The 72,089-nt window shown below is 35.5% G+C and overlaps 1 protein-coding gene across 4 annotated transcripts; it reads left to right on the forward strand.

Moving 5' to 3' along the window:
• Positions 1–837: 837 nt before the first annotated feature.
• On the forward strand, positions 838–47,277 carry kcnc4 (potassium voltage-gated channel, Shaw-related subfamily, member 4). Of its 4 annotated transcripts, none has more exons than XM_030138201.1 (5): positions 838–2,124; positions 35,239–36,175; positions 38,342–38,512; positions 40,194–40,239; positions 46,425–47,277. In XM_030138201.1, the coding sequence occupies exons 1-5, from the start codon at positions 1,516–1,518 to the stop codon at positions 46,432–46,434; spliced, it is 1,773 nt and encodes a 590-aa protein (XP_029994061.1). In that variant the 5' UTR covers positions 838–1,515; the 3' UTR covers positions 46,435–47,277. The 4 variants fall into 4 exon arrangements, with proteins under 4 accessions (XP_029994061.1, XP_029994062.1, XP_029994059.1 ...); XM_030138202.1 differs by having other exon boundaries at positions 40,200–40,239; XM_030138199.1 differs by lacking the exon at positions 46,425–47,277 and adding an exon at positions 41,830–42,330 and having other exon boundaries at positions 40,200–40,239.
• The last annotated feature ends 24,812 nt before the right edge of the window (positions 47,278–72,089 follow it).

The following is a 72,089-nucleotide window of genomic DNA, read 5'->3' on the forward strand; positions in this document are numbered from 1 at the left end:
CTCATGGCCTGGGGTACTTCCTACCGTCCTTAATGTCTTGTGCCACAAGTCTGATTGTGGCTGGGAAGAAGCTGTTGTGGGGAGTCTATAAGCTTAATACTGCATATGTACTGTTCAAATTCAGCCAGGAGTCTGTGTAAACTGGGGGTCATTTTCAACACCCTACATATAGGAGCTGCCTTAGGTTCAGGAAGTAGTGGGGCTGTGCACAGAGCCCATTCTTGCAGGACGTATTTAACCTTTGAGTGTCATTTACTAGAGAGTCCACTTGGTGGCACTCTTAGGCCGTTCAGATTCATAATGCATGTTGTAAATAAACTGGAGCTTCACAACAACCTGTTGGATTAGACTTCACAGTTTTTTAATAATTCTCAGATTAAAAACAAAAACAAAAAACATCCATCTGCAGCCTCTCTGAGTTGACCACTACTAAAAGTCTCATCCACCTAAAACACTCAAAATTATTTTTATATACTATATAATGCTTGAGAATCAAGGTGTACCTTACATGTATTTGTGCAAAAAAGGGAGATAAAATATTAACACTGATCTGAGCAATCTATGACATATTAGGATGTCCAAATCAATCACTGAATATAACCAGGATGTGTGTATCTACAGCAGGTTGGGTTACAGGCTTCAGAGAATAAACCATGGATTACTGAGGGAGCAGACTTATCTCTCATATTACACACATGCACATGAATACACACATCTTGTCTGCGCTTCCGTTCGCTCTAATTAGAGGGAGTGGTTCAATAATGCGCCAAGCCCCGCCGGCAGCAGAAGGGTTAAAAGCGCCGAGCCTGTTGTTGAGCGCACCATCCAACCGGGCTGTCGCTAAGGGAAGACTGGATACTTGTGGAGAAGCAACAGATCCCAGCTGGAAAACAAGCTCACATCTGGAACACAACCCGAACAGGCGATTTCATTGTCGCTTATATGTGTTTTTTTTCTTTCTTCTTCTTCTACAGGAGGAGGCTGATGGCATATATTAGTGCGTAATTTAATACAAGACCCGGATTTATTCTCGTCCATCTTAGTGTTGCTTTGAGAAAAGAAAAGTTGTTGCATTAGTTGTAGATTTTGACGGATGACACTCAGGAAAAAGACTGGAGTGGCATTACTTCATGGCTCAGTGAGTTGACCCGACTGCGCACAATTAACCCGTTTTTTTTTTTTTTTTAATTTCTACTCTCAACATTGCATTAATCTAAGCGCAACACCTGGATGCAATTGCGATGAATCGATGAAACCATCCTAAACACCTCCATGAGTCTGTCCGTCTGGGTTTTTCTGCACAGCATCGCAGCCTCAGACTGACTTTTGTAACAGGTGGTTTTGGAGCTTCTCACTTTGGCGCCGTCTGCACCGGTTTGGGCTAAAATGAACCACAAAGGCCACTATTATAAGGACTGGCCTCTGAAATGAGGGTGCACCTGTGTGTGTTTTGATTTGCTTCAGTTTTCTTTGTTTTTAAGTAGACTATAAGGAGGGGCTGCTGCATCTGCATAAATGATCAGCTCGGTGTGTGTTTCGTCTTACCGAGGGCGCAAGTCTGGGAACAAACCCCCGTCCAAATCATGTCTGAAGGAGGAGATGAACAGAGGGGAAGACTCGGACAAAATTGTCATCAACGTGGGAGGCACACGGCATGAAACCTACAAAAGCACCCTCCGGACTCTGCCGGGGACCCGCCTGGCGTGGCTGGCCGACCCGGACGCGCAGGTCAGCGTCAACTCGGACTCGGCGCCCCCGAGTACCGCGGAGTTCTTCTTCGACAGACACCCGGGCATCTTCGCCTACGTGCTCAACTACTACCGGACCGGGAAGCTGCACTGCCCCGCCGACGTGTGCGGACCGCTGTTCGAGGAGGAGCTGGCGTTCTGGGGGATAGACGAGACGGACGTGGAGCCGTGCTGCTGGATGACCTACCGGCAGCACCGAGACGCGGAGGAGGCCCTGGAGATATTCGAGCCGCCGGACCCGGAGGACGGAGACGACGACATGCCGAGGCGGTTCGGCATCGAGGACTGTCCGGACAGGTCCAGGGGCTGCTGCGAAGTTTGGCAGCCGAAGATCTGGGCCCTGTTCGACGACCCCTACTCCTCCAGGGCGGCCCGGGTGAGTCCGCCTGTCCCTGTACTGTAGGTCTGTGAGGGTGGAAGCACCTGTGTTTACAGTTAGGACTCAAAACAGGCTCGTGCCGCTTTAATCAACAGGTGTCCTCGCGAGACCTCCAGCCAATCAGGTTGTGGCAGGTGAGCGCGTGCTGTTAAATAGTGATGGGACTTTTTGGCTGTTTGAAGGGAGCCGTTCACTGAAAAGAGCCGTTCAAAATGTAACCCTGAAATATTGCTTGTCTCACCGGGGCTGTGAGTAAAGCGGGTTACAATGGTATTCTTAGTATCGATGTTTTGCTATCTTCCGTGCTAATAATCACCAAACGGCAGGACAGTTTCAGCCAGCTTTGTTGTCAGCAGTTCAGCACAATATATGTTGGTCGCGCTCCACCATGGACTTAACTCTCGTGTCACCCCAAAACAGGTCGTACCACAAACAATAGGCAGGAACCAAAATATTAAGAAGGGCAAGAAGAAACATAATAAAAGAATATGTAATATAAATTGAGTAAATAATTAATGAAATAATATGTAAATTACAACATAAACAAATGTCAAAATAATAAACAAAAATTAATGATTCAGAAATAAAATAATATTCAAATTAAATGTTACAAAAACACTGGCTCTTTTATGTTTTTTGCATTATTTTGAAAAACCAATGTTTTAATGACTAAATAGGCTACATGTGATGATTCACATTACATTTTAAAGGTGTTTAATTGCCGCGACAGTAAATATTATCTTACCGTAAAAAAGAATAGTTAGTTCAAATGTGGGGGCTAAATCCATGACATGAGAGGTGATATTAGGCAAATGCTGGAATTGGACCAAAAACATCACGGTACATTATGTGGACTAGTCTGTAGCCTAAAAATGAAGAAGAAAATAAAACATGAAATAAAACTGCACAAAACACAACAGTGATTAAATCACTGCAATTACTTAAATACCTGAACTATAGTGCAATTCTCAGAACAAGAACAGTATGTTGGTAAATTGACAGGCAATCGGATACCCCCTCCTTAAATAAATAAATAAATAAATAAAAATGAATGGCTCTTTACAAAGACTCGGTTCCCATCGTTCATTTCAAAGAGCCATTCAAAAGATTCGATTGGTTCGTGAACATCACATCACTAGTGGCAGGTGAGCGCGTGCTGTTAAATGGACCACCTGTGCACAGATAAATGACGATACAATTTGTTAGCCAGCTTCCATCTTTTTCTGGAGTAATTTATATTCTGATGTGGAATGGGAAAAAGTGTGGTTATTACCAAGGAAGTTTTTATTTCGAATAAGGTGAGAAAGGAATCTTTAAAAGTGTTACACAGGTGTTATCCAGTTAATTCAGCTTTAGTAAAGTATAAGATCAGTGTCGACCCTCTTTGCTCATTTTGTCATAATTCGGATGAAACATTAACTCATTTGGTTTGGGAATGTGCCTCTGTCAAATTTTTTGGTGTGATATCAATCTTTTTTTTTAAATAGAAAGCTGGATATTTCTTTTAACTTCAAACTTCCTTATTAGCCAAATTTCATGTACATGCCAGCAAATTTGCCAATCAGAAACCCAGCTCTGTGGTCTTTAAATCTTACTTAAAATCCTACCTAGACACACTTAACTTTTGCACTAACCCTAAAGCTGTGAAGACTAAAGACTTATGTGACGAATTTAAGTAGTAATTGATTGATTGATTAATTAATTAATTAATTAATTAATTAAAACTTAGATTATTTTTTCTCCTCTTGTTTATTCCTTTACTTTTATTTATCTAATTTACTTACCTATATATGTATTTATATTTAATTTCTTCCTGCCTCACCTCAAGCATTATATTTTCTCCATGCCATCTTCTGTTCTATGTGGAAATGGTATTATGTAAATAAAGTATGAAAAAAAAAAAAAAATCAGATAAATGACATTGGTTTATAAGTAAAAAAAAAAAAAATCTCCAGAATAAAAGTAGACAAACTTTAGAGAAAAATTAAGACAAAATGTGGATTGGTTGGAGTTTCCAAGATACAATATTGCAGGGGTGTCAAACTCATTTTAGTTCAGGGGCCACATTCAGCTAAATTTGATCTGAAGTGGGCTGAACCAGTAAAATAGTAACATAATATATAAATAATGTCAACTCCAAGCTTTCCTCTATGTTTTAGTGTAAAAAAAGTAAAATTACATTATAAAAATGTTTACATCTACAAACTCTCCTTTCAAAAGATGTGAATAACATGAACAAACTGAAAAATTAAGTCGTCGGCTTCCTGATAAAACCCGCTAAGTGACATTTTTGGTTGGGAATAAAAACCTGCTGTCTCCCCTATTATAGCTTCAAATTTCAGTCTCCTGTGAAAGTTGTTTGCATTCCATTGTAAGTACCAACATTAAAGGAACAGATATTTTTTTGTCATATTTCACAGTTTCCTGTTATATAAACAGTTTTTTGTTTCTCCTGTAAAATTTGCCAAAAGTCACATAGCAGGTTTTATCAGGAAGCCGACAAAGTGTAATTTTAACAATATTCTGCTTCAGTTTATCGTTTACACATGTACATTACAACTCACAGATCATAGTGGATCTACAAATACACGAAACATTTAGTAAGAGGCAGAATTTTGTTAAAATTGTACTTACTTCTCTTAAGACATTTCAGGTTGTTCATATGTGTTGAGGTTATTCACATTTTTTGCAAAATTATATTTTGTTTTAGTGTAAATACATGAAAATATTTACATTTACAAAAGAGAAAAATTTGGAGTTTATGACGGTATTTTACTGGTCCTGCCCACTTGGGATTGAATTAGTCTGAATGTGGAACCTGAACTAAAAGCATTGTTAATTTCTTAGTGTAATTTTTGCTTTTCACAAATTCATCCCAAGGGTTGGACTGGACCCTTTGGCGGGCCGGATTTGGCCCCCGGGCCGCATGTTTGACACCTGTGCAATATTGGGTCAAAATGTGGCATTCTGAGAATTAAGGAGAGCATGGGTTTTACTGTTTTAGACTTCAAAACACTGTCTGCATTACAATACATTCACTTTACAGGTTCTTTCTAGTGGAACATTAATAAATCGATTGTATAAATGTACATAAACTAATATAAACTGTTGCTTGTAAAGTTGGAATAGTTTTGTTTTCAAACACATTCCTCTTTTTATTCCTATTTATACACATCAGTAATCACCTTTGACCAGGTTCAAGAATAAATCACATTGTCATAATCATTTCATTAGAAGTAGTAAAATATTATACTCCAATGTCATGGGCAACAGTGTACATGTGTAATAATACTTTATCATATACATTGAAAACAACAGCTAACCAACACTTCTGTTCTATGTTTTCCAACTCATCTTATTAAACTATGGAAGATTTTTCACATTTAATCCTTGAGGATGATAGACCAGTGTTATCCTAAATACCTTAACCCTCAAAGACCTAAATAGGCTCCACTGATTTACAATGATTAGTAACTCTTGAACCACTGATCTTATTGGTGCATTTAAATAATTCAGGTAAAATGCAGTTTCTCAGTTTCATCATTGTCACATACAGGGGTTGGACAAAATAATGGAAACACCTTAAAAAATCCACAAAATATAATTTAATATGGTGTAGGTCCGCCTTTTGCGGCAATTACAGCTTCAATTCTCCGAGGTATTGATTCATACAACTTGTGAATTGTTTCCAAAGGAATTTTAAGCCATTCTTCAGTTAGAATACCCTCCAACTCTTTTAGAGACGATGGCGGTGGAAATCAACGTCTTACTTGAATCTCTAAAACTGACCATAAATGCTCAATAATGTTGAGGTCTGGGGACTGTGCCGGCCATACGAGATGCTCAACTTCATTAGAATGTTCCTCATGCCAGTCTTTAACAATTCTAGCTGTATGGATTGGGGCATTATCATCTTGAGGTGAAGGTGTTTCCATTATTTTGTCCAACCCCTGTATGACCCATTTGGCTCATAGAGGCTCCTTAGTGAACATGGAAACACCATTATCTTCTGCAACATTGATTCATCAGTAACACCCATGGAGTTTGATAATTGACAGTAGTTGTAGACGCTTTTCATGTTCAGTTAATGATATGTTTAGCTTCTTCTACAGATTTCTCAGTTTTTTATATAATAACCTTTGTACTGACACAGAGCTTTTATGAACATTTACACAATCAGTAAATAAAATATGGGGAAATACCAGATTTTCCCTGAAAAATGCTGGCTATTTTTGTACACTTTTTGTGATTTTGGATTTTTCATTTGGTGATGCCTTTGTTACAGTTTATGGCATGGATTTTGGCAAGTAAGTTTTTTTTTTTTTTTTTTTTTTTTTTTAGACATTTTTATTGAATCTGTCAGCTTCTTTTACTCTTCCTATTACACACTGACTTGATTTCACAACACTGATTTGCATTAGTACTTTTATTTGCGATTAAAAATGTGGTTTTAGTGTAAGTCAATGAGGCATTTTTGCCATGAGGCTCTTGCACCGCACAAAAACTACTATTGCAATGAAATCTGTGTTATTGCTGATCTTTGAAAGGTCTAAGACATTATTTTAAACAATGCCACATCCATCTACCGTATGTTTTCTAGTAAAATGAATGGTATCATGTATTCAGACATGCATTCAAAAGGGTTAAAATGAAAATGATTGAACTTTTGATAGATTTGAGCAGAGCTGAAGTGGTGTAAGCGATGTAAGCAAAAAAGCAGAAAAAATATTGATATATGTTGATTTTTGTAGTAGTTTTTTACATGCTCTTTTTTGCCCCTCGGGTCCCCAGTGGGTAGTAAATTAGAGGGAGCTGAAAGGGTTAAATCTAGAGGAAAATTCAATTGGTAATCATTACAAAAATAGTTTTAAGTCTTAAAGGGTTAATATAAATGCCTCAATAAAGTTTGCAGGTATGCCAACCTGTATCTTACAAACATGTAAGTTTGAAAGAAGCAGCTATTCTGTTTTGAAATGATGAAAAAAATTACAATTAAAAGGAAACCACTCTTAGAATCCAGTCACTGATCTTGTTTTTTATGTTTAGGCTATGTGTATGTTTTTGGATGAAAACATTATTATATGTAGTTAATTGTAAATGCTGTTCGATCATTTTTAAAGCCTATGTTAATGGTTACAGTTATCAGAAAAGTAGCCTACAAATGTAAAACAGAAAAATGTAATTAAAGCACAACTAATGGAAGTACTCAGATCCTTTTACAAAAGTAAAAGTATTGATCTCTGTTTACATCTACTCCATCAGAAGTTAAAGATGCAAAACTTCCAGTAAAAGCATGTAAGCAAATGTTCTTAAATGAATGAAAAGCCACAAGTACAGGAGTATCTAAGGTGGGTACAGACTCCTGTAGGTGCTATTTGGTCAATGTTCCCAGAACAGTAGTGCTTTAGAAATACTTCACTACAAATAAAATATACTTAAGCAAGTAAACTGAAAGTTAAAAGAAGTCATGGTGCAGTAAAATGGTCCCATCTGTGTTTTATCATTACATATGTGTTTGAATTCATATTACTGCTGCATTAATGTATTTTTACCTACTTTAAATACTGTTAGTTGTTTAATCTACAGCAATGCATCATATTTTATGAGATCAGAGACGGATGTGAGACGAATTGATCAATTTTTCATCAGCTCAGTCCTTGTTCAGCTTTATGATAAATGCATTTCCCCAAAAGTGTAGTTTTAAACAGTGTATTAATCGTAAGAATCATCTCAAACACTGAATATCAGCACTTTTGTAGATGTGTAGATTTCACTGGACAGGATTTGGATGAAAAACTGTAATCCGGAAAGTACCCAAAGCTGTCAAACAAATGTTTCGGAGTAAAAAGTACAATGTTTGTCTCTGAGGTGTAACTTATAATAAATAAAAAGTAAATCTTCAAGTAGAAGACAAATAAGCCACATCTGAGTAAAGTACGAGTACCATTAACTTACAATTGAATATATTTCAACCCCTTTATGATCTGAGTAATTGCTTAATTTCCCACGATTTAATTTTTTCCCTTGTTGCAAACCAAAAAAGTGTCTCTAAGTTAGTTTTATTTTTTTTTATTTTTTTATTTTTTGTTGAGTTGAGTAATACAACGTCACATTTCATATACAGTATCGCATTACTATCTATAGTCAGTGACTGTTGTGAGTCTGGGAAGCTTTTGTCACCTTGAATTTAAAGTTTGTGTGTTTTTGTGTGAGCAGAGAGGAAGGAAAAAGAAACCCTTACAAACACAAGTTGAACAAACAACCAACACACTGTTATCTCAGACAGTCTGTTTAAAGCTCTCCTCCTTCTCCAGACTGTTTTTTTCAATCAAGTGAATGCATTTTTCAGCCCTCAGTCAAATACAAGTTATGAAATTGTGCCAGGAGGCTGAAAATGGAGAAAATGCTGTTTTATGACAGAAATATAGCGCTGAAGTGTTCTCATACAAGGACTGTACTTGAAGGTCCCTAAAACATGAGTGTTGAAAGCCTGCAGGATTGCCCATCCATGAATATTTAATCACAGTATACAGTGTAATGTATGGACAACTAAATACTGAATCATCAAATCTGCAAAATGACTTACTTGCATATTATTTAATCCACAGTGTTTGAAATAATCTCAACTGTTGGTGCAGTATTTATCTCAGTTTTTAATTTTATTGCAATGAAAACGATACACTTATGTTGGAGTTATAGATAAAATAAATGTTGCTGTGTTGCAAATTAAAATCAATTTGCTCTCATTACTTTCATTGAGGATATCAGCTGCCTCTAAGCATTAGGAAGTTCATCTAATGGCTTAGAAACAAAAGCAGCAGAGTGCATAGTGAAGCAGATGTGAAAGTATCGAGTGTCACTATAGCAGGAGATTCGGGCAAATGGCCAGGAGCTTTCATTAGCTGAAAAGAAAAATACATTTAGCGCAGAAAGAGATGATGGTAGTGGTCACTCTAGTTTCTGCTTGCGTGCAAATGGAGATGAACCTTCTATTCAGAGACTCTCAGTGTTGTAAAAAGTGTAAGCTTCTTATTGCACGCCAGCCGCTTCACAAAGACTGTTTATTTTAGCTTGTCGTCCAGGTGGCATTTGCAGGCTGTCAGTGCCGAGCAGCCGACATCACTGAGTCACAGCTGCCATGTGAAGATGACCTGTGCCTGCCGGTTAAAATCACGTCTGTCTCTCACCGCCGCATAGTTGTAAACGAGTCAAGTGAATTTTTGTGGGAGTAAGAGCGGATCCACATTGACCCGGTCATAATGTTCTTGGTCCATTTCCTGTCCGGCTCATTCATGTACATATGTTTGCTCTGTGTGCTTCTGAAAGCATGCAGAGTGCATTTTAAGGGACTCACGTTACCTTTATGGCCTTTCTGTTTCAAAGAGCCTCTGCGTTCAGCCAGGTAATGTGATTCTTGAAAGCTGGAGGGAAGTTAATCTGTTCATCATTTGAGCCATATCCTCTTCACATCTGAGACAAAGTCAGGACTCGACACCCAGTCGTCAATGATAGAAAGGTTACTACTAAAATATATGGGTTACACATGTTTAATAAACATTAGTTACCCTGTTACACATGTACTAATGAAGCTATTTTAATTGATTACTTGACAGTTGGTGTGCTTGACAGACAAGAGGTGGAGCAAATTCAATCCAAGAGCCCAGACAACCAATCACAAACAAATGCTTGAGTGCATACATGCAGCCAAATGAATAGTGCCTGTCTAGACACAGAGACAGCTCCAACCCTTCATGGTGTAGGTGTTACACTTTGCAAAGTCAGTAAATCTGCCAAAAGAAGACATTCTTACACAATGAAAAGGCACACAGCAACAGAACAAACAGGCTTTTTACTGAATGCATGCTGGGATATATCCAGTGGTACAAGGTTATGATGAGCTCTAGTGAATCCTAACTAGCTACTCTAATCTGTCATAATGAGACTTGATATTGGAAAACATCAACACCATCATCATTACTTATCGGTGCATGACAAAAATACAGAAGGAAATAAATGATCACTAGAACGAACATGTAAGCGAATGTAGGAGATTTATGTATGTGAGTGTATTTATAGATCTGGATGTAAAATGTCATTGTAATCAGCAATATTATGAATAGCATGGTTTATATTTATAGAGTTCCTGCTAGGCTGCTTGGTTATTTTTTTATTTTATTTTATTTGTTTTACATACATAAAACCAAAATCGATAGGGTCTGTTCTCTCAACGCTTTATAGAAATGTTCATCCCAAGTCTCAGATGAGAGAAAAAACTTTTCAATATGCTGCCACCTTTCACAGTAATCATTTACAGAAGGACCTGAAACTGTCAGAGCTCATTACTTTGGGGGAATTTAACTCCATTTTAAAGGAGGCTGGTCAGTGTGACTGAACTGTGTTTGTTTTTGTGTTTGAATAGTAATTTCATTCTACAGAATGCATCAGAATGCAATAATTTATCATCTCATAAGCACATAGTTTGGTAATAATAGAACACAGAAAACATCAAATGTTTAAACTGAGAAAATGTATGATTTTTTTTTTTTTTTTTTTAAATTAAGGTAATATTGAATTTTTTGGCCGCAACACATGTTCAAAAAGTTGAGAAAGGAAGGAACGAAAAGGCTAGAAAAGAAAGAGCTGGAGGAACACTGAAAGTAAATGGGTGAATTTGGTAACAGGTCAGTGATGTAATAAAATGAAACAGAGGCGTCAAACTCATTTTAGGTCAGGGGCCACATAGACCTCAATTTGATCTCAAGTGGGTCAGACCAGTAAAATAGTAGCATAATAATAACAGTAATAATAATAAGAATAATCAGAATAATTAGAATTCTAAATAATGACAACTCCCAAGTTTTCCTCTTTGTTTTAGTGCAAAACAGTAAAATGAAATTAATTAAAAATGTTAACATTTACAAACTATCCTTTTACAAATAAAGTGAATAACCTGAAAAACCTGAAATTTGTTGAGAAAAATAAGCACAACAGCAACAATATTATGCTTCAGCTTAGCATTTACACATGTGCATCACAGGTTACAGTCTGCAGCGATCTACAAAGGCGCAAAACATTTAGTAACAGGCAGAATTCTGAAAAATTCTGAAGTTTGGAATTTGGAACAAAATCGAATTTGACACCCTTGACTGTTAATATTGTCAGTGTAATTTAAAAAAAATTTGCAAATGTGTCCCGCGGGCCAGATTAGAACCCAGGCAGGTTTTGGTCCGTGGGCCTTATATTTGACACCCCTGAAAAAAAAGATCATCTTAGAGAGACAGAAAGGTGTTTCTTTCCTTCTCAGAAGGACATAGAAAGGTTCACCAACCTGCAAAAAACTATTACTACATATTCTATAATGATTTCAGATTGAATGTTCTTCAATGTAGAATTGTGAATACTTTGAATATCTCACCATCTACTGTATATAATAGAAACAAAACAGAATGTGGAGAAGTGTCTCCTCAGGCACCACTGCATTAAACCTAGACATCACCTCAGACCAACACCAACAGAACTGGGTTGTATGTCACCATGTATCACATTTATCCATTTGTGCATGAAAGCATTTCACTTGATGTCATTTTTACGTCTGCCAGGAGGTTTTGTGATCACTTTGCTTTGTATGCGTTGCTTAATGTTTGTTTGTTTGTTTGTTTGTTAGCAAGATAATTCAAAAAGTTAAGGACGGATTTTCACGAAATTTTCAGGAAATGCTGATACTGGCACAAGGAAGAAATGATTACATTTTGGTGGTGATCGGGGGGGCACGGGGGCCCACTGATCTGCCTTGGCAGATGTCTGTGCTCTCTGAGTGCTTTTCTTGTTTTTGTTGTAACCACTTCTGTTCTACTCTCAGGTTACTCTTGGAAAATAAGTTTTAATTTCAATGAGGATGTCACCTTGTTAAATGAAGGATACAATGACAATAAGAGTGACTGTAATTAAATCACATATTTTTTTCTCATTAGCTACAACTGTCTGATGCAGTTCATGTAAATGTAAGCCTCATTGCTGCAGGTGTGTGTTTCCTCATGAGAACGTACACAGATTTAAGTTGTTCAATAACGTCTTTATAAGCCATAAAGCATCCACTGATAAAAAAGTAACGTTTTTCAGAACAACCTCAATAAAATCACTAAACATAACAGAAATAATTACAGTACCTATCAATGGGAATAATGGTGGGATGCTCTGTACATGCTCTGTACATTAAAAGGATTATAACAACCTCAACATAGATTCACAAGGTATTAGATATTTTATTGTGTTCTCTATCTCAGATGAGCTTCATAGCACTGACACCAGTTAAATTATTTTGGTTACATGTTACAATTTCAGAGAGAAGAAACCTACAGACATTAAGCTCCAGCCAGATAACTTCTTTAATTGTCTTTTAATGCAGTATTTCATTAATTCTGTAGCTGTGCCGTAATTAATCACTACTGTGGTAAATGGCTGAAAACTGTTATCAGCGGTGAGCGATTAAAAGCGCCTTTCCCACAGAAAAGAGCAGCGTATTTTCTCCCACATTGAGAAATCAATTTGGCTTTGTTATGAAATAAAGGAGTAAGGAGGTGTGGGATATTTCAGGTCTGGTAGCTTTTATTTGGGATAAACATGTCTAATAACAAAGCTGCTAGCTGATAAAAATGTTGATGGCTGTATACAACTTTTATTGATTTATAATGAAATGACTTTACCTTTTTAATATGTGGCATGTTTTTATTATCCCATTATAAATGTTTCCAGACTGTTTTCTATTAAATATTCTATCATCTATCTGTCTGGGTTTATCTGATACTGTTTACTTCCAATAATTATTATTACTGGAAATACTTTTGCAAAATACAATATTGGGAGAAAGTTCTGTCTTATAAACACTATCTTGACTCGTCTCCTCTTGAAAAATATTGCAGATATTGTGTCACTGTATCAGTTTTTCTTTTTCAAATCAGTGTAACTGAAGCAGCGCTGTATTTAGTTGAAAACATCAGTGAATATCTGTTACTATCTCTTGTTTTTCTCATCACTGATCATAAAAGTTATTCAGACACCTTACAGTTTGCCTGAATATGGCACCTGGGTGATAAATAATGAAGGAGTTTTTGGAGCAGATCCCCTTATTCCTCCCAGCTCGGCTTTCACAGGGCTGACACCTCTCTCCGCCGTTCTGTGAATGAAACGCAGGATTTGATTTTTCACACATCATCAAAGCAGCAGAGCCTCGTTAGGGAGACTTATAACACTGAATTCTGTGCGAAACCGGCATGTAATCCTGTGTGATTATGCCGGTTGTTTATTCTGCTGGCTTCTAAGCTGTTTGCTGAAAATAGATCGGGGGTCTTGCTGCAAGATGGCAAATGCATCATAAAGTCTGCACACACTCTTTGCAGACTTAAATAAGGAAATCAATACTCATCCTACTTCCACAGAAACAGTAATATTAATGATGCGAAGTTCTGGTTTTCTGGCTTTTCCCTTTTCTCTAGAAAGAAAGAAAAAGTCTAGACTGGGCTGTAATTAGAGCTGTACTATTAATCAAATCATCGAATGTCAGCCTGTGCACTTAATTTATCACAAAAATGTCTCTTTGGTGATAGTTTGGATTCAGTGACACTAAGTTAAGAGATGTACTGTGCAAAACGTCCAAAATGAAAGTTGCTGCTTTTTCTTTTATTTTATTCAACCTTTATTTAACCGGGAAAGACTCATCAAAGTTAAAATACTCCTTAGTGAGAAGGCAGCAGAGACAGGGTTACAACTAAACATACATAAAGTACTGTGCAGAAGTTTTAAGAAGCGTATAAAGACGCACCTTTATTCTATTGCTTTTATGGGTGTTCCTTGATTTTATCAGGTATTTTAGAATTTCATATTTTTGCACTTAATTCTTTATGTGTGTCGCTGTCTTATATCTTCTTCTTTTTTTTTTTTTTGAAGTCGTTTTTACATTTATTTGATCAAAGTGAAGACAGAGTGTCGACAGACTTTTAATCAAGAACAGGAGAAAATATCAGCTCAGAAAAATATTCATATTAACATGGAGATGTCATGAATCATAATTAAGAAATTGACCAAACTTAGCCCTTTAACTGCAGGTGGATGCTTTTTTATGGTGTTTTTCTTAAAGTAGGTTTGGGATGATCTGTCTGACATCATTTCCATCTGATTGTATTTCGGTATGTCAAACTAGTGTCTGATCAAAACTCGTATTTTCAGATATTTTGTCCCGACTCGTAGCCATTTTGTTCTTGCTTGTTGTTTCTTCTTCTTCTTTTTTTTTTTCTTTGTCATGTCATTTTTTATCTGTAAAGCATTTTGTATTTTCTTTTTGTGTGTTGCTGTCTTGTATCTTTTTAATCTGTAAAGCACTTTGTGAGTTTTTTTCTGTGATAAGTGCTACACAAATTAATTTTTCTTACTTAGTTACTTTTAGACCGTCTCTAGCTTTGTTGTTTTTACACAGTTGAAATGAGCATGCACATTTATTTCTCATTCTCTTTCCTTCAGATACAAGAAAATGGAGGAAATATGTGCACAGCCTTAGAAGACACACAAAAACAGATGGGTAATTGGGTTTTAAAGGTTAAAGTTACTATTTAGTTTGACCTTTGACCCCATGACAAGAAGCAGCACAAACAATTAGAAACATCTGACATGTGTTGAATGAAACCTGGTAGAAAACATCAGAAAATTAATGCAATAAATCTCATATTGTCTGAACAAAAGGGTTAAAGACATGTTAAGTGCAAAGGGAGCTCACATGAAATACTAACACTTTGGTTTATAGAAGATGCTTTTTCCCTGTAACTATAGTTTTTCGTGCTGTACATACTTCATATATATCAGATTGGATCTTAAGAGACTGAGAAATGCATATGTGTGGTCACAAATGGACTGAATACTGGACTACAACCTCTTGTCCTGGTTTGTAGTATTACTACTATGGTCACGACAGAAGCGATAGCGGCGGTTTGTCTTGTCTTCAAAGCTGCCAAGCTCCCAGAAGCCTTGCTGATTCTGAGCGTCATGCGTTTGTGTTACTAACAAAGTGCGATGCTGAACAGCTGGAGGTGATGCCTGCGACGGGACACTCCAGCTGCTGCACACGGATGCTCAACCTGCTCGACACCAACCATCCTCCCTCACCCCCTCCCACTCTGAACCTCACAGCTGGGGCTCGCAGACGTCCCCTCGAGGACCCTCAGCTCCGTCTGACACCTCATAACCTTGGATCGATGCCTTTTTGGCACTAGTATTCAGCATTCGTTTCCCAAAATACTTAATTATACCCTACTCCAGTGATGTGCCCAGAACAGCATTTGTATAATCGGCATCATCAGAAAAACAAGGCGTTTTAGTGGAATGTTGTAATTACTAACGGATACATTTATTAAGAAGAAAAGCAAACTGGCAACATACAAGTTGAGATTAATTTGCTTTGTTCATTTGCAGTGGTGGAACTACTCAGATCATAGCAACAACAACATACAAAACCCACTAAAATTCAACAAAGAAAAGAAAGAAAAGTGCGTCTATAGTGTTGGTGAGTGTTAAAAAATCACAACGTGATATCAGGAATTTCGTACAGATAGCACACCACTTTTAATTGGCGTGTTATCTGTACGCATTATAAGCTTTCCGCATGAATGTTCATGCCGCATCAAATACCACGTGATTAGCGGGTAGGGGTTAGGTTTAGGGTTAGGGTTAGGGTTTATGAATATGTAAACTGGAGATCTTAGCGTACATTGACACACAATCAAATGGCGTTGAATAACACACGAAAGGATGAAAATGCGTACGTATAGCACACCAAATGCCATAAGAACTGCCGTGACATACAACGCAATTTCATGACATCAGTCTGAAAAATCATTTGGTTTTTGTAATTTCTCATGAAAGCTGCATGTGGTGAGGGTCACTGGCAGTTTTGTGAGTACTAATGTGAGTGTGATTTAAAAGAAATGCATGTATTACATTAACATCAAAATAGAGAAACATTTGGAGGTGTCATTTATAAGTTATGCTATTATATTGCTGGTCTGGTCCACTTGAGATCAAATTGAGCAGTATAAATGACTGTGACACCCCTGTTTTAGTACAAAAAGTAAATTACAGTATGAAAATGTTTACATTTACAAAATATCTTTTCAGGAAAAACAATGTTAATAACCTGTACTTCCATGAGCAACCAGAAATTTCTTAAGAAAAGTAAAAGCGGTTTTAACAATATCATGCCTCACTTTATCATTTATACATGTGTGTTACAACTTACAGATCACAGTGGATCTACAAAGGCATGAAATGTTTAGCAACAAGCATCTGGAAGTGAAAAATATACTATTTAAGTTTATGATCAAAACAACCCGTCAAGACTCACTGAAACCCTTGACTGTCAGTGTCTTCTGTATCATTGTTAAACTGCAAATTCATCCCATGAGCCAAATTGAGCCCTTTGGAGGGCCGCTTTTGGCCTGTGGCCCATATGTTTGACACCCCTGCTCTGGCATAAATTGAAAAAGAAGAAACCACAATATCACATACAAAAAAACTTCAGTTTCACATGTTTTCACTAATACCTTTTTGCTCAGTGTCAGGAAATCCAAATTATCACCCTTTTTTTCCCCCATTTCTGATCACTGTAAACCAGGGGTCACCAGCCCTGGTCCTCCAGATCCACTATCCTGCATGTTTTAGACGTTTCCCTCTTCCAGCACACCTGATGATCATTATCAGACTTCTGCAGAGCTTGATGATAGGCTTATCATTTGAATCAGGTGTTGGAAGAGGGATACATCTAAAACATGCAGGATTATAGATCTGGAGGACCAGGGCTGGTGACCCCTGCTCTAAACCCTTATAAATATGGACATTTTAACTGTGATTATATAATTGCACAGACTGATAATTCAATTGTAATTTAACAAATTCGGTGGCTGTATTGGATTTCTAGAAATACATACACTATATGGACAAAAGTATTGGGACACATATGGAACAACAATAATGCATGTCATAATATAATATATATTTAATATTTCTGTTAACTGTCTAAACATTTTATTTTGTTTTCAAGGTCAGTTGTGTTTATGTTGTCATTTATGTTTACAATGCTTCAGAGTTTGTTTTAAGTTGATTTCACTCAACAATTTTTTTTTTTAAATGAATAATTGTTTTAAATGTCATACCTCTAGATTTCTAAAATATCCTGTTCTGACTATAAATAATCATTTTCAAGCACAAATAACCCTCTGGTTTCTTTAACTCTCTCCCAGTAAGAAAAATTAGCCTTTAACCTAAAAAATATTGATTTGACATTTATCATGATAACCATTGACAACCACTGACAGGAACACTTTATGTTGTTAATATACTGCCTGGCTAAGTCTTGAGTAAGGATTTGAGTTCTGTGAATGTTTGGATGTAAACATAAACTATTAATTAAAAAATGTTAGGATAAGAGAGTCACAAAACATCATATTACAATAGTTGTGTGTATCATGTGTTTCTTTACACCTCTAGTATTTTCAGCCCAACCACCCCTGATAATATGGTGTTAATACTGGTGTTCATGTACGTGTTGAAGCTTTTTAATGAGCTGTTGGTGTCGTATGAAGAAGCACATGCTTTACCCTCAACACAAAAGTAAATGCTGTGTTTACTTTGGTAATGTTGGTCATATAAGTTTCTTATTGTAGCCCATATTTTCCCTAACTCTAACTAAACCATCATCAAAATGCAACAATTATCATGTATCTATGATTTAGTTTTGAGTTTGTGAATTTTGTGCGTATGTCATTTCAGGAGTGATGAAAAATGGACTTCTGCTTAGGCATGAGGATGTGTTGAATATTTTACACAGGATTTGCACCAAAAAGGTGAAATATCTGCATTGTTACCTGCAGTGGTTTATGTGGAGCTGCTTTTAACTATTTGTTGATATAAAATATGATATAAAAATGTATTGTCTCTTGATCTGATCGGTTAAATTAACCCATAAGGACCCAGTGCTACTTTTGTGGCAGTTCCCAAATTATTTTTTCCTCTATGTTTAGCCTTTCTTAAGTGGTTTATCAACATTTATTTTGATATTATCCTCTGTATTTTGTATTTTTCAATGGCAATCAGGTATTTTCCTATATTTAATTTATTGATCATGTAGATGTTCATAAAAACTCAAATTAGAGTTGATGTTATTATATCAAAAACAGAGAAAACTGAAGAAAAAGTGACTTTTTCAGTTAAATATATCATTACCTGAACATAAACCAAGTGTCTCCATCCACTGTCATTGATCCGACTCCATGGGTTTTACTGGTGAATCAATGTTGTAGAAGATGAAGGTGTTTCCATGGTAACTGAACCTCCAAATGGGTCATATCTGATGACCATGAAAAGATGACAAACTGTATTTTCCACCAATTATTTACATGTATTGATAGGATGAGTAGATCAACAGGTATTTAGCTTTTTATATCAGTAAATGATTTTGGTTGCCAGTGGATTTTGGGGTTTTTAAGATTAAATAATGTCCAACACTCAGTTCTACTTTAAACTTTTGGAGGATTATAGAAGCATAGAGGCAGTGTTCACAACAGCAGGACATGAAAATAAAAAGTGTTCATTCAGGTGTTGCACAATCCACTGGTCTCTATAACGATTCTACTTATTTAACACCATCAGGCTCAGCAGACCAACATGGAAACACTCTGCGGTGGCAAAGAGTCATTATAGCCATCACTCCAACACCACGGCTGTTTAAAGTTCCCAACACCCAGCTGTAAACATGATGTTGTGGTGTCCATTTGAGTCATGCTTTAAGTAAACCACAGAGACACATTTAAATACTTATAAGATGTACCGAGCAAAAGACTCAGTAAATATTCTCAGACCAATAATAGGAATACAGATATGGCTGGAAGTCACGGGCAGACCCTCAGAAGAGAAGTGACAGACCTTTAGCTGCTTACACACAGGTGTGAGGTCCGGCCCAGTCATGTTATTGTTAGACATTCATGGTGAGCCTTTTATGAGCAGAGTCCAGTGCCTTCGTGTGTGCCTCCCTGCAGAGCCTGCAGATACCCGGCTCTGTTTAGGTCAGGGATAAACCAGTTGGCATTTGAGTAAACAGAAACACTGTCAGGGTCTGCAGGCTCATCACGGGCATCTGAACGGCAGCAGGTTGACGGTTTGTTTTTAGCTAGTACTATCATGATGGGGCTCTGTGCTGAAGCCTTTGCTGTGGTCTGTTGTTCAGCTTCATAAGAGTGTGATAATGTGTTCAGCGTTGGGAGGTTGTTTATACAGGACTGAATACATCACAGATCTGTGTATGACACCGATACGGAGATGAGACTGATGGTCAGAAGAAACACCAGGTGTGAAACCAGAGTGGAGACAAAGTAAATCTGAAAAAAAAAAACAAAAAACAAAAAACGAAATAAGCTGGAAGAGATGGAAACAGATTTAATGGGTAATTGCTTGTGTCTGCATGTGTTAACCATGAAACAGACTGCAACGCTCATTGAAGTAACCTTTTCATGCATGAATTTTGAGAACCTTAATCAAGATTTAATCAAGATCCTGAGTGTTATTATTCCTCTTTAGGCATGAAAAAAAACACAGTGATTTAATTTTTTTATGAACCTATTTTTCATGGAATTGCGAAAATATCCACTCAGCTGGACACCATGAGTTTGATTTTTGAAGCAAAGAAACATGTATTTACTGATGCAGGGTGGGGAAGCAAAATTTACAATATTTTGAGGCAGGGATTGAAAGACAGTGTATGACCAATTAGTTTATTGAAAGGCATGAGAATTTATTTGCCACAAGAAAATTGACATAATAGAAAATGTTTTTATTCTATGTGTTCTCCTTCTTTCTCAATAACTGCCTTCACACGCTTCCTGAAACCTGTGCAAGTGTTCCTCAAATATTCGGGTGACAACTTCTCCCATTCTTCTTTAATAGTATCTTCCAGACTTTCTCGTAATACTTTTGCTCATAGTCATTCTCGTCTTTCCATTATAAACAGTCTTTATGGACACTCCAACTATTTTTGAAATCTCCTTTGGTGTGACGAGTGCATTCAGCAAATCACACACTCTTTGACGTTTGCTTTCCTGATTACTCATATGGGCAAAAGTTTCTGAAAAGGTATGGATAATAGTGTTAGGTATGATTATGACATCAATATATGTTTGGTTTCAAAACAATTGACGTAGTGCCTGCTGAGAAAAAACAACTAAATGTTCATTGTAAATTTTGCTTCCCCACCCTGTATATTGAGTGAAAACTGTGAAATACATTTTTTTTTATTACTGCTAATCTGATGTTTTGTCACATTTTAACATACTCTAATATTAGTTATTGCTCACTTTTTGGAGATAATATGCAAAAAAAACAAAAAAAAACTTGTTAAAAACCCTGTTAATTACAGTCTCATAACAATAACAAGGAATTGATTTACTCTCAAACATGTTACTGCAGATCAAGTTTATCAAGGACAGCAAAGTTACAGCAATGCTATGAATTACAGTGTATGGGATGATACATAACTGTACACTGTGTTGGCAGATATGGAACTAAAACAATAAAATCCATGAATATACAAGAGAACAGCTTTGAATAGCTGTCCACTGTAGTGACCACTATGCATGAAAGGGTTAAAGGAGTGATATTTAGCTTTTTTAAATGGAATTATGCATTTTAAAACACTAGAGGCATTGTACCCGTGGTGCCATTGTGAGGCTAATGAGAGGCTAAAATCGCCTAGCATACCTCACAACATTTGAATACGGAAATAAAACTGTGCCTAGTAGATATTCAGGTAATGTTTCTATTCATTTGGTGAGTTTGGCAGCAATCAGGCCTGTGAAGGCTGAGGAAAATCCGTACAAACGCCCTCCTGTGCTGCAACATCGATCGATCGGACACAAAACATGCATTATACAATAGGATTTCCCTGTGGTCTACATAAACTGTAAATGCTCTGCTTGGGTCTGAATTCTTCATTCAACTCCACAGGTCCATCTTCAACCCTATTTCTGAGTAATGACACCAGAAAGGTTGTTTTGAGCGCTGGCCCTTTAAATGCAAATGAGCCACGTCATACCCCACCCCCTCCAGGTAGTTGACTGTGCTTTCTGTCTTGTTCAGCCACTTGTGTTCATTAATACAACCAACAACTGAACATTTTAGGTAATCGACTCAAAGTTTGGACATATTTTCAGTATGGACTACAACCACTGCTGCTGATAAACAATTATAGTGTACTCTGAGAAATGTTTGTCAGAAGTCTTGATTTTATATGTGCAAATGTGGTGATGTAACTAGTTATAGACATAACAAATTAAGAAGGAATTGAAACGGGTTGTAGAAATTCACTAGATTTTGCCAGAATTAATAGGAAGATAGATTTGTAGCACCTGGAGGGTTCAAATTCAAACTTTATGAACTGAACAGTCCCCAAATACACAAATAAATGTAGCAAAGTCTAATAAAAGTGGGTTTAGCAAAATATGACCCCTTTAATACAGTTAACAAACAAACATTCATTCATTTGTTCATTCATTAAAGGCCGTATTCAATAGAAAATGGGAAAAAAATGTATGAAGTGATTTTTCTATTTTATGAACATTATATGATCTGGAGCAGCAGTTCAGGTTGAAGCTAAAACTGAGGCTGTTTACAGGACTGAATACATCACAAATTTGTGTATGACACCATACAAAAAATCCAGTTGTTTTTATGGAAAAAAACTGGCAGCTGTGGTTACCAGAACGATACTGTAAAAAACACATAACCGTAAACATTTCACAGACTAAAATGTACATTTAACATTTGAAACATGTAAATTCAACATTGGATTTTAGTGACATTTACATGTTGAAAATGTTAAATTGACTTTTTTTTAATGACTTTTTAATTTTTTTTGTAAAGTATGAGAATAGGCTGTTATTTCAACATTATGGTCTTGCAATTTAAATGGCAACACATTTTTTTTCAACTTAGTTTTATTTTCTAAAAAAAAAAAAAGAAATACATAATTTCTACATACAAATCTGGTTTTTGTTAACATACTCTTCCTGTAAAAACTACAGCTATATTTGATTTAATTGTTAACACAAAAATCTTTTCAAATAAACAACTTTGCATTTTATTTTCCCTACAGTTTTTTTATGTTTCAATTTTACAACTTTTTGGTGTTAATTCTATGGTTATTATTATTATTTTTTTTTTTTACAGTGACTGATGTCAGAAGAAACACCAGGTGTGTTTTTCTTCATATCATCAGTTTGTGCATTAAAACAACCTGAGTGGAAACAAAGTAAATCTGAAAAACAAATAAGCTGGAAGAATTGGAAACAGATTTAGTGGGTAATTGTTTGTGTCTGCATGTGTTAACCATGAAATGGACTGCAACGCTCTTTGAATTAATACAAGGAGCCAACATTCATTCATTCATTCATTCATTCATTAAAGGCCATATTTAATAGAAAATGGAAGAAGTGATTTTCTATTCTATGGACATTCTATGATCTGGAGCAGCAGTTCAGGTTGAAGCTAAAACTGAGGCTTGAGTTTTTGACGGAATACCTCTGATATCGATTAACTCCTCCATCAGCTGCTCACATCATATATAACTATTCAAAATACTGCATCTAACTGGAGAACAAGAATCGGCCTTAATATTTTCATAACAGTAGTAACTTCAAAGTGTAGTGGATGCATGCAAGTAGGGGTGTAACAATATGAAAATTTCATATTACGGTTATTGTGACCAAAATTATCACGGTTATCATTATTATCGCAGTATTGTTGAAATTTGGTCAAAATGTTCAAAAAGTACTAATACACACACTGAAATAATTTGAAAAAAAACCCAAATAAAATAATAGGCACAATGTACTTTCTGTTGCAGAAACATTCAAATATTAACATGTAAACATCAAACATACAAATGTGCATTAAAGATATGTATTTATATGTGTTTTTGCACATCTTTTGTCTACTTTAGTATGTTTTTAGTGTATTTTTGCATATTTTTTGTTTAGTATATTTTTAGTGTATTTTTGCAGATTTTTTGTATACTTTAGTGTATTTTTGCTTATTTTTAGTATACTTTAGTATGTTTTTAGTGTATTTTTGCATATTTTTAGTATGTTTTTAGTGTATTTTTGCATATTTTTTGTATACTTTAGTATGTTTTTAGTGTATTTTTCCATATTTTTTGTATATTTTAGTGTATTTTTGCATATTTTTAGTGTCGTTTAGTATATTTTTAGTGTATTTTTGCATATTTTTATATACTTTAGTGTATTTTTAGTGTAATAGTGGGAGAAACGTTTGTATTTGTCATTATTTCTAGTTTATTCTGTTCTTATTTGACTGATTCTGATCCACTTTAGCTCATACTGGTCTAAATGTGGAACCTGAACAAACATGAGTCTAAAACAGTGAATGCCATGCCAAACATACAAATGTGCATTAAAGATGGCACCTTATAGCCATTGTTGGACCATTTTCCATATCAAGTTTGTGTACAAAGTGCGGTAATCAAACACGGTTATCATGATCATTAGAATTTAAACGATAATACTAACCTTGGGGAATTTTACCGCGGTTTATCATTATACCGGTAATTGTTACATCCCTACATGCAAGCATAAGTTCTCTCTCTTTTTTCAGGAAATTCAGTTAAAATTTGTGATACATTTGGGTGGAAAATTGTCTACTACTGACTTTGGGGATATTTATCAAATTGGAACATGCAACTTTAATGGCACTCAGTATAATACACACATACCTCCACCACAGTCTTTTTTCTTTATTGGTTTGTTTGGCACCAGGGTTGTCCCAAAAATGTCTGAACTGAAATTTATTCAAAGGTATATTCTGTTAAATGTGACAACTTTGAGCATGTGTTTGACCCGTGCCCTACCATTAAACCAAATTTCATGACCTTCTCTGCAATACTTTTGGAAACTTGCATCACCTCCTTGGAAACAAGTATCTTTGCTGAGTAAGATTATAATTAGCAGAAATGAGAAACCAGAAATAAGGCTCTGTTGAAGTGACCTCTACCCACAGAAACACATCGATGGTAAAATAATTCAGTAAATATCAATCCTGTGGCTTTAACAAATCATATTTCATATACCATAGTGATAGACTCATAAACTTAATGGACTGAAAATTAACTAATAGTGCTAATATCCTAATTCTACACCTGATATATCAGCTGCAGAATAAAAAAATCATACGGGCTAAATACAGATTTTGTGAAGAGAAAATGGTGTTAGAGGATTTTTTCAGTGTGGGTGTATTTATGTGTGACAGTGATTTCTTTTCACACTCTGTAATGTATTTTCCCATCACCTTTTGGTTCATACGTGTGTCTCCTGCAGTATTTATTAGCCTAGTAGCCTGTCAGTAGATAGATTTTTTGATGTTTTAAAGTATTGATCAGTACATTACTATTGATTAAATAGTCTATATAATGTCTTGTAATAGAGTTGCAACAAATAACCTCTTCAATTGGGTAGTTGATGGAAAAAAACTTGTGTATTGATTACTTATGATAGATTTTTTCTAGGTATTATTAAAAAAAAATGTCCAACATATTTTCCATGATTTTCTGTTTCTTTAATTGGAAATTATACTTACAGCGCATTTAGCCAGTTTTGTCATATTTCGAAGTAAATTAATAGTTTAATCGTAAATTTTAACAGTAAAGTTTAATAGTAATAATATGGTTCCAACAAGTACAGTTTTAAATGAAATGCTAAAAAAATAAATATTTTTTAAAATGTGCACACAGTACGACTGAAAAGTGCTGCTTTTTCTTTCTTTTTAAAGCGCTTTTCAGTCTATTTTTAAGCCTGAATGCTCTTAGTCTTTGTCATGTCTGATCATAAACTGAATGTTTTTAGGATTTTGTTCACTGGCCAAATGAAACAAGTCATTTCAACACAGTACATTGATAGTAATTTGGTGGTGAGATTTGCACACTTTATTCCAAAACTAGAGCAAAGAGGCAAGATTAAAAAAAAAAAAAAAAAAGAAAACACTGAACCCACAATTGAATTATTCTCATTTATGTAACAATGAAAACAATGAAAATCTAGTCTTGCTACAGCTTTTGTGAGTGACTTGGATTATTATCCAAATTATACACACAATCTAAAAACTATTATGACCATTTTAGACTCTTAACCCATAAAGATCCTGTGCTATTTTTTTGTGGCAGTTCCCAAATTATTTTTTCTCTGTATTCAACCTTTCTTAAGTGATTTATCACCATTTATTACAATATTATCCTCTGTGTTTTGCATTTTCTTCAGTGAAAATCAGGTATCTTCCCATATTTAACTCACTGATCATGTAGATGTTCGTAGAGGCTCATATTAAAGTTGAGGGTTATTATATCAGAAACAGAAAACTGAAGAAAACATGACCTTTTTCAACAAAAATATATCATTAACTGAACATAAACCAAGTGTCTTTATCCAATGTCTGTCACTGGTGAATCAATGTTGTAGAACACACGTGTCAAACATGTGGCCCAGGGGCCAAATCCAGCGCGCCAAAGGGTTCAATCCGGGCCCTGGGATGAATTTGTCAAATGCAAAAATTTACATTGAAGATATTAACAATCAAGGATGTTAAAATCATTTTAGGTCAGTTCAATCTAAAGTGGATCAAACCAGTAAAATACTATCATAATAAACTATAAGTAATGAAAACTGCAAATTTGTCTCTTTGTTTTAGTGTAAAAAAAGTAAAATTACACAAAAATATTCACATTTACAGACTAGTCTTTTACAAAAAATGTGAATATCTGAAATGTCTGAAGAGAAGTATGTGGAATTTTACTAATATTCTCCCTGTTATTTAATATTTTGTGTATTTGTAGATCCACTGTGATCTGTAAGTTGTGATTCACATGTATAAATGATAAACTAAGGTGTAATATTGTTAACATTGCACTTATTTTACTAAAGAATTTTCAGTTTGTTCGTATTTGTTCATGTTATGTTCAAGTACAATTCATAGATGTAAACATTTTAATTACAGAATTTTAAGTGTATTTTTGCATGTATTGTAGGATATTTAAGCATAATTAAGTGTATTTTTGCATGTATTGTAGGGTATTTAAGCATAATTAAGTGTATTTTTGCATGTATTGTAGGATATTTAAGCATATTTAACTGTATTTTTGCGTGTTTTGTAGGATATTTAAGCATATTTAAGTGTATTTTTGCGTATATTGTAGAATATTTAAGCATATTTAAGTGTATTTTTGCGTGTATTGTAGGATATTTAAGCTTATTTTTGTGTGTTTTGTAGAATATTTAAGCATATTTAAGTGTATTTTTGCGTGTATTGTAGGATATTTAAGCATATTTAAGTGTATTTTTGCGTGTTTTGTAGGATATTTAAGCATAATTCAGTGTATTTTTGCATGTATTGTAGAATATTTAAGCATATTTAAGTGTATTTTTGCATGTATTGTAGGATATTTAAGCATATTTAAGCTTATTTTTGTGTTTTGTAGAATATTTAAGCATATTTAAGTGTATTTTTGCGTGTATTGTAGGATATTTAAACATAATTAAGTGTATTTTTGCATGTATTGTAGGATATTTAAGCATATTTAAGTGTATTTTTGCGTGTTTTGTAGGGTATTTAAGCATATTTAAGTGTATTTTTGCGTGTATTGTAGAATATTTAAGCATATTTAATTGTATTTTTGCATGTATTGTAGGATGTTTAAGCATAATTAAGTGTATTTTTGCATGTATTGTAGGATATTTAAGTATATTTAAGTGTATTTTTGCGTGTATTGTAGGATATTCAAGCATATTTAAGTGTATTTTTGCATGTATTGTAGGATATTTAAGTATATTTAAGTGTATTTTTGCATGTATTGTAGGATATTCAAGCATATTTAAGTGTATTTTTGCATGTATTGTAGGATATTTAAGCATATTTAAGTGTATTTTTGCATGTATTGTTGGATATTTAAGCATATTTAAGTGTATTTTTGCATGTATTGTAGGATATTTAAGCATATTTAAGTGTATTTTTGCGTGTATTGTAAGATATTTAAGCATATTTAAGTGTATTTTTGCGTGTATTGCAGGATATTCAAGCATATTTAAGTGTTTTTTTGCATGTACCTGTAGGATATTTAAGCATATTTAAGTGAATTTTTGCATGTTTTGTAGGATATTCAAGCATATTTAAGTGTATTTTTGCATGTTTTGTAGGATATACAAGCATATTTAAGTGTATTTTTGTGTGTATTGTAGAATATTTAAGCATATTTAAGTGTATTTTTGCATGTATTGTAAGATATTTAAGCATATTTAAGTGTATTTTTGCGTGTATTGCAGGATATTCAAGCATATTTAAGTGTTTTTTTTGCATGTACCTGTAGGATATTTAAGCATATTTAAGTGTATTTTTGCATGTATTGTTGGATATTTAAGCATATTTAAGTGTATTTTTGCATGTATTGTAGGATATTTAAGCATATTTAAGTGTATTTTTGCGTGTATTGTAAGATATTTAAGCATATTTAAGTGTATTTTTGCGTGTATTGCAGGATATTCAAGCATATTTAAGTGTTTTTTTGCATGTACCTGTAGGATATTTAAGCATATTTAAGTGAATTTTTGCATGTTTTGTAGGATATTCAAGCATATTTAAGTGTATTTTTGCGTGTTTTGTAGGGTATTTAAGCATATTTAAGTGTATTTTTGCGTGTATTGTAGAATATTTAAGCATATTTAATTGTATTTTTGCATGTATTGTAGGATGTTTAAGCATAATTAAGTGTATTTTTGCATGTATTGTAGGATATTTAAGTATATTTAAGTGTATTTTTGCGTGTATTGTAGGATATTCAAGCATATTTAAGTGTATTTTTGCATGTATTGTAGGATATTTAAGTATATTTAAGTGTATTTTTGCATGTATTGTAGGATATTCAAGCATATTTAAGTGTATTTTTGCATGTATTGTAGGATATTTAAGCATATTTAAGTGTATTTTTGCATGTATTGTTGGATATTTAAGCATATTTAAGTGTATTTTTGCATGTATTGTAGGATATTTAAGCATATTTAAGTGTATTTTTGCGTGTATTGTAAGATATTTAAGCATATTTAAGTGTATTTTTGCGTGTATTGCAGGATATTCAAGCATATTTAAGTGTTTTTTTGCATGTACCTGTAGGATATTTAAGCATATTTAAGTGAATTTTTGCATGTTTTGTAGGATATTCAAGCATATTTAAGTGTATTTTTGCATGTTTTGTAGGATATACAAGCATATTTAAGTGTATTTTTGTGTGTATTGTAGAATATTTAAGCATATTTAAGTGTATTTTTGCATGTATTGTAGGATATTTAAGCATATTTAAGTGTATTTTTGCGTGTATTGTAAGATATTTAAGCATATTTAAGTGTATTTTTGCGTGTATTGCAGGATATTCAAGCATATTTAAGTGTTTTTTTTGCATGTACCTGTAGGATATTTAAGCATATTTAAGTGTATTTTTGCATGTTTTGTAGGATATACAAGCATATTTAAGTGTATTTTTGTGTGTATTGTAGAATATTTAAGCATATTTAAGTGTATTTTTTTATTTTATGGAATTTACTTTTTTCACTCAAAACTTCTTACCCTGTTGTTTATAGTATTTGACTGGTCCGGCCCACTTTATATCATATTAGGCAGGATGTGGCCCCTGAACTAAAATGAGTTTGACAGCCCTGTTGTAGAAGATAACGGTGTTTCCACGTTCACTGCAGATCCTCTGAACATCCAAATGGGTCATATCTGATGACCATGAAAAGATGACAAACTGTATTTTACACACATTATTTACATGTACTGATAGAATTAGTGGATCAACAGGTATTAAACAGTTTATATCAGTAGACGGTTTTAAACAAGAGGATTAATCATCAAAATAATCAGTCATCTACAGAATAATAGCAGTAACTGATAGCAGATTTTTACCAAAGTATATGTACAGTGCATGTTAGTATTATTATTTTTTTGCAGTTATTGCTTCTGTTGTGATTGAAAAAGACTGTGTTATGAAAGTGTCTTCTACTCGAGCCGCTAAAAGGTGCAGATCTACTGGTAGGCTTCAGTTTCTGTTGCGTTCTGGGCTTGTTGTGGTGCTCATCATGACTCAGACACTCGGCCCTGCTGATGTTCTGGGTAACTGCATTTACACAACAAGGGGACTCTGCTCCTCCTGGGCTTAGTTTAGGTTTCATGGCTTTCCCTGTCGTCTTGTGGCTCGGTCCTCATCGTCTTCGGGGATGCCAGTTGTGAGCGGCTCAGATCTCTGCAGGGACCAGCCGAGGAAGGTTGTCATGGTATGGAGCTGATATCATGTATGAAGACATTTCTAAAACATTATATGTAGCAGTTTTTTGTTGTTTCGAATTCTGAGCAAAGCCTGTTTTCAAATCCAATAAACCGTTCAGATTCATTTTGTTTGCTTAAATTAGTATCCCAGTGGCACATTGTAGTCTTTATTTGTTTATTATCAATGACAGACCTGAACAATATAAACCTGATGGATAATGTGAGAGGCTGGAGCAGAAAGTGGTGCATGTGAGGAGCAGGTACATATTTAACCAGCTGGGAGATTAGAAAGGTTGGAGAGGCTTTACAGTTTGTCCAGCCTTTAGGGAACAATGAAGACACATGAGGCATGAGTTTGCACACAATGTTAACACAAATGCCTATTGTGTTGGATCGACCACGTCTGTCAAATTACCTCCCACCAGTTGTAGTTTGACTTGTTCACTTGGAAATTTCAGGTCATTTGTATTGTTCTTATGCAGTATTTGTTTTAATTCTTCACCTACATAAATCAGTGGTGAAAAATGCTGTTTTTAGTTGGTTCTAGTTTTTTTTTTTTTTTTTTTTTTTACTATTTTATCCTTTGCAGAGGCAGGTATTAACCCTTTATCGGGCAAGTGACTATTTTTGGTCATTTCTGATGATAAAATTGATGAGGATGATGATGAAATTCTTTATACAGTCATCACATAATAATACAACCAGTGTCAACAACAACACTACAAACATTACAAACATTACCAACAGCTTAATGACTGAAAAGGCACAGGCAGAAGCAGAATGCTTATATTAATGTCTGTCCTACAGAACAAATTCAGCTACCCAGCATTCAATATAGGAAAAAGAAAAAAAAAAAAAAAAAAAAAAAAAGAAAAACAACAATGCATACAACCAAACAAACAAGCAAAAACATAAAAAGGTGAAAATAAACCAGAAAAATAGAAAACTTAACCCACCAAATTAATGGTAATTCAATGTAGAATCAAAAATAAATTATTTACCTATTACTTATTAGATCTTAACAATTGTATCCTTCAAAAATTGCTTTACGTACCACTTTTTTAAATATCAAAAATGGGCTACACATTCTTAAATCAATGCTGGCCTCATTGCATAGTTTAACTCCAACAACAGATACACATCTTCTTTTAGTCTCTATTTTAGCTTTTTGTTCAACAAATTTACAAACATCTCGCAAATCATATTTAGACTCATGTGTTGAGAAGAACCTTTGCACACAGACGGGGAGTAACTTTAATTTGGCTTTATACATTATTTGCATTATTTTATAGTAAATCAAATCATTAAATTTCATAATTTCATTCTGCACACAATACAGTTACAGTGAGGAGAGTGAGGTTACAATCTCAGGTCCAATGTGGTCTACAGGGTCTGCAAGGTCCACCTCTGCATGAACAGTAGTCACTTTTCCATCGGACATATGTGCAACACTTTGCCAATATTTACTAAATGTTGAAAAAACAGAAGTGTGTAACGTCGGTTTTTCCATTAAATCACAAATGCAATAATTTGTTTATTTATTATCGCGAGATGACACGAGAAGTCGTTCCATAAACATGGTGATGAATGTAAATATTGTATTGATTTATAGATATATTCATTATTATTATATATTACCCCTCTATCCCATACTAAATTAAAAAATGATTCGGTTTCCTGGTGTGTCCACACATACCACGCTTCTTTTAAAACTCTTCTTCGCTTCTTGTAACATCTGTCAACATCCAGTCTTTATTTGTGTGACTCTAGTTGCGGAAAAAGGTCTTTCCATTGCAGTTTTGTGTGATATACCAATTGCGCTACACCTGAAAAAAACCACCTCTTGCCAGTGCAAAAACTTTTAATCAAAAAACAAGAGTTTTGGCCAAATCGTCGTTTTTCCATTAGGCAATTTTTTATGCACAAGTTATATTTGTGCAATTTGAGGGTCAATGGAAAAGCGACTAGTGAGTGTACCTGCTACGTTAGGTACCACAAAGTAATGGTACAAATGTAAGGAATCATGTTCCAAGTGTTAGTGTGTATGTTGACAGGTGTCTGGATAAGCACTTATGTTGTTGTGATGTTCTAAAAGTGATGTTCTAATGTTCTACAATGCTTTTTCCTTTCACCTTACATGTGTTTTTTTTTTTTTTTTTTTTTTTTTTTTTGCCACTTATGGGTAAGGAACCAAATATGGTAACTTCACAGAGCTTGATTTTCTACAAAAGAACAAACATTTTGAAAAATTTCACAAAAGTAATTAAATTTTGTTATGTGCTCCAATAACACACCAAAGAGTATTTCTGAGTGCCTAAACGTTTTGCTTTCCTGTATTTATCTGACAGCTTGAGTTGTGATTGCTTGATGTTTTTTCAGCGGCTGATAGTAATTATTTGTAGGTTTGTTAAGAAATGATCTTGCCTCACAGACAAAATGTACTAAACTGTACATACTTTAATAAGATGAATTTAGAAATAAATGACAAAAGTTCTTGTTCAGGTAGGTAACATTCTTTTTGGGTAAAACCCATTCTCTCACTGATTCACAGAATTTCACATTTTGACCTGATACTTCACCAACTAGCATTTTTACTAAACTTTTTTTCGTTACTGACCCACAAAATTTTATTCTTGCTGCATTTTTTCTTGTGGACCAGAGGAACTATATGAGACCAATACTCATGTTTGGGAAAAAAAAAAAAAAAAAAAAAAAAAGGAAAAAGCCTGTTTTCAAATTTAAATTAACTCCAGTACAAAACCTGTGATGTCTTTTTAGAAAGAAATCTGGACAAATAGTTCTGCTCTTTTGGTGCTTGTTTTTCCTCCTGTGGATCATTTGTTCAAGGCACATTTGTAAGTCAGCTCCAGTATTATAGCATAGTATAGTATAGTATAGCATAGTATAGCATAGTATAGTATAGTACAGTATTATAGTGAAGTACTCAGAACTTGATGAAATAGTGGGTTCACACAGTGTGAGCGCCCCCTGCTGTTTATGACCGGCAGCCCCTCATGATAATGGAATCACGTCCTCTCTCAGTGTGATTCAGACTGTGTGTTCATGGGAGTAATTGGTCTGAAATTGGTCTGTTTTCTCAGGGAACATTGTCCCGGCTCTCCTGTGGATAAAAAGCTTTTGAAGTAAAAAAAGAAAAAAACAAAAAAACAGCACTTCAATCACTTATCCTCAAACAAAGTGTGGAAGTAGCTGATCAACAATCAGTTAATATCTGTCCGGTAGTAAGAGGTCATGAAGAAGAGGTGCAGTGAAAACTGAGCAAAATGAAAAGATAATATTTGAAAATACTTCAGTTTTATTAGTGCATAGTTTTATTTAACGGTGGGAGAATTGGATAAAAGATTTAATAAAAGCAAATCTATTTTTTGTCTCATAGTATCATCGGTCAGAATATTATGACAATAAATAGCATTGATGAGAACTGGAAAAAAAAAAAACTGAAATCAAGAAGAAATATCAAGCGTTTTGATGCACAAACATAAATATCTGCACAGTCTCTACACATTTCCCACAATGTCCTCATACTCATCAATTGACACGGTAAAGACTGACATAGTATAGAACCGTATTATGCTTATATTAAGCATTTAAAGTATTTTCAGAGGCAAAAATCTGAAAAAAAACAAAACAAACAAACAACAACAATAGCCTTGATCTGACATTAAATGGAAAATTCCTACTAATAAACAATGTGTTTCTGTATTAAAGTTCTTGGAGTTGATATAATTATATCTAATTATACATTTAGCTGCAGTTTAACAAGGACGTCATCCGCACTGAGGACTCTTCCTTCACCTACAGGGCTTTATGGCCAGAATACAAAACCTCCTATCTGAAAAAATCACTTTTTTCAGGAAACAAAAAAACCTTTAGTTTTTGTTATAGTATGGTCTTTGTTAAAGATATCCAAGCATATTCTATTGTTCTCAGACTCTCTTTCTATATTATGTGTTAACAATACATACCAGGTATTTATGCCTCCCAAAGTACAGTCCATTTAATGTGAAAACTCAAAATCTAAAAATTTGCAGATAGGAGGTTTTGTTTTTTGGCCATCGAGTTTAGGTCATTCAGTGTTTGGATGCAACTCTTGTGGTTTTTTTCTTACAACTTTCTGATGTAATTCACAGCAAGGGCAGTTTTTTTTTTTTTTTTTCCAAAAAAACTCCAAATGTGTGAATGTTACTTGCTTCAACTGGGGATATAAATCAGTCTTTGCATATTTGAAGTCAAATTGCTAACTTACCAAAAACAGTACTTTAGGAAAAACTTTAGGTCAAGTTCAGAAGCTTACCTTTGACCAACCAGGCCACGCTCTGCTTCCTTTACAGTTTCACAGCATTGGTTTGCCTCTCTTTTAACTCATTTAACAAAACAAATGCGCTCCATACTTCCTTGTCAAAGTTAGTCTTGTCTCTGAATCAGACATAAGTTTCTTCATGTCGCCTCATTCATTATATTAGTTTTTACTGTCAATCACCAGACACTCGCTGCCTCTCCAGGGAAACTAATCCCTCACAACATGTTGCCTCGCAGACTTGATTGGCGCTCCTATAGCTTTCTTTTTGTTAATTGAGGTAACAGTGAATTTCAAGCTGAAGTTTGCAGATAAAAAACACTGGTGAAAAAAGTAATGTTCTATCATCTTGGATTAGAAATCACTATAATGTATGCTTTCTATAGTGGATGAAATGCATTTGGATTAACCCATAAAGACCCAGTGCTACTTTTATGGCAGTTCCCAAATGAATTTTTCTCTCTATTTAACCTTTCTAAAGTGATTTGTCATCATTCATTATAATATTATCCTCACTTTTTTCCATTTTTCAGCATAAACCAAGCATTTTTCTATATTTAATTCACTGATAATGTAGATGTTCAGTAAAGGAAATTCAAAGGTTGTTATATCAAACAGAGAAAACTAAAGAAAAAATGTTTTGGTTTTTTTTGTAGAATCTGTCATTAAGTGAACTTAAAACAAGTGTCTCCATCTACTGTCATTGATCCAACTCCATGGGTTTTACTGGTGAATCAGTGTTGTAGAAGATGACAGTGTTTCCATGTTCACTACGGAGCCTCTGAACATCCAAATGGGTCATATCTGATGATCATGAAAAGACAACAAACTGTATTTTACACCAGTTATTTCCATGTATTGATAGGATTAGTGCAGTGATTTTCAACCTTGGGGTCGGGACCCCACGTGGGGTCGCCTGGAATTTAAATAGGGTCGCCTGAAATTTCTAGTAATTGATAAAAAATTAAAACTTCCTAATAAAAATTTACATTATATTGCCTAAATGTTGCCTAAAATTAATGTGTATTTGCAACATAGTATAACAAACTATTACACGATCAAAAACAAATTAATTTTAGCAAATAAAATGTCTTCGTTTTGAATGTCTGGGGTTGCCTGAAATTTCTAATAATTTATAAAAAAAAATTAAAAATTAAAACTTACTAAAAAAAATTTACATTATATAGTCTAAATGTCATCTAAAATTAATGTTTATTTGCAACACAGTATGACAAATTATTACATTATCAAAAACAAATTAATTTTAGCCCCAAAAAATGTCTGTGTTTTGAATGTCTGGGGTCACCAGAAATTTGTAATGTTAAAATATCTTTGCTGGTGGCTGGTCTTTATCGGTTAAACATGACCAACTGTTTATTTGTCTCTTCCAGGGAGTGGCATTTGCTTCTCTCTTCTTCATCCTGGTGTCCATCACAACCTTCTGCCTGGAGACCCACGAAGCCTTCAATGAACTGAGGAACCGGACGGAGCAGGTTGTCAAGGGCAACATCACATATGAGGTGGAGAGGCTGGAGTTTGTCATCATACCCGCCCTGACCCACGTGGAGGGTGTCTGTGTGATCTGGTTCACCTTTGAGTTTCTGGTGCGCATCATCTGCTGCCCAGACAAGGTGGTCTTCATCAAGAACACACTCAACATCATTGACTTTGTGGCCATCCTGCCGTTCTACCTGGAGATGGGTCTGAGCGGTCTGTCATCCAAAGCAGCCAGTGACGTGCTGGGCTTCCTGCGTGTGGTGAGGTTCGTTCGGATTCTGCGGATCTTCAAACTGACGCGGCACTTTGTGGGCCTTCGTGTGCTGGGCCACACATTGAAAGCCAGTGTCAACGAGTTCCTCCTTCTCATCATCTTTTTGGCTCTGGGGGTTCTCATCTTCGCCACCATGATTTACTACGCAGAACGCATCGGAGCTGAGCCCGATGACCCCACGGGCTCCAACCACACACACTTCAAGAACATCCCCATCAGCTTCTGGTGGGCGGTGGTCACCATGACAACACTGGGCTACGGAGATATGTACCCGCAGACGTGGCTGGGGATGATGGTAGGTGCGCTGTGTGCCCTGGCTGGAGTCCTGACCATCGCCATGCCGGTGCCCGTCATCGTTAATAACTTTGGGATGTACTACTCGCTGGCGATGGCCAAACAGAAGCTGCCAAAGAGGAAGACAAAGCACATCCCCAACCCTGACGCTCCGACCGACTCTGCATCGTTTGGGAAATCAGAATCCAACTCACACAGAGACAGCACTCAGAGCGACACGTGTCCACTGGCTATAGAGGAGAGCATCAGCAGGAACCGCTCAGGTCAGAAACACCATCACTATCAACACTTTAACTCCTGGAGATTTTCACTAACAACTGTCTCATGCTGTCATTAATATCACATGTTTGTTTCTTTTGTTTTTATTTATTCCCCCTTTTGAGCAAGGGAAACCGAGAAATCTTCAGTTTGAAAGTCTTCCAGTCCTTTCACATCCTATCACCAAATGATCACAAATTCCAACTTATCAGACCAACTTAATATATTTTTTTAATTTACTTTTTATTTTGTTTTTGAGAAAAACACAACACAAATACTTACACTAACAAAACAAAACAGAACAAACAAACAACGGGGGGAGGGGTCCAGCTTTAGAGCAGCATCTAGTCCACATACAGGGTGGGGAAGCAAAATTTACAGTGAACATTTAGTTGTTTTTTTCTCAGCAGGCACTACGTCAATTGTTTTGAAACCAAACATATATTGATGTCATAATCATACCTAACACTATTATCCATACCTTTTCAGAAACTTTTGCCCATATGAGTAATCAGGAAAGCAAACGTCAAAGAGTGTGTGATTTGCTGAATGCACTCATCACACCAAAGGAGATTTCAAAAATAGTTGGAGTGTCCATAAAGACTGTTTATAATGTAAAGAAGAGAATGACTATGAGCAAAACTATTACGAGAAAGTCTGGAAGATACTATTAAAGAAGAATGGGAGAAGTTGTCACCCAAATATTTGAGGAACACTTGCGTAAGTTTCAGGAAGCGTGTGAAGGCAGTTATTGAGAAAGAAGGAGGACACATAGAATAAAAACATTTTCTATGATGTCAATTTTCTTGTGGCAAATAAATTCTCATGCCTTTCAATAAACTAATTGGTCATACACTGTCTTTCAATCCCTGCCTCAAAATATTGTAAATTTTGCTTCCCCACCCTGTATACATACATCACACACATGCATCAATATACTCATACCCATATTATTTTTTTTTTTCCTTTACAGTAAAGTTTTAGGATCCTGTGAAATTATACAAAGTCCGGTCTCACAGTTACAATATAAGAGAGCCACTTTGACCAATTTTCAGTAAAAATATCAGTTTTACATCTTAAATTAAATGTGATTCTCTCCATGACATACATATTGTACACTACATCAACCTAGTCATCTATAGTGGGTATGTCTCTTTTCAGACATTTTCTAGTCAGAGTCTTCTTACTTGCCACTAAGAGTAATCTCAATAACCATTTATCACTCTTAGTATACTTGAGTTCTTCTAAATCGTTGAGATACATAGTCTTAAAGTCAAAACAAACTTTAAACAGACCAACTTAATATTTTAAATTTATACCTTTTTATGACTGTAATTTTATCTGTGTTCCTATTTGTATTTTATTGTCTTATATATATATTTTATTATCTTTTGTGAAGCACTTTGTGACTTCTCTTGTCTGTGAAAGGTGCTATATAAATAAACTTTGCTTGCTTGCTACAAATTCATCAAATTAACCCATAAAGACCCAGTGCTACTTTTGTGGCAGTTTCCCAAATGAATTTTTCTCTATTTCTACCTTTCTTGACTTATATATTACCAATTTTTTTTTTTTTTAATAATATTATCCTCTGTATTTTGCATTTTTGGTGTAAATCATGTATAAACAATACAATACATCAGTGTCTTTGGCAAGCCATTTGTAATCTTAATTTTAGGTTATTTTTTACAGTTGAAAGTAGAAATACCATGCATAGCCCTCTTATAATGAATTTACTCAAATGAACAACTAAAAAAAACACATTTTTCTTATGTCTTGAATTGTTCTGTTTATCCATAATAGTGCTGAACTAATTACTCAATAAAATCCCAGTGACGGAAAATCAGTCACAAAGTATTTAGGTAATTAATGATTTAATTTTCTCTTTTTGTGTTTGAATGATTACGACAAAGCCTCTTTATTTTTAGACTAAAGGCTTTTCAGTATTTTCCTGACAGATGAATTGCGCTTAGTCACAGAGACAGTAACACACCAGGATCAAATTACTCCTCATAACATCTCCGTCAAATTAGATTTCAACACAGAAAAATAACGATTTCATGCTATATACCTCCCCTGTCTTTGTCTGTGCCCTCGGGGGGAGACTCAGTAAAAGCTTTGGCATTTACCTTGTGGTGGTTTTTGTTCTTTTTTTTTCGTCTTCATGTCAGACTCCAAACAAAATGGAGATGCAAATGTGGCCCTTTCAGAGGAGGAGGGCTGCAGCCTGACTCAGCCGCTGTCCCCCAGTGAAAAGTGGTCTCTGCGATGCTCCAGGGGACGAGACAAGACCAAGAAGGAGGGCACCTGCTTCCTCCTGACCTCTGGAGACACCAACACTGGTATGAGACATGTACATGTACTGTTTGTAGTGCTTTGTGGTTTCAGTAGACCTTTATCACAGCCAACATTTAACATTTAGATGATTACAGCAGGAACCCAGAGGTGTTACCGATGCCTTTTAATAGAAAAACATGCACATCAACAGCATGAAGTAGATTTGGGACCAGGAACAAACTTCATGTGCATTTTTCTTTTATTCGCAGAAAGGGTATTGTTTTCACTTTTTAGTGTAAATGTGTGTTTGTGTGTGTGAGTGAGCAACTCGCCAATCAATCTAGGTACATGTTTTAAATAACTAAATAAGTGGAACCCTCTATTACCACGCCCTCTGAAGGGGAGACAAGGGGTATTGTTTTTGGTTCGTTTCTTTTGTTTGTTTGTTTGTTTGTTTCATAGCACTGCCCCCACAGGCTCATACTGCAGGCACTAGGCATGATGGGTAATCACTCCATCCATCTCTCTTCTCACATGACCTTTTTGCATTGCACTTCCATAAGATTAACTGTTTAGTCTTCAACTGTTTAGTTCTTTTCGCATTTTGCAAAAAGAAATGCTCTTATTAAACAGAGCTATGTGCTCTAATGTGAATTTTTTAACTTATTTGATTTCACCAAATTAAAAAAACAAAACCTAATTTAAGACTTCTTAAGATTTTTATCCAGACGCATTTCTTCCTACGAGATGATGGTTCAACACTGTCCTTCCAGGTTTTAATAATGCATCGAGTGGTTTTTAATCCAGCCTTAGCAGTTTCATCATCTCCTTAGTTGTTTTCTGTGTTTGTTGCACACCAATTATTTGACCTGTCTGAAACACAGTTAAATCTTTCTATGGTTCTTTCAGAAATGAGCTGCTCATTTATAGTCACTGCATCAGTTAGTTCAAGAATTAGTTTCTACCTGAAACCTATTAATCTTTGAAGTAATTATCCAATGGAAGGCTTAGTTTGGTTTGTTAAATCCTGATTATCTTGTGCTATATCAGAAACATTAGCTGTTAGCTTGGAGAGGTGCCATGAAGTCACAAACCACTGCAATTATTTTGAGGATGACACTTAATACATATATTGGCAAAACAAATATCCAGGAGTAGGTACATTCTGGTGCATCTAGCTGAAGAATCAATGAAGTGATGAGATAAAATGATTTCTGGGGGTGTCTTTTGTCTTTTTGCAGGGTTTACATCCCCTCTTAGATGTGTTTTTTCATTAGATGATGTTTCAGCCTTCAGGTCCTCTTCAAGATCAACAATTGCAGGCTACAGTCTGTGGTTTGTTACATAGCCGAAGCATCTTAGACTGATTATACAATCGTGTTTCACCGCTGGGGTGAGAAAAAAACAATCAAGATGCTTTCAGTGAATCAACACATTGGCAGGAGCGACAATCACAACTCACATCACACACTAGATCTCACTTCTATATCGTTTTTTCTTTATGTATGTTCCTAAATGTTAAACATAACATTAATTTGGGGTTGATTTCTTTTTCTATTATAGAGAAAAAAATTAAAAACCACCTACTTACTGATAAGATTAACAACCACTCTCCATTTAATTAGAAGACAGGAAACCTTTCCGGTGAGCCATCATGTAGAAAACCAAGGCCCTGAAACTGACACCTATGTATTAATGAATTCAGCACTAATTGTAGCACTAACTGTCTCATCTCTTTGTGTGCACTTGCAGAAATGAAGTCTTTCCTGAATAATTCACAGAACGCTGGCAGGTTAGTGTTGTATCTAAATATAAAAATGAAAATACAGGTTCAGCCTCAAATATATTAGCATTTTACTGGATCTAATGAATAACCACAGTAAAAAAAAACTAGTAAACTGTAATTGTGTAACATTTAAAGCACAGTATTTAATTTCAGCTCTTTCAAAACCATCAGAAAATATGTCGTTGTTGTGGGGGGTTTAAAGGAGATGTTTGCATCAGTGACAAATTAATATCTGACGAGACTCATGTAAACAGAAGACGTATTGTATCATTGTTGTATTGAAATTATTTATTTTCAAATTATGTCATTGTAATGAAAACAATGTAAGTAACATTAATAAATAGATTATGTCACTGAAAAGAAAACAAAAGAAATTGGATTTAACGTTAAATAGAACTATACATTCCTCTGGAATTGAGCATCACTGAAAACATTTGATGCAATGTAAGTGCACAAGTCAATGTTACATATTAGATTATTAGACATTACATTATAAATGTATTATTGTGGTGTGTATTATAATATTATATTAGATGTATACACACACACACATACACACACACACACACACACACAATATACAAACCAGAATAGAATGCCGTTAGGTGCAAGTACAGCCTCCACACATTGATTCATGCATCCACCCCAACAATAAGTATGAATGAATGAATCAAAACAATAAATAAATGAAAAGAAACAAATAAATGTATAAAAGCGATAAATAAGTCATTGAAAACATTGATCTTGTATTAAATGTTAGCTTTAAATATAATCTGAATCCACGGTGACGTACAACTTTTCTAAAGCACATTTCCATCGACCTTTACTTGCAGCATTTTTATTCTGTAATGTAATGTATAAGTAGAGTTTTCTAAAATGTGAGACGTGGTTACAGGGATGTGACTTCCTTCCATTGACATGTGCTGTCAGCCTGCTGTCTCTCTGCTCGATCTCTCTACTGAGCTCTCAAACTGCCCAACATCCCCGTCTAAGAAAAGGCTCTATATTTGGCAGCCATAGATTAGTTCTTGACATCCGGAGCACACATCCCACCCATTCAACATCCTGACTCCCGTCTGCAAACAGCCCAGCCACACTGAAGGTGTTTTCCTGCAAAACTTCACTTTTCAGAGATGCATTTTTCTAACAAAGCTCATTAGCACATCACTGTCAAAGGAAAACAGCACACAAATGGGGCACTTACAGTTGCCTGACTCCTGTGAGAATATCGCCCCTTTTCTGACAGCCCATTACAAGGAAATTGTATTTCATCGTGTTGCCTAAAAGCCTCGTCAATCCCTGGATGTGTTGAGTGTTGTAGATTGGTATAGGTTAATGGCATGTTGACACATGCAGATGTGAAAAACACATAACCTCAGTTATATCTGTCAGATATATCGGAGAATAGATCTTGGTGGACCATTAGGGATGTGCAAGAGAAGAAATGATCTGAGTATTTAAGTGTTCATAGTGGAGAAGAAACTGCCTTCATATAGAAATCAGTGCTAGGAAATTGTCACAGTACTTTCTCTAAAAATACAGTAAATGATCTGGTCAGCTCATGAAATGACCAAGTGGGTTTTTTTTATCTCAAAGAGGAAAACAAAGGAAAGCTGAGCAAAGCCAGAACATCTCAAAACCAATCTTTGAGAGAGAGGGGAGGGTGTAATTCAATCCTGAGCCCTGTGTCTGGTGAGTATGTGGATAATGACATCCCAGTCTATTAGAGGGGAATATCACACATACACAACACATTTTAATGCACATTATCTGCAAAAAAGGGTTCATGTGAGCTCGCACTGTTTTCTAACAATGTTTAGAAAAAAAAAAAAACTGCACCAGTACAAAATCAAAAATCCATGTTTTTACACACTGACATTCTGAGTTGGGGTTGAAATAGACTGACGCTGTTGTATCTGCACTTCAGAGCTCTGCCCATAGGGATGGTGTGAGGGTAATTTTAGGGTTACAGGATATAAGGTATAGATAATATTTCAACAGGACAGTGTGGGAGGATGGACAGATGGAGGCAGCAGATCTGAAGATGTTCAGATGGTTATCATCAGCAGGAAATAGTTTCCTGGCCTGTGGTGGAGGCAAAACACTGGATTTGACATGATTAAGGTCATTGCATGTGTCTTTGACAGTGCTGACAAAAACTATCATTTAACAGTCAGGTGTGTAAAATGTATGAGGATTAGGGTTAGTAAGAGTAGTCACAGAAAATGGTTATTCTTAGTTTTTATTTCTGCATAATCACACAGGAATAAGATGCATGGTGTTTTCATGACCTTTGAATGGGCTGTTTATTTCTTTTTCTGTTTTAAATGTATTACCATCACTTATGTTTGAGTGTGGACCAGAATTAAAATCCTCTTCTACATATTTTACACTCACTTTAAGTTTGGTTTGTTTGGTTTTTTTTTCTTTCTAACTTATTTTGTCCAGCATCATAACAGCAGAATGGTAGTCTGGCTGCCTTTTGGTGCTGAACAAATTTGCTTTGTCAAGAGAAACTTCATAAAGTATATGAGGCTCCCTTTGATATTCTGCTGTCTTTATTTTGAGTTTCGTTGAACCACATTTAGTTGTAATATGCATCTTCGTTGCCAGCTGTCACTAAATACCACACACTGAACTGCTGCATACATACAAAAACATACAAAAACAGTGTTGTCCTGTTAGTAAATGCGTTGTGTCAGCGATGTGACAGCCGCCCGCTTGTGTCCTTACGATGAGTGCATAATGGTGTGATGAGGCGTTCAAGTGCTGCTAAGAGGAAGCAGCAGGCGGATATACAGACGAGCAGAGAAAAGGCTTTGTGGCTCAGATGAGCTTCCACATTCCCCAGTGAGTCGTCTGGATGATTGCCACTAATAGGTTACCATTAACAGCATGGGTGGTCAAGACAGAAGCCTCCCCCTGTCGTCTGAAGTTTGGATCGGCTGAATTTTTGACTTAAGAGTTGGAAATGAAAGTGAAATAACCAGCCAGTTTCTTTTTATTGTAGGGTTCACAGCTTTTGGTGAGAAACAGTAGGTAATTTGAAGCAAAATATCCTTAGGGGTGTGAGTTCTTTACTTTTACAATGTAAAAAAAAAAAAACAGTTGTAAAGTTGGTTTTAACTTACTCAAAAACAAAAGTTTACTGATATGAAAAAAATCATCCTCATATTCAGTAACAGATATACAGGAAGCACTGGCATGTCTAATGAAAAACTTTATCAACTGTCCAAATAGTTGCAGATTTTTGTAAACGCTCCAACACTGATATAAATCAGCCACTGGGACAACGTTCGGAGTGCAGAATTCGGACCACAGCACTCAATACATTGAACTGACACTGAACTGAGAAGTCACACAGCACACGGCAGCATCTTACATGTAGCTCCGCCCACCTTTTCTAGCCTCACTGACTGCACAGAGCAAAGAACACCATTAAACAACATATAGAGCATTTAGAAAAATAATTCCTATACTATACTGTATATTGTCATTAATTTATCATTTCTTCCATCAGTTGCCACAGTACTGTGGTAGCAAAATGCACAAAAGAATGCACTGAAGTATATGCCATATATCAACACAGTACTGTGGCAACAAGAGGCTAATGATTTCATGTAACAGTGTCCATGATTGGCTCTAGTGCAAATGCTAACATTTGATTGGCTCTGTGGCAATAGACAAACCGATATTTCAAGCCACAGTACTGTGGTAGTAGCCATTGCCTTTTTTTTTTTTTTGAGATAATTATGTTTTCATGAGTATATAATCAGCTATAGATTGCAATTTTAAAAAACAATAATAGTAATATAAGTTTTCGCTACCTCAGAATGAAGAACGTGCTGTATAGCCCCAGATGGAGAAGGTCATCCTCACATAGACCTCCATGTTTTATAGTGTAGGTCAGAGCAGACTTTCCACTGTGTTTTTCTGTTTTCAGAATCAGAATCAGCTTTACTGGCCAAGTATGTGAACACATACAAGGAATTTGGCTTCGGTTTTTACATTGCTCACGACTTACAGTTCCAACATGAACCCAGACAACATGTGGACCGAGACACAATACAGACAAACAGTCCACTAGAGACAGAGACAACAATGGGTTAAGATTTACAGTGGATTTACAATGAAATATGTACAGAGTGCAGACTGAAGTATTTATACAGTGACTGGATATGTACAGGAATACAGTCTGTAAAAATATATGTATATATGTATATATGTGTCTATATTTGTATATATACACACACACACACACACATATATATGTGTATATATATATATATATATATATATATATATATATATATATATATATATATATATATATATATATATATATATATATATATATATATAATTGTAGCGCAAATACAGTTTTTTACATAGTGCAAATTAGACAGTTTTATGGTTATTGTCACCCAAGGTTAGGATTTATTAACTGTCACCTACTAATTTGGGTTGAGACCAAACGGCGACATCTGCCAATGTGCAAGTGTCACAATCTGCTGTAAGGTGAATGTCCAAGGGAACTCCAAAAAGTCCATCCTTCCAGATGTCCATGTTAAATTCAACATTTCAGCTGGAAACACCATGTTAGCAGCCTGGCACAAAAACTTTACAGTTCATTTCTGCCTCCCCTACCATTGCATGGGAGATCAGTTTAGATATACCTCACAAGTTTACATCCTCCAAAGCCAAAACTTTATGCGTCATTAACCCATAAAGACCCAGTGTTACTTTTGTGACAGTTCCCAAATAAATTTTCTCTATATTTAACCTTTCTTAAGAGATTTATCACCATTTTTTATAGTATTATCCTCTATATTTTGTATTTTATCAGTATAAATCAGGTACTTTTCTCTATTTAATTCACTGATCATGAAGATGTTCATAAAAGCTCAGATTAAAGTTGTTAGTTATTACATCAGAAACAGAGAAAACTGAGGAAAAAGTGAGTTTCAGTAAAATCCCCTGTAAGTCGCTTTGGAAAAAAGCGTCTGCCAAATGCATAAACATAAACATAAAATATATCCTTACCTGAACATAAACCAAGTATCTCCATCCACTGTCATTGGATTGGTGTAAAATACAGTTTGTCATCTTTTCATGGTCATCAGATATGACTCATTTGGACGTTCAGAGGCTCTATAGTGAACATGTAGACACTGTCATCTTCTACAACATTGATTCACCAGTAAAACCCATGGAGTTTCATCAATGACAGTGGATGGACACACTTGGTTTAAATTCACTTAATGACAGATTTTACTGAAAAAAAAAAGCATTTTTTCTTCAGTTTTCTCAGCTCTGATATAATAACCTTAGAATAAACTGAGTTTTCATGAACATCTAAATTAAATATAGTAAATTAAATAGAGGAAAATACATGGTTTACAAGGAAAAATACAAAATACAGAGGATAATATTATAATAAATGGTGATAATTCACTTAGGAACGATTAAACAGACAGAAAATTTCATTTGGGAACTGCTGCAAAAAGTAGCACTGGGTCTTTATGGGTTAATAAGAATATTTTTTCATAATTCTCATCAGCATCATGGTTTAAATTCCTGGTTAGATAATAATAGACAATAATATACTACTGGAACTGTTGGTTAAGTCTGATTTGCTGGTTTATGGATTTTACCTCCTGAACTGAGCTGCTAATCTGACAGATAGAACTGTGTTTCCTCCACTTTGCCAGGGTTTGTCACAGCCTTTGTCTACAGTTTGTCTCAGCTCATTACAAATGAGGATTATTTTGTTGCTTTTCCATCAGAAGTGTCATTTCTGTTTGTTTCTTGTATCAAATCAGTAAATGTTACAGTCTCTTCCACACATACAGAAGCATATAATTATTCATTAAATTTGTTTCAGTTGCACTTATTTGCATTCATTCTTCTTTGATGCAATTACGTCTTCCTCTGTCATGCATAAAAACTGATATTTTGGGGGGTTTTTTTTTAGTTGTCTGAATTCAGTGAAAATGCAAATAATATCAGCTGTATGGAAATGCACCTAAAGATTGTTGACTTTTCATGGGATTCATTTACAGTAACAGTACACTGTATAACATCTCCCTGATTCTGTAATGCCAGAGAATCTTTAAAATGTATTTCTTTGGTGCTTGTATCATATACTGACTGTGTTCTACTGTATTTCTTTCCACTGTGTTTCCTAACAGAGAGCTGTAAAGACATCCTCGCCGCCACTGGAAACTATGCTCAGCCGGAGGTCACCACTCTGACCTGATGCTGATTGGCTTTGAGAGGAAAAAAAAAAACAAAACATGAACTCACAGTGGAGTCCATGCTGTTCACAGCCTTGCTTTGTCTTTTTCTGAGTGAACTGCAGACTGGATTATTTTTCATTTTTCATTTTTCATTATTCAGTATCATGATTTGCTTTTGTCTTATAATACATCTAATGGTAGAAAATCAGTTGCTTAGCAGACTTACCTGATATATGTACACTCATTTACATGTTATAAAGCATTTTGCATGGTTGCATGATGAAACGTAATATGACATACCATAAAAGAAGTGAATATCATTATTATGTTTATCATTTTGTATGCTTGTCTTAAAATGAAAGTTTTCATTCTTTGCATTTATATTTAGGAAAGCCTGTACAGATGCAATTAGTTTGAGTTTTTTTTTTTCAACTCAAAGCACCGTCACTGTCTTATTTTCATAAATGTCCAATAAGAACACCCAAAACCTTGTGAATATGGGTTTGTACAGCAAAACTGTTACTGTGAACTAGAGTTAGCTGAAAACAGAAGCTCATTGTTTGACCCTTGTCTAAATAGACCCACGGCTCTTTGTTGATGATCCGGTCTCTGCCTTCTGTTGTGCCACTGCTTTTTAACACTAACCACAGACACAACATGAAGATACTTGCCAAGACACAGCAGACACACTGGTATAAATACTGCTCAGGCAAAAAACAGTTTGTAAATCCTTGTACAAAAAGAGAAGTTAAGTTGAGAAAAAAAAAAAAAAATGTTGGAGCAGTATTGTCCGCCTGTTACTTTAGCTGTTTACTACTAACTGTTGACTGGTTGAGTCAGGACCAAATATAGACTCTAATAGATGATATGATAGAGTTTCATCACCATCATTAGTAAACATACATGCAGTCCAATGTCATCAGTTCCACTTGTGCCTCATGTTGAGTAATGGCGCTTAAATGTGTGCAGTAATGTCCTTAGCTTTGTACTTCTGGGTGGATCTCTAGAAACCTGCTACATATTTCCAGGGGGAATAAAAGAAGAGCTCCGGTTCTTTCACTCTTGACTTATATATATATATATATATATATATATATATATATATATATATATATATATATATATCCTCATGGTCTACCATAGTGGCCTTATGTTTAATAAACAAAGAAAAGGGTTCATTTTATCGTAGTTTCTATGCTGACCCAGAGGTCTGTAATTCTTTATAAGCACAGTTTTACATATGTAGCACAGTCAAATATTCTGTTTCATTCCTTTCCTTTGACTCTTTAGTCCCATGTATATACATTAAGTTATGCTTATGCACCATATAATCACTGTTAACCAATAATGACAGATTATTATTTTGATAAATCACAATTTTAGCCTCATTTCCTGTTTTCCCTCTTGTGTGTACACTCAGATGATTCGGAGAAGCACATCATATTTCTGCATCATGGATTGTGTAGGTGACTGGGATGGACTGAAACACAAACTGTCAGATATTGTGTGTATGTATGAGAGTGTGTGTGTGTGTGTGTGTGTGTGTGTGTGTGTGTGTGTGTGATGTTGTATCATGTGGCATGTGTTTCTATGCAGAAATACAATTAAAATCCATTTCCTCCCAATGTTGAATATAACATCTTTTGTGTTTTATTTCACTCAAAGCTTCTACATTTTTACAGTGCACTGCAAAATGAAAGCAATTTTGAGAAATTGAAAGGCTTTTTTCTGGAAAACGAGTCTCTTTCCTTGTAAAAAATATACTTCCATCAGAAAAAGAATCCCATTGTAATTAAAAATATATCTTTGTTTTAATGAGACTTTCCAGCCAACATTGAGTATTTCATTGACCCTGTGTTCTATCTCAAATAATCGGCTCTTGTTGATACTAATGAACACAAATTTTTTTTTTTTTTCCTATTTTTTTAGTTTATGCTTTCAATGGTTATAGTTAGTCTAGTTTTAAGACACATTGCCAAAGCTAAATATACTTACTCAATGTAATACATAAAAATGGGGTTATATTAGATTAGTGTTTATCTTCTTCATGGTAGCGTTATTTTTATAGTGTTTAACAACATTTTAAACACTGCAAACTACCTTTAAAAAAAAAAAAAAAAAAAAAAAAAAGCCTTGTTTTGGGGAAATCACTTTATGTTTTCAGTGGATACACCTTTATTCTGGTTTTAAAACATCTATCCAAAGCTGAATGTGCAGTATTTAACCCTTTACAGCAGGGGTGTCCAACTCATTTTGGTTCAGGGGCCATATTTAGCCCAATTTGATCTCAAGCGAGTCAGACCAGACCAGACATAATAACGTATAAATAATGACAAATCCAAGTTTTTCTTTTTGTTTTAGTTTAAAAAAAAACCCCAATTAAATAATACAAATATTTACATTTTGCAAAATAGATGTGAATAACCTGAAAAAACAGAAATGTCATTTGAAAAATTAGTGCAATTTTGACAATATTATGCCTCGTCTTATTATTTATACATGTACATTACACACAATGCTACATAAACATTTGGTAACAGGCAGAATATTGTTAAAATTTTGGAGTTTGGAACTAAAATTTGAACAATTTCTATAATATTCCATCTCTTATTATTAACACAACTACAGATCACAGTGGATCCATAAATGCACACAACATTTAGTAACGGGCAGAATATTGTTAAAATTGCACATTTCGGGTTGTTCATCTTTGTTTATATTTATGTATTTATTTGCATTTTATTGTGAAAAAATAGTTTTGTAAATGTAAATATTTTCACAGTGTAATCTTATTTTTTTCACTTAAATTCTTTTCCACGTAATTTTTCACAAAGAAAATTTGTAGTAGTCATTATTTATGGGTTATTGTGTTGTTATTTTTATTGTAGTTCACTTTGGTCTGTATGTGGAACCTGACAGCCTGGACTGTTCAGGTTAATTTTGCACTTTCATCCTGCAGGGCCGTAATGGAACCTTTGGTGGGCCAGATTTGGCCCCCGGGCCGCATGTTTGACACCTGTGCTTTACAGGATAATGTACAAACATGTTAGCTCCATAAAAAAACGCCTTATATTTGGGAAATAAGTCATCTTTTCAAAATAGAAGAATAATCTTGTAAAGTACATTTTTCTTTAGAAAGAGCATCTAATATGAGGAAAATATATTTAATTTGGTCTAAAAGTATCCCAGGTGGTATTGAGCCACATTTACCTGACTTGCTTAACATCCCAGCTGAGGAACAAGGTTATTTTCCTTATTTTTCCCTTATTTTAAGAGCCAGACCACTTGCAACTTGTCAACATTTGTTTGATTCGGTTGTATATTAATGAATGTTGTGCTTCTTTCTGTTAGGTTTATTTTTCAGTGGAGCAGCATAGTTTGAAAAGCACTGCTCTTTAATCTGCTCCTCTATTTATAGCGCTGACACAAGTGGAGTCTGGTTGATCTTGTACAGTCACAGCCATACCTTGTGCTCCTCGGTGCCTCCATGATTATGTACTGAAGGTGTAGACGGCATACAAACACATCTCCATGGAGATTTGAGATGACAGGCAACACTAATTACTGCTCGCCTGCCTGCGTTTCCCCCTTCCTGTGTCACTCACATGCAAAAACGCACATAAACTCATAAATCTGCACAGCATCACCTCGGCCCGATGTGATCATCATTGCCGATGTTACCCATGAGGAACATCTTGAGGTTCAGGGACGTTTTTGTGAAGTGCACTGTGGCGATGGAGAGCGTGTGGGGGAGGGGTGGGTAGTACACAAGATGTCACTGGTGGGTCTCAGCCACTGAGTCTGTATTTATATGAAAGCAGGAGCCATGCAGTCACACACAGACAGATTCCTATCAAAACTAAATGGAGAAAAAGATTTTGGCTGAAGACATGACTAAAAGATTCTCCTTCTCTGTCTCACAATATATGGCTACACTGGTATTCATGTTTTGTCGGTAAGGATGAGAAAAAATAAAGTACACTGTTGCCCGTGAAGTTGGAATAAAATGTTGCTGACAATGTGATTTCTTCTTGATAAAGTGTAACTGGGACTCAGTATGTAATCAATACACCAGGTCAAAGGTGATTAGTGATGTGTAGAAATAGGAATGAAAAGAGGAATGTGTCTGTAAAAAAAAAAAAAATCCAACTTTATGGACTAGAATGTAGTTTGAAACATCCAGTTCTACTTTCATTTGTCAGATTCTGAACAATATATTTCTTAAAATTCTCCATCTATTGCGACAAATGAAAAATCATTTTCAAATTAATTTCACAGCGTGTCCAGTTCTTTTCAGAAAACCAACGTGAACAATGTTCTTAGAGGGAATTTCATTTTTTGAGAAGGTATTTCAAGATGAGGTTTATGAACGTTAGAAGATGCTGTTTCTGTAAATGCTTATTTCTTCCAAACTATTTACCAACACCAATTCAGAACAAGGTTATTATCGTTAACGAAAACTAACGAAGTAACTAAAAATAGAATTGTAAAAACATTTTTGTTAACTGAAATAAATAAAAACTATAATTAAAAGAAAAAAAATGATAACTAACTGAAACTGTATTGTGTGTTTACAAAACTAACTAAAACAAATAAAAATTATGGATAAAATTCCTTTTATTTTTGTTTTTTATCAACATCAGATTAATACGAAATTGATTTATTTCCCTCAAGCAATTTTAGCTGCTGGCACCAGATGATATTTAACGGTCTGTCACTTCTCGTCACTTGTCGTTTAGTCGTCTTCTGGTCCCCACTCTACCCGGAAACATGGAGACTACAGTTGGGAGAAAGCAGCAGAGTCCTGTCTGGGATTTATGTGAATACGACGGTGAAGAAGATAAAAGATATAAAAAAAAACTAAAACTAAACTAAAACTAAGCATTTACAAAATAAAGAAAACTAATAAAAAGTAGCAAACCTGCTCTAAAAACTAATTAAAACTAAATTAATTAGAGAAAAAAAGGTCAAAACTAAATAAAACTAAACTATAATGAAAAATCCAAAACTATTATAGTCTTGATTCAGAACACTTTAAATTAGGTCTAACGGAAATATATCCTTAACATTTGCTTTTTTTTTTTTTTTTTTTATCATTATATTAACTGAATTCCAGGGTGTTAAAAGAACAGTGTTAAAGGCCAGACTTTTTGTAATTTTCAATGAAAACTACAGAAGTCATTTATTTCGTTTAGTCCGACCTCTGTGCTGCATATAACAAAACATGAAATGTATTCTAAAAAATTACATTCTGAAAGGTTTGATTTGTTTGTTAGTGCCATCAGCCTCTGTCTGAGTTGATGAACCTCTTTGTGAACAGTTTTTCCAGAAAGAATTTTTTATGTTAGAAACTTTGAAATGCAAATAAGTGAGGTTTGTAAATGTTTCTAAAACACTGCTTGTAATTCCTTTAGCCCTTTAATAATAATTGCTAAAAGAAATGACTTAAACTGAACAGTTTTGATATCACAGCTTAAAGGTGTCTTCCCTTCTACATTAATTCAATGTTGTGGTTTTAAGAAACACCTTTGAAGATTCCATTCACTTCTGGTTTTATTTATTGACTGTAAGTTTGACCAGCTCTGAAATGTCTACCCTTATTGCTAGAGGTGAACAGAATGTCTAAGATGTTACAAAAAAAAAAAAAAAAAAAAAAGCAAAAAAATACACTAAAGCAATTAAACAGCAAGGTTCAAGATTCAATATTTTTATTTGTCACATGCTCATGGTATGTACAGTGACATGCAGACACTGAAATACCAGAAATAAAACAAACCTACAAAAAACTTAGGAGTGGAGTCAAATAAATATAAATACAAATATAAAATTAAAGTAAGCCCATAAATATTAAAGTAACTCACTATACTATATTACAGTAACCAAAAACAAACTTTTATACGTACATGGTGCTAAAGTTACAAGACCTTCTCACTGTGAACAGATAGTACTAACACCTAAACCACTGAAGAATCCATATTCATCCATCTGAGCAGTTTTCCAAGAAGATTCTCTCTGTTACAATTCCAGGTGATAATTGTCTAAAGTACAAAGTCAGGAGTTTCCCTCAGTAATAAGACGTCATTTCTGTAAAGGACAATTTTATTATCTACTGTTACTTTGGATAATAAAGGGGTGACAACAAATAAAGACAGATGGGGAAATGATACATATGCAACTAAGGTGTAGAGGGTGTAGATATAGAAAGGGTGAATCAAAACAAGTTTCTTGGAGTGATAACACTGGCCAACAACAAATTTATTGTTTAAGTTTTTTGAGCTGATTTAGGATAATTTTGCTGTGCTGAATCCAAAAATCACATTAATTTTGCTCAATCAGGTCAACTTTCTGAACTATGCTACATATTAGCTTTTTTTAAAAACATTTTTGCTTACATTTATGGGCATTTTCACATCATAAGATACAAAATTCTTTCATATTTCTTGCAATAAACGAGTTCTGAAGATTTTACTTTTGCCAGTTTATGATTAATGTTTTTTTTAATATTACAGGTGAATGAAATGGCTTCGACAAGAAGATCTTGCAAAAATAAGCCTGACGTATTCTGCTACATCTGCGGTGAATACACCATTGTACCTAACAGGAATCCTGTTAGAAAATTATTTTTTTTTCTCTTAAAACATATTTTGGGTGAGAACTCTATAAAAAAAAAATCAACTGATAAAGTCACAAAAATGTAATCAATTTTGTGAGAAGATCAAATTTTTCAAAATCAAATTAGCAAAAAAACCTGACCTGATTGAGAAAAACAGATGTCATTTTTGGATTTAGCGGTGCAAAATGACCCTAATTCAGTTAAAAAAACCTAGACAACTTGCAAAAAGCATTTTTTTGTAACCCAGTGTAATCAATGATAAAATTTGCTGGAAACCTCACATAAAATATCTACAAAACAAACTATCCAGAAGCATCTCAGTCCTGGCCAGAGCAAAGGGGATATTAGATCAGAAATCACTTCAGATTCTGTATAATTAATTGATCTTACCTTATTTAAGTTACTGTTTGAAGGTATGGGAAATACATATACAAGTTCATTACACAGACTTTTTATATTGCAAAAAAGAGCAATAAGAATTGTTCACAATGTTGGTTTTTGGGAACACACAAAGTCACTATTTTTACAATCTAAAATGTTAAAACTCATTGATCTTGTGGAATTCAAAACTATTCAAATAATGTATAAAGCAAAGAATAACTTACTACCGGGCAATATTCAAGAAATGTTTTGTGAAAGAGAGGGAGGCTATGATTTATGGGGAAAATTGAATTTAAAGATTCATAAAGTACGCACTACATTGAAAAGTTTCTGTATCATCATCTGTGGAGTAAAATTATGGAACAAATTGTGTGCGGAGATAAAACAAATATCAAACATAATTCAGTTTAAAAAAAGATATAAAGAATTGATTCTTGCGAGGTACAGTATTTAATAATGACAATGAGGCCTGTTAATTTATGAATGATGTTGTACTGATAAATCTGCTGTAATTATTGAAGAAAATGGTTGAGTTGTTGAGTATGTTTGTATGACTGTACTGCCATGAACACTTTGTTGTGAATAATTCAGTTACTGCATTATGGATTGTTGTGGTTCGATGCGAAAATTAGGAAAATAGTATTGTTTGATTGTTGTATTAAGTTAATGATAAAAGTGTAAAAGCACTGAGGGGTAGGATTAAAGAAGTTCATACTTCTTCCTATTCCCTTTTGACCATACAATATTCAGACTTGTATGTGCTTGAAGATAGATTCTGTCCATTTAAATGTTATTTTGTTTTTGTCTTAATTTGCTTTGTTTTGTTTTATTTTGTTTCTTTGCATGTTCGAAATAAATAAATAAATGAAAAATGAAAAAATGAAAGATATAGTGTCCATCCCTAACTCTTCTCTGAATGAGACTCAGTATGTTGTTAATGTTTCTGAGATAGAGCCAGAAAATCTCCAGACGTGGTTGCTGCTGCTCGGTGGGTGGATCAGGTCATGTGACTCCTGTTAGGACAGTGTGTAGCCTGTTGATATTCATGTGTAAGTGTGTGTTCTATAGTTGATAAAACAGGATGCCTCCGTGACGGTGCTTTGTATGTTATGGCTGAACTAACTGTTTCAATCCATTCAAATATGAGTGACATGTGCATTTACTGCTCCGTGACTGTGATTTCCTTGATAGAATGATCATACGCTTTGCAGCCACTTTACCTTCAATTTACATTAACTCATACAGTCACAAAGTTTTGGCAGGTTTTTAGTGAGGTTGTCACATATGTGGACACATCAGTAAGAAACAGGTCAATATTTAATCAAACCCACTGAAGAAGTGGGCTGTGTGATGACTGATGAATGAATAACATGAAGTGTCAGCTCCTCAGTATGCAGACAAGGTGTCACTTAATGTCTCTCCATTTTGAAATCCCACAGTAATACATCACAGATATTTTCATAATCACTGGTGGAGAAGAAGTATTCAGCTGTTTTATTTGTGTAGAAGTATGTGAAAATACACACACACACACACACACACACACACACACACACACACACACACACAAGTATTAACAGCAAAATGCAAAGATGTTGAAGGAGTTATTGTGCAGTACAGTAATTAGTGTTTTGATCTGTTGTGTTTTGGTCTGTTATATTATATTATATTATATTATATTATATTATATTATATTATATTATATTATATTATATTATATTTTGGGTTCATTTTACAGTTGCATTAATGTTTATATTATGTTTTAGATCATAGGTGTCAAACATGCGGCCCCGAGGCCAAATCCAGCCCGCTAAAGGGTCCAATCCGGCCCACGGGATGAATTTGTGAAAAATTGCAAAAATTACACTGAAGATATTAACAATCAATGGAGTCAAAATCATTTTAATTCAGGTTCCACATACAGTCCAATTAGATTTGAAGTGGGTCAGAACCAGCAAAATATTATCATGATAACTTATAAATAATGACAACCCCAAATTTTCTCTTTGTTCTCTTAGTGTAAAAAAGTAAAATTACATGAAAATGTTTTACATTTTTACATGAAAATATTTGACATGACCAAACTATATGTTTACAAAACGTGTGAATAACCTGAACAAATATGAACAAACGGAAATATCTTAAGAAAAGTAAATGCAATTTTACCAATATTTTGCCTGTTACTAAATGTGTTGTGCCTTGTTTTAGATCTGATCTGTAATGCATATGTATAAATGATAAGTCGAGGCATAATATTGATAAAATTGTTCCTATGTTTCTTAACAGATTTCACTTTTTTCAGGTTATTCACATCCTTTTTGTTTGGATAGTTTGTAAATGTAAATATTGGCATTACTGAATGTCATTTTTTGCTCTAAAACAGTTTGGAGTTGTCATTATTTATTGGCTATCCTGCTGTTATTTTACTGGTCCGCCCCACTTCAGATTAAATTGGGCTGAATGTGGCCCCCACAAGAAAATGAGTTTGACACCCCTGTTTTAGATGTTATATATAGATATAGATATAGATATAAATGCTGAAGGTTGAGCTTGATTTGTCTACTACGTTGGGTAATTCAATTTACGAAAGTATCATGTCAATATATTTTCGACTTCAGGAGAATTTTCTCAAGACATAACACCATATCCACACTAATGCACATATTTTGCAAAATTTTGCATTGACCCTCAAATTGCACGAATATAACTCATAGAAATACTCTGAAATTCTAAATTTCAACCTTGGTGTGTTATTGGAGGACATAAAAAAACTTAATTACTTTTGTGAAATTTTTCAAAATTTTTATTTTTATGTAGAAAATCAAGCTCAATAAAGTTACCATATTTGGTTCCTTACCCATAAGTGGCAAAAAAAAAAAAAAAAAAAACACATGCAAGGTGAAAGGAACATGTATTGTAAAACATTAGAACATCACTTTTAGAGCAGTACAACAAGTGCTGATCCCGACACCTGTCAACAAACACATTATCCCTTTGAACATCATTCCTTACATTAGTACCATTACTTCATGGTACTTAACAAAGCAGGTACACTCACTAGTTGCTTTTCCACTGACCCTCAAAACTGCGTGAATATAACTTTTGCATCAAAATTGACCTAATGGAAAACCGACAATTTCCCCTAAACTCTCGTTTTTCAATTAAAGGTTTTTGCGCTGGCAAGAGGTGTTTTTTTGGGTGTAGCGTAATTGGTATATCATGCAGAACTGCAATGGAAAGACCTCTTTCCCCAACTAGAGTCACATGAATAAAAAAAAAAAAAAAAAAAAGATGTTGATGGACATTACAACAAATGAAGAAGAAGAGATTTAAAAGAAACATGGCCCGGTGTGTGTGGTCGCACCAGAAAACAGAATCATTTTTTAATTTAGTACGGGATAGAGGGGTAATATATAATAATAACGAATATATCTGTAAATCAACACAATATTTACGTTCATCACCATGTTTATGGAATGACTTCTTGTGTCATCTTGCATCATTGCATTTGTAATTTAATGGAAAAACCGACATTACACACTTGTTTTTTTGACATTTAGTAAATATTGGAAAAGTTTTGCATGTATATCCAATGGAAAAGCAACTAGTGAGAAAACAGTGGTTATTCATGTTGTTGCTTTGTGTAATGAACATGCACCAACATGCAAGACTGTTACTGGCAATAGTACATGATCACATCAAATGGACTTGTGCTGTGGTGAAATCTATATAATATACAGAATACATTTCAAAACACCAAACCAACACTTTAGGAAATTTACGTTTACGTCTGTTGCATTCATCATTATTTAGTATTATATGGTCTATTATTATAAGGTCTGCAGTTTAGAGTCAAACAGAAGCAATCTTTTTTTTCTGAGAGTTTGTAGCTGGTTGTAGTTTTTTGTGTTGTAGCGTGGACAGAGACATTTTGTACAATAAAGTCTGTTTTTTTACAGATTGGAAAAAATCTGTGGGATAACTGTTTCAGTTTATCACAAAAAATGCAATCTGAAAAGTCATTAAAATTGCCAGAATGATATAATGGAGTAAATAATACAGCATTTGCATCTGAAATCTAATGGGAGTTGTGTAAATTGACAAAAAAATGGAGATCGTAAAATCAAGTCTGTGTGTACATGAGTAAGATTATTCCCATACATTAAATTTATAATTCGTCCTCCGTATCCATCATGCTTTCACACCAACTCCAGAGGAAACACCAGTCCTCTTTAATCCCGTGTTTGTTTCAGTGTTCATAGGTGATAATTGCCCAGCTGGATCCTTTCATTTGGTTTAATGCCATATGTTGATGATTCTATCAGCACAAAGCAATCATCCTTGTAGTAGCTGATGGTTTTCCACACCTGAATAACTCCATTAGTGGGCCTGGAGGGAAGATGATTGACAGATTGCAGAGCTGTGATTCATGAAATAAGATGGTGTTGGGCAGAGCGGGAAAGAGTCAGAGCGGGAATCTGTCAGGGCTTGTCCTGTCATCCTTTATTACTCCCTCATTGTTTCCCCTCATTCCTCGGTTCATTTTATTCCCTCTGTTGAAGGTTGTCATGACAATACTGAACGCAGTTTCCATGGAGAAAGGCTCAGCCCCAACCATTTCATTCAATGATGCTTTGCTGTGGAAAAAGGGGCTTTCTAGACTTCCTCTGTTGCCTGATGGAATAAAAAACTTTCATCTCTTTATGGCCAAAAGAAGATGTAATTTATGCTACATTCACATTATACAGACATTTGGAGAAATGAAGACTTTTCTCTGTTTGAGCATCTCATCCATATGAATCCAGTGTTTTAAGTCACTTAACCAGACACTCCAGTGCCTTAAAAAGCTTCCTGATGTGAAGACTTTTAAAGACTGCAGTTTGTGGATGAATGAATGAATAAAATCTTTATTCCGTACACGAATATACATAAATTCATACAAATTCCATAATGTGTTCAATATAAAGTCGGCTCAAGCTAAAGCATATTCATTCTAACCCCAATACAACACACAAACTATATCAATCTATTATTAATGCAATGTGTATGTATGTTATATCAATCAATATAATGATTATCATACATAAATTCTACATCATAATCCATTACATATATGTTAAATGAAAACCCATATAAATGCAATGTACAACCTGCTATAATTTATAATTATATACAACCATCCTAGTAACTTATACCATATATGATTATGTCAGTTATGTTTTTTTATCCACATGGTGGTGCAGTAGATAGCACAGTCACCTCACAAAAAGAAGGTCCTGGGTTCCATTCCCTGTTTGCATGTTCTCCTCATGTCTTTGCAGGTTCTCTCTGGGTACTCTGGCTTCCTCCCACCGTCCAAATACATGTACTAATAGGCTAATAGGTCAAGCTAAAACTGCCCATAGGTGTGAATGTGAGTGTGATTGGTTGTTCGTCTCTATATGTCAGCGCTGCGATGAACTGGCGACCGAGGTTATTATCGTTAACGAAAACTAACGAAATGACGAAAACTAGAATTGTAAAAACATTTTCGTTAACTGAAATAAATAAAAACTATAATTAAAAGAAAAAACGATAACTAACTGAAACTGTAGTGTGTGCTTGCAAAAATAACTAAAATATCTAAAAATTATGGATAAAATTCCCTTTGTTTTCGTCTTTGTCAATGTTGGATTGATATGAAATCGATTTATTTTTCTTGAGCAATTTTAGCTGGTGGCACCGTATGGTAAGTCATGGTCCGTCACTCATCGCCACTTGTGGTTTACAGTCTCTTCTAGTCCCCACTCTACCTGGAAACATGGAGACTAAATTTGGGAGAAAGCAGCAGAGTCCTGTCTGGGATTTATTTGAATTTGATGGTGAGGAAGATAAAAGATATAAAAAAACCCCCAAAACTAATACTAGAACTAAACTAAAACTAAGCATTTTGAAAAGAACAAAACTAATTAAAACTAGCAAACCTGCTCTAAAAACTAACTAAAACTAACTGAATTAGAGGAAAAGAAGTCAAAACTAAACAAAACTAAACTATAATGAAAAATTCAAAACTATTTTAACCTTGCTGGCGACTTGTCCAAGGTGTACCCTGCTTTCGTCCATAGGTAGCTGGGATAGGCTCCAGCACCCCCGCGACCCTCTCAAGGATAAAGTGGTTCCGAAAATGGATTCAACCCATAAACCATGTAGTTTATATAAATACAATATCTAAAATATATAATATACACATGTACTCCACTACATATCAGCCATGTCACCTAAACTACATTCCTGTTGCCCCAATATTTACCAGTAAATTAACATCCATTCTCTTCCTTAAACCTCTACAGCAAAAAATTCATTGTACATTAAAAAAAGGTGATTAATGTTTATGCTTTCTTTCAATTCCACAATGTTATGTAACTATTCTTTTCTTTGAGGTTCGTACCTTGAGTGTTTTTTTTTTTTTTTAATAATCTTCTATCACTTATACCACTCATGTCTTCTGAAAATATTTTTTGTAAATTGCCTCAAATTATTTCTGGTCTAGTACATTATTTGTGTAGTCTTTAATTTGACTGGAATCGTAAATTTCAGTAGTGGATTTATATGATCTTGACATCCCACATTGGTAACTAACCTTATTGCTCTGTATCTGTGTGACCAGAAAAAACAAATATTAGAAAACGATGGCATCACACCTTGCGTCCATGTCTCTTGTTGCTTTATGTAGTGAACATGTACCTGACACATCAAATACAGGTCCTATAGGTATTTAAGTCAGTGAAAGACCTGTGAGGAAGGATAACAAATCTCCCACCAGACCCTTTACCCTTTGATTAAATCACATCCTCTACTGGTATAGATCCTGACTACGACCTCCTGCCCTCATGTCTCACTTCAGGTCTTAGATGATGGACCCTAGCTTGGTGTTCTAACCTTTTCTAGACCTGTGGTTCCTGACACAGCTGGTTCACTTTTGTAATCTTCCTATGTATCTTTTAATATGCTTATGACCTTTCATTTGAACATGTTGTATCTAACAGTTCATGCTGTGCCCCCCCCCCCCCCCTTTTGATCACTTGTATAAATATCACTTGTGCTCTAAGCTCATAGTCAGCTTACATTCTCAGACTCCATCGTAGACTGATATTTAATAAACCACACTGCAGCATACTTTAGGACAGATTTCAATGATTTCTTCAAGAGTTTATGTGTATATGGACACATTTGGTGGACGGACACATGCACTGGTGAGGTGGCAAAATCTATATAATTCAGTGGCGGCTACTCGTCTTTCAGAGAGGGGAAGCTCATTGTCGGCTTACATCAAAAAAAAAAAAGTAAAGTTATTTAAACATAAATTCGGCCCTCTGTTCCTTTTTAAGAAAATGGTCTGTGACCTTATCGTACCAAGTAAACAAGAAAACGTTGAAATTATGTTAAATTGAAACAAGGAAGTACAATGAGTGTGTTTTATTTACAGTGCAAGAAATGAACAAGTAATTTGGTAGTGGTTTCTCTCTCGATTTCACAGCAGAATGTGCGACGGTATTAAACTGAACTCTGTCAAGTGAAGGAATAGATCTCAAAATAGCTGTCAATCAAATGGGATTCAGCCTGTCGACTGATCCTCCAATCAGCACATGGAAGCCTGGCGTCCAGCCCAGCCGAGGTCCGCCCACAGCTCCATTCACCCCCAGAGACGCCAAGTGTCCGGGGGCGGGACAACATCGTGGCATTTATCCAATTACCGTCCAGTTTTGAGGCAGTGGAAAAAAACTGTTCTACTCAGTCCCATTGAAGTGCATGGACGCTGAGCGTCTGCGGGCAAATGCACTGAGCAGAGATCGAATGAGAAAACAGCGCAACGGGAATGTATGAGAAGTGAACAACATCGAGTCTGTTGATTTGTGATGAAGCTGATCCTGAACGAACTCACCTGTGAGATGAACATGTTCTAACACATTTGTAGTCAATGAAATGTCAACACAACAACATATTTGACCATTTAATTTTCATAATTTTAGGGGAAGCCAGGCTTCCCTTGCAGTCTATGAGAAATTGCCACTGATATAATTCAAAGAATACACCTCAGCCAATGAATCTTGACTTCATGTTACCTAAGTTTAGAACTTAACTTGCCATTGCTGCTAAACTTTGTGGCAGTCAAATAACACTTTAAAAAAAATACCTATATTATTTAACTGGAGATGCAGTATTAGGGAGATACTTACTTACGGTGAAAGATGTTTCCATGTCTGTTCTGAATATCCAGAGAATGATCAGTGATACTGTGCAATGCTACGACACATCAAACCCCCTGTATGTTTTGCCTGAAATTGAGTGATTTTGTTTTTCATTGAGTTTTGATTGTTAATTTGCAAAATGTATGTGATCTGTATTGAATGTGAGGCTTCCACATCTATTTGTAGATAATTAAATTCAGAGAAAAGTTGAATTGTTGTATAGTAATCAGGAGTTGAAGGGAGGCCACAGACTGGGTGAGGCTTAGAGGTTTTTATTGCTTTTTGCTCTCATTTAAGGGAAGGTTCATCCAGTACAGCTAATGAGACAACCAAGCAAACAAAGGCAATTTGAACAGAAGAGTAGAAGAGCCAAGAAACTGGAGTTTCTTTGGTGGCTCCAAAAGTGAGTGTGAAACAGAAGCAACAAGCAGATGTTGAGGATAATAATGGGGGACCTAGTGAGTCCTCACATCGGAAAAAAACAACCCACTCAGACCTCTGGAGGTCAGGTTGCTTCTTATAATGCTGGAAATCTAGAGATATACTCTCGGAGCTGCAGGATTTGACTTGGATGGATTGGACAAACCAGTATTTGGAGAATCAACAACAGATGGCTACATGCTTGATCTCAGCACGTCCCCATTATCAGAGCTGTACAGCAAACCAGGGAGAACTGCAAAAGTTCAGAAATAGAGAACTACTACATGACACAAAACAGCAGCAGCTGATGAATAAGATGAACAAGTGGTTCAGAGAGAAATAACAGTGATTGGTCCGAGAAGAGGAACTGAGCATGTGTGAAAGAAAGTGAGAGACAAAGATGGAGGGCCAAAGGAGAAGTGACAAAGTTCATTTGAGGATGTTGATTAATTTACTGTTCGATAAAACTGCTGACACAGGTAACGGCATGGTCTAAAATGGTACTCAACCATGACCTTGAATTACACCATGTTTAATCCAGCAGCATGGAAGTTTTAGCTCAAGTTTTTGCACTTTTTGGAATTGATTACCCTGCCTCCTGAAGGGGAGGCAAAGGGTATTGTTTTTGGTTCGGTTTGTTAGTTTGTTGGGTTTTTTTTTTTGTTTGTTTCACCACGTTTCCACTACGTGGAACCAGCTCGACTCGGCTCGGCTCGGCTCGGCTCAGCTCAACTCGGTATTCCTGGAGACCGTTTCCATTAGAGGATACTAGGTAGGCAGGTAACAGAGAAAGCTGTCTGACCAATCAGTGGTCTGCAGTGTTATACGTCACAGTTTAGTATCGCTTGGAACCTCGGTGGAGGTTATACCAAAAAACTAATACCAGGTACCAGATTCCAGGTCCTGTTTTGTAATGGAAACGCAAAAAGGCCAAGCCGAGTCGAGTCGGTACCATGCAGTGGAAATGCGGCATTTGATTGTTAACACTCTAGCAGCAAAACTATTTATAGATTGCCAGTGACCCAGAATATACCTGATTCCATTTTGGGAACACTAGGCCAAAGTAAAAATTTGTTATGAATTTAAATTTTTTTTCACCATCTGCTTATAATGGGTGAAATTTCAAATGTCTGTACCAGCAAAACTTTTGGTTATATTCATACCAAATTGGTTTTTATAGATTGCCAGTGACCCAGAATAGATGTCATTACATTTAGGGAAAAGTAGGTCAAAGTTTCAATTTTTTTAATGAATTTTTTCCCCCCCATTTACTTAAAATGGGTGACAGCTCACATGTCTGTAGCAGCAAAACTATTGGTTGAATTCATACCAAATTGAGTTCATAGATTGTCAGTGACCCAGAACAATTGTGATTACATTTTGGGAAAAGTCGGTCAAAGTTAAAATTTTTTATGAATTTTTTAAGTCTTTTTTTTTCTCCCATTTGCTTATAATGGTCAAAATTTCAAATGCCTATAAAACCATCAATTTTGTTTCAATTTACTTAAAACTTGGCACATATATAGAGGCTATTGATATGCTGACATCAGCACACACATAGACATAATGACATTAGCTGGATCGATGCCAAAATAAGCTACAATACATGTGAAGGGTGGGGTTTGTTGTGCCTGGCACCACTTGTTCACTTTTTTTTTCTACAGGCAAAATTACTATTCCACCGGACAATATAAAGATATAGTTGAGTTTTCAGAAAACAGCAATTGCAAAAGTAAGTTCACACTTACAGCTTTAGACTCTGCACTAACGTCTATATTTGTTTTTCAGTAAACTTTGATCCCATGAGATCATGGGGGTTAACTAGGTCTTTGCTGTGATGTTCTTCATTCTTCTGTGATGAAGTCCCCTGAGGTGTTTGAAGCCCCATAGGTGCTGGATTAGGTTCAAAACAACAACATCCTCGACCACTCCCACAGAGACAGGGGTCTGTTTGGAGCGACACTGTGGCTCATTGTTGTGCTTGGTCCAACACCTCCTTCACAAAGCTTTAATACCATTTTCTACTTCAAAAATCTACATGGAATCCACAGTGACATCAGTGAAATTGGGCTGTTCGGTACCTGCAGCACTCATGCAGCCACAACCATGAAGAAAGAAAAGAAAGAAAAAAGAAACTGAACTCAAGACTTGGATGACTCTCCAGCCTCCAGTGTCTTTGGATTCTCTTTGGATTCTGCTCAAAGATCCAGTTCTGTTTAAGCTTTATCCTCCTGGCTCAGGGCCATTTCAAGATATCTGGGGGCCCTAGGCAAGAAAGTAAAGTGAGGCCCCTAATACACGAAGATGTGGCGGTCGAATCACCGAAGAAGAAAAATAAAATCCAGATGCGATTTCCTGTTTTCTGGTGCATCTAATGAGTCATGAATTACTCTGTATTATGCAACACAGAGTATCCACCAGGGTGTAGTAAAGGACACAGTGTCTTCAATTAGGCATTGTTGATGGGAATTACACAAATTGTCACTATCAGTTGGCGCTGACAGAAATTTAAGCGAAGCACCCGAAAAAGAAAAAAAAAAGGCATTTGGTGAGTAGGCTTACTTTTGTCCTTATTCTAGAAATATACGATTAAAGTGCGGAGGATTTGATATTAACTTTGCAGGAGAAGAACTTCACTTCCCATAATGCACCAAAATGTAACGTCAGACCTCATCTGGGAAACTACCTGAGCACATGGTGCAAAGTGTTGTGATGTGTTGATGGGCAAGTGTGGGAAATATAGATAATTACAGAGTTTAAAATGTAGGACTGTGATTACATGGTTCACAGACATGGTTCACAGACACCGCCATTCATTTTTTTGATGTTGTATTTGAATATTCTGAATATTTGACGATTTTGAAAAGTGTTGTAATTTCCTAATTATTGTAATTGTTCCTGAACGCCTCATGTATTGTTTACGTGTGCTTTCCTTGAACGTGAAGAAAAAACACAGTGAGGGCACAGAGCTGATGTGAGGGACTTTAACAAATGCTGGCTTGAAAATACAAACTTTTGCTGCAGTCCTACTCTAGTCCTCTTCTGTGTCTAAACCAGCTGACACACAAGGAACATATGTACTGATGAGACGGACAAACGCAATGGAAAAGGGACATTTTTCTCCTAATGGGATGGACAGATCACCAACGGAAATTGCTAGCTAACCGAAAATGTCCATTGAAGTGGATGGATTATTTGTCCAAACTGGATGGGATTCATAGGACCAGACGATTTTGTTTGGAATAAAGTTGTGTGGGTGACCGCAGCAGGAGCAGACAACCGTCCAGAGTAAGTGAAAACACTTCAGTAGGCTTAGCTTTGGCTTTTCATGACTAAATACTTTTAATGCTGTCGTACTTTGGTCCTCCACATCCAAATTATTTAGCTCCAAAGAAGTTTTGGAACGCTGTACAACAGTAGAAAAGGGCGATGGAGAAGTTGTGTTTCTTCTCTCCTTAAATTCTTCCAACAGAACACAGTTGTGTTGTGTGTATATGATTAGTTCTTGAACTGAATCCTCTCCCTCTCATGCTAACATCTATCTGTGTGTTTGGTCACTGATGTGAGGGCTTTTGTTCACACACTTTCAAACATATCACACAGTTGTGGCCTATTTGGAGAAAACAATGGTTTACTTAATACTTACCGCTGTGTCATTGGGGTTTTTCCTCTTCTTCTTTCTTTTTTGTCTTTTTTCAAACCCTGAAGGGTAGGAGCGCTTTATCATTGCTGTTCTTTTTAAATGCTCGCGCCGCCTTGCTCAGTGTGGACAGACCGTTTGTTCCTCCACTGACAGCAAGTGGGGGGGGTGATGGGGGGTGCGTGAGGGCAGACATTTCTACATGACCTTCATAGCGTTTGTCATTGCATAGGGGGAATCCCCCTAGTTTGGGGGGCCCCAGTCACAAAACAGTACAGGAGAGGGTTAGCGCTGTCTCACTGTGGTGGTTTGTTTACAATGGATGATTTTTAATTAGTTGTACAGATAAATGACCATGCGGCCATCGGGGGCCCTCTTCAGCGAGGGGGCCCTAGGCAACTGCCTACCTTGCCTACGTCATCACGACGGCTCTGTCCTGGCTGATGCCTTCAAATGAAGTTTCACAACATCCACATAATTCCCATTCTTCACTTTTATCAAGATCACCAGCCCCAGTCCCTCTATACCAAAACAGGTCCATAACAGGATGCTCCACAGATGAACACTGTTCTCTGGGTTACAAAGAGCCCCCTGATCATAATACTCATTTATCTCATCTGACCCCAGAACATTCCTCTGGAATCACATCAGAATCACTCACTGTCAATTTCACTGCTAGTCCTGCTGCTCTGTTTCCCTCCTCTGGAAACACCATTCTCTTTTGACAGTGGATGTAGATATTTTGGAGGAGTTATTTCATTTTATTTTATTCATTGTTGTGCATTTCATCAGTAACATTCAATAATCATCAAGTAAACAAACATCCACACACCCATGCTCGAAAAGGAGCAGAATGAAGAAAATCTTATATTTCCTGTCCCCTTCTAAACAATAATAGCCTTAATGGTTAGCTATACACAACTAGCTATAAAATCATACTGTATAAAGTCAGACAAACCAAACTAAATACATCCAAAGATAATACAAAATGAATACAAAACCAAGTGAAAAACTACATGTCCAGGAAGTACAAAACAAATAAATATATACCTGATGAAATGATGCAAAAGCATTATACCAGACCAAAATAAGTAAATAAATATGTCACAAGATGCAATACAAATATGAAGCAAAATGTAAAAACTTCTAACTGTTCATATAATCTCATTGTTCTTTCTTTATACACTTTTTTTCAGTTGGAATATGTTTTTACAGTCCTTCAGCTCATTATAAAGAGAATTCCAGAGTTTAACCCCCACCACTGATACACACATCTGCTTCAAAGTTGTCTGTGCGCACTGTGTTATCGCTTAGATCTGTACCAGCTGAGTCACTACAAAATGTTTTTTTTTTTGTTTTTTTTTTTAAATCAAAAACTGGATCATTTCTGGGAGTCGATGAGATGAGGGTCCATGTCTCCTGTGCTGTTTGTGTACTGTTGAACGGATGAACATTTTTTCTTGGTACTTCTTCTCAGTTCAACTAGACTGGTTTAGCTCTTTTGAAACGTTTGTCTCTCATCCAAGAGACTTCTTCAGTTCTCTTGGATGAGAGACGAAACATTTTCAAAGGAGCTAAACCAGTCCGGTTGAATTGAGAAGAACTACCAAGAAGAACGATGACCTGGGCAAATGAGAACCTACACCAGTGTTTTTCAACCTTGGGGTCGGGACCCCATGTGGGGTTGCCTGGAGTTCATATGGGGTCACCTGAAATTTCTAGTACTTGATAAAAATAAAAAATAAAAATTACTAATAAAAAAATATATGGTGAGTTGACAGAGACAATCCCAATCCATAAAAGACATGACAAACTCTGAAGCTGAAACTGAAGCACTGTGGTACTGTTTATCTGTCAAATGTTCATTGTGGTCAGTTTCAGATGCTGCAGCTCTTTCATAATTCATAGTTTGAGTTCTTGTTTGTTCAGTATTAATTGTCAGCCTTGTAAATCCAAGCTGGACTGACTGTACATATCCTGACCAAGGAAAATAAAATTCTCACTGTGTGCAGTAATCTCCACCTGGCTTTTCTGCCTGTCCAGAATAATATAGATTATATAGACTAAATGTCATCTAATATTATTGTTAATTTGCAACATAGTATAGCAAACTATTACATGATCAAAAATTAATTAATTTTAGCAAAAAAAATGTCTGAGTTCTTCGGTCGCCAGAAATGTGTGACGTTAAAATGGGGTCACAAGCCAAAAAAGGTTGGGAACCACTGACCTACACAGACAAGGAAGCAGAGCAACATCAAGTAATGATCACACATATGCTTCAAATCATTCCTCTGTTCCAGTTCCATCCCTGTATTCAGAATTAACCAGTTCTCCCAGAGAGGCTACTATCTTAGAAAGAATGGACATGTGTTGGAGTGACAGTGCTTTGATGTGGCTGTGTATCTATAGAATCTCAGTCCTGTGGCTCCATTTGCCCTGGGACTGACCTGGGTCAAACTGGAGTCAGGGATGAATAAATGACATGAATAACTCAACTTAAATGGCCAGTTGTATCCAGTTGATGAGTTACATAACATGTTGGCACATACACATGTACTTCATGAAATCATCATCATCAGCACAGCCCACAAGAAGAGACACATAGTCGATTTTACACCATTAACCACCATGTCTGACACCAGGCACAACACACTGCCAAACATACTGTACTCCATCAGCTCCAAACAAGTAGATCTCTGTTTGATGACATGATGCCAGTCTGCTTGTACGTCTGGCAGCATGTCTCCTCTCATCTGCTCTGATGAAACAAATACCCACTTGTTTTGAAAGTTACAATGAAGTTTCTTTTAATGTCCTTATACACTACTGGAAAAAAACCCTTCTCAGACACCCTTAAGATGTTACACAATCTCAAATATAATCATGACATATTTGCAAAAAAATGTGTTTTGTGTTTCAAAAGGTGTAGCTACATCACACAGACACAAACAAATGCAAAGGATTTTTTTTTTTTTTTGTAATTATTGTTAACAAGAACAGTTTCAATATGTCATGCCTTGAATGTGTTTCATTATCTGCTGAAACATCCAGTTCTGACCTGGATGGAGGAGAGCATGTGCAGAGGGGAGCATGTGGGTTTGGAGAATGGAACAATACTTGGCATTCTTAATACAATATATCAGAAATGTATGGGATGTCCAAAAACTTTTTCCACCACTGTAGGATACTGAATGACAGGGATATGATAGTGATACAGCAAGAGAAGAATATGAATTATGGACTTTGTGAAGATGGGATTCTTCTATCTTAAACCTTAGTGGCAGATGACTTACATTGCTTTGTGACTTTCAGTGTTTTGTAATAATTGCAGAGGTTGTCTGTAATCTTGGGATAATCTGTTATGTCTGTAATTTGTGAAATAAAAATTCCACCATAAATGACCTATTTCAGCAGACATAGGGGTTCTGTGACAATAATAGTCTCATGCAAACTGACATCTCTGTTATCTGGAGTCATTTGCTTTTATTCTGCCTATTTCCTGCTTGAGGAATACGGAGGCTGTACTGGTAGTGATACATGAAAGTTTTTAAAGTGTTTTGGATGGAAATTCAGGGGGCTCACTTCACAGTATATTATGGATATTCTCAAAAAGACCAAACTAAAATCTGTCAGAAAAGTGACATATCAAAAGATGATGAGATGGATGATATGTAGGAACATTTTTTCTGTCTGTAAGCGGTGAATCTTCATATCAGAACCAGGGTATAATGTCGGTACATTTAAGTAAAATACAGACTTTGCATATTCTGTGCAAATACACCACATGAAATACAGATTGGGGTATTTATTTCCAAATCACTGGAGGAAAACTTTTACTAGTCTAGTCCAAGTACAGCTGTAGCTGCTTAGGAAAACTGTGTCAGAGTGAGTGTACTGTACACTTTTATTACATTGACTTTGTTTGCACACAAATTTCAGAAATTGATTATAGTAAAGGAGAACCCATCGTCATAAACATAGGTGTAGAATTCAGATGGATCTTTTGGAAATATGTCAGAATAGTTTCTTGTGGACTTTGATTTACAGTTATTCTCCCTTGGTCACAGTCATCAGAAACTTAATGAATAAGTGGGGTGTCCAGTCCTGGTCCTCGAAGGCCGGTATCCTGCATGTTTTAGATGTTTCCCTCTTCCAGTACACCTGATGGTCATTATCAGGCTTCTGCAGAGCTTGATGATAGGCTTATCATTTGAATCAGGTGTGTTGGAAGAGGGATACATCTAAAACATGCAGGAAACCCGCCTCCGAGGACCAGGATTGGACACCCCTGGTCTAAGATCATCCCAAACCTGGAGTCAGGAGCATATAACCAAAAGTCTCACATACATTTGTGGAAACCTGGGACTTTTAGATCTTCAGCCTAACACGCTCCCAACTGAGCTATTTCAGCTTTTCACTTTGTTACTTGCTTACTGAAAAACGTGCACTCTAGTTGGGGGTTTCACTAAGAAAATTGTCATAAAATTTACATTTCATTCATTCATTCATTTTCTGAACCCACTTTATCCTCACTAGGGTCACGGGGGTCACTTGGAGCCTATCCCAGCTACATAGGGGCGAAGGCGGGGTACACCCTGGACAAGTCGCCAGTTCATTGCAGGGCAAAATTTACATTTATTAAATGATTTTATTTCAGTTTTATTTTACCAGATAATTCACAAAGTGTACATATTTACAATACCTGGCCTGTTTGTTGAACTTAGCAACACTAGCTAGCCTGGTCTGTCAGCTAGCCTGGTGAGTATGTCCGCTAATGCTAGTTTTAATGTGATTATAGAGTTTATAATGTTTCAGTAAATCAATATTTATGCCAGTGGTTCCCAACCTTTTCTGGCTCATGACCCCATTTTAACATCACAAATTTCTGGCGACCCCAGACATTCAAAACGGAGACATTTTTTTTTTGCTAAAATTAATTTGTTTTTGATCATGTAATAGTTTGCTATGCTATGCTGTTGCACAGAAAGGTTTATTTTAGACAATATTTAGTCTATATAATGTATATTATTATGGACGGAGGCAGAAAAGCCAGGTGTAGATTACTGCACAAAGTGAGAATTTTATTTTCCTTGGTCAGGATATGTACAGTCAGTCCAGTTTGTATTTACAAGGCTGACAATTAATACTGAACAAACAAGAACTCAAACTATGAATTATGAAAGAGCTGCAGCATCTGAAACCGACCACAATGAACATTTGAAAAATAAACAGAACCACAGTGCTTCACTGATCTGCCTTGGCAGAGGTCTGCGCTCTCCGAGTGTTTTTCTAGTTTTCTATGTAAGTGAAGTGTTATGGAACCATACCCCCTAACCCTGCTAGAGTTTCTCCATAGATCTGTTTCTATCTGTATCTGTGTCTGTACTGGTGTTTTTTTCATGTGTTACAGCCCTGGTGACAATAACCACACACTTAATGCAGCCTGAAAGCCTGATTAAGTATAAATGTATAAATTATGCATTATTATTGGACTGTAAATCCTTAAAATGCTTCAGTGATGAAGAAATGCACAAAGTGGTATTTGGATCAATGAACTCAAACACATCCAGTATTTCATGGAAGTCATTCCTTTTAAAATGAATGACCCTCCATTAATCTGTAGTTCATTTTATAATGGAGGTGAGATGCTTTCAGGCATGTTTTAAGTGTAAAATCATATTTTTTTGGTTTGAATTTCAGTAATGGAAACCACTGAACGTGCAGGTAAGAACAGTTTTTTGATACAGAGATGACAAATGGATGCACCAAATACAGTTTAGCTGTACTAAATCCAGCCATCTGTCAGTGTGTGCAGGCTTTCCCTCAGCTCCACCAGCCTCTTATAGACGGATGAGAGGAGAGAGACAACAGGAGCACATTGTGGTTGCTATGCAGATGGAGCTAGCAGCCGTGTTTTCCTCCTCCCTTTCTCTTCCACTTTCCGAGTTCAAGTGTCATACCCATTTTGAGAGCTATTAGCCTTTTTAACTTGAGTGGATGTGGAGCCACGTGGGCATTTTGCTGCTGTCTTTACTGGAAGATCCTCCACTGTGTTGCTAAATTATTACTTTTTCCTCTGATCATGTAAAACATAATTTATTTTTTTTGTTTTGTTTTGGAGGTTACTTCTGTGCCACTCTGCTTTTGGCCGTGGCTGTAATTTAGGTTTCAGATATATCCTTACAACTCTATCAGAAGGTTTGTTACAGTTGAGTCGGCGTTGTGCTCTTGTTACATCTACAAACAATTTTACTGAAAAAAATCGGGCTCATTTTATAACCAGAATATTAAAGATCGTCTTCACTGTGGCATCATGATATATAAATATCCAT

The sequence above is a fragment of the Sphaeramia orbicularis genome, chromosome 7 (assembly GCF_902148855.1).
Source record: "Sphaeramia orbicularis chromosome 7, fSphaOr1.1, whole genome shotgun sequence".
NCBI lineage: Eukaryota > Metazoa > Chordata > Actinopteri > Kurtiformes > Apogonidae > Sphaeramia > Sphaeramia orbicularis.

What these genes read in the sequence shown, in the direction of transcription:
- kcnc4 (XM_030138199.1), top strand. Translation starts at nt 1,516, where the DNA reads ATGATCAGCTCGGTGTGTGTTTCGTCTTACCGAGGGCGCAAGTCTGGG. An exon ending in CTCTGGAGACACCAACACTG is followed by an intron (nt 38,513 to 40,199) that starts GTATGAGACATG and finishes GTGCACTTGCAG; the next exon opens with AAATGAAGTCTTTCCTGAAT. An exon ending in AATTCACAGAACGCTGGCAG is followed by an intron (nt 40,240 to 41,829) that starts GTTAGTGTTGTA and finishes TTTATCTCAAAG; the next exon opens with AGGAAAACAAAGGAAAGCTG.